The 65,334-nt window shown below is 43.9% G+C and overlaps 2 protein-coding genes and 2 long non-coding RNA genes across 5 annotated transcripts; all 4 read left to right on the forward strand.

Annotated features, from left to right (window-relative positions):
* Window positions 1–4,606: 4,606 nt before the first annotated feature.
* Window positions 4,607–43,686, forward strand: LOC309867820. Its single transcript, XR_014313336.1, has 2 exons — window positions 4,607–4,658; window positions 43,601–43,686. It is a non-coding gene; the product is annotated as an uncharacterized lncRNA (long non-coding RNA).
* Window positions 4,911–11,456, forward strand: LOC309867694 (ribosome assembly protein METTL17, mitochondrial-like). The gene is given in 16 exon segments (XM_082736752.1): window positions 4,911–5,038; window positions 5,162–5,315; window positions 5,398–5,450; window positions 5,454–5,532; window positions 6,448–6,529; window positions 6,989–7,070; window positions 7,386–7,459; window positions 7,908–7,940; window positions 7,942–7,988; window positions 8,521–8,591; window positions 8,786–8,893; window positions 9,392–9,460; window positions 10,352–10,402; window positions 10,647–10,739; window positions 10,973–11,160; window positions 11,235–11,456. Coding segments are annotated over 16 exon segments (1,380 nt in total). The 5' UTR covers window positions 4,911–4,957; the 3' UTR covers window positions 11,350–11,456.
* LOC309867755 (zinc transporter ZIP2-like) lies at window positions 12,912–16,661 on the forward strand. Of its 2 annotated transcripts, none has more exons than XM_082736824.1 (4): window positions 12,912–13,279; window positions 13,443–13,573; window positions 13,796–13,841; window positions 14,385–16,661. In XM_082736824.1, exons 1-3 carry the CDS (start codon window positions 13,165–13,167, stop codon window positions 13,820–13,822), a joined length of 273 nt encoding a protein of 90 aa, XP_082592950.1. In that variant the 5' UTR covers window positions 12,912–13,164; the 3' UTR covers window positions 13,823–13,841; window positions 14,385–16,661. The 2 variants fall into 2 exon arrangements, with proteins under 2 accessions (XP_082592950.1, XP_082592949.1); XM_082736823.1 differs by having other exon boundaries at window positions 12,927–13,279; window positions 13,791–13,841.
* Window positions 43,687–43,892: 206 nt separating the features above from the next.
* Window positions 43,893–50,182, forward strand: LOC309867812. The gene is made up of 3 exons (XR_014313328.1): window positions 43,893–43,999; window positions 48,862–48,967; window positions 49,374–50,182. It is a non-coding gene; the product is annotated as an uncharacterized lncRNA (long non-coding RNA).
* Window positions 50,183–65,334: the final 15,152 nt, after the last annotated feature.

Genomic DNA, 65,334 nt, shown 5'->3' on the forward strand with positions numbered 1-65,334 from the left:
CTTAGCTCACTGACAGGTATAAATGTAAATGTTGTATTAATCAAATGTGTGGGCATGTGTCATAAATATTTTCTCTAATATTGCCTGCATTTTGAAATCCTGAACCTAAGAGTTTTGCATGTAACCTTGAGTTACTACTCAAAATAAAACACATATCCTTCTTGTAGTTCTTGGCCTGCTGAATCCTTGAAAAGCACAAGAGAAATATATAGCAACCTATTCTCAACTTGGCCAATCTAATGAGTCTCTGACACTCTAAGAGAATTCCTAGCCTCATCCTCCTCTCTAGGACAACCATCACCCGGAGACCAGGGTAATTTTTTTAAAGATTTTATTTATTTATTTATTTGAGAGATAGTGAGAGGGAACAGGGGGTGGGGTGGGAGAGGAACAAAGGGAGAAGGAGAAGCAAGCTCCCCACTGAGTAGGGAACCCAATACGGGGTTTGATCCCAGGCATGACTTGAGCTAAAGGCAAATGCTTAACTGACTGAGCCACCCAGGCACCCAACCAGGGTCATGTTGAATTGCATTCCAACAACTAAGAAGTCCAGCCAGTTGAAATGCACAATGTCTACTTGCTGAATATATAACTTGGTTCCCAAAATTATTAACAGGACCTATTAACCTGAATTCCTATTTTGGAATATTGGTATCTTTATTAGTATCTTTATTACCTCCCCATTTCTACACTGCACCAAGTATAGTTTACAAAGCTCAGTCAAATGACAGGAACCTATACATCTAACATTAGAATGAATTTGGTAACTCATTGATAATAACATTCTCCCCTTAATTACGGGAAGGTGGTTGGGAGGATAATGCATCTCAGTTGATTCTCAATCAACCTAAATATACTGAGATTCCAAAAATGAACATAAAACACAAGACACAGCATCAATAATCAAAAATAGAAGAAACATTCTTTGGCAGAAGGTGGGGGCTAATTGTAGAAATAGAGATCATAGAGTCCCATCATAAGCAGGACTAATACAAAAACAGTGCCTTCTGAAAATTTTCTAAAACACAACAGAAGAGAAGGCATTCTGAAAGTTCTTAAATAGAAAAAGAGGGCCACCAGAGAGGAATACAGATAACAGTAGTCTGTGAAATTCCACTGAAAAAATAAAAACTACCTTATGGACACCAAGAAACAAAGGGTATTTGATCCTTTTTACTCATATTTTATTCTTATGTAAAGAGAACAGAGATATACTTTTAGATCATCAATATTTATTTAAGTGACATTTTTTGAGTGCCCTTGATGTGGCAAGCACTATGCTAAGTGCCGTGTATGCAGTGGTGAAGAAAATAGACATATGCCTGCATTTTCCAAATCCTCTCCCCACATACTTTGCTCATGATATTTATGAAATATATGTCAAATACTGAGCTGTAAATCTGTGAAGACAGGCTTGAAAGAGGATGTTCCTATTTATCCAAGTGATAACCAGTAACATCAGGATCCATGTGCCTTAGAAATGAGGAATGGGTATTTCCCAAACTAGCTCAGAGGATATATTTGAACTAAGAAGAGAAAATCTTTCTGTCGCAGCAGTTAATTACCTTCAGTAAGAGCCCATCATAACCAGGGACACTGCACATTTGTCATCAAGACTACAGCTTGGGATTTCTTTTGTATCCTGGATCAGTAGATCAAGTGAGGGCAAATCATTTATCAAATCTGGGAAAGAGAAAAGACAAACATCAAAAATGAAAAGATAGTGCAGGACATCACCAGACGGCTCTGCTAGACTGATAAGTAAAATCATAGTCACAGAGAGGTATAATCAAGAATTAGCTAAACTATGACATTCTATTTAATCACAGCTCAGAGCAACTCCCCTAATTGCTGCTGAAGATACTTCAGTAATATCACTTACCTCTGGAAGACAGTAGAGGACTAGTGAGAAGAGATGATTGGTGTTTACTTCAGAACAAAAGAAAAGACACAGCACACTCCAGCTCCAAGGGAGAGAGGTGGAGGGGGACAGAAGGGAGAGAAAGAAAGAGGGCAAGAGAAAGAGAGTGTGAGACAGAGGAAGAAAAAGGAGGGAGGGCAGAGGAGGGGAAAGACTGGCTTTCTAAATGCACAGCTAAAGCAACAGCTCAGAGGCATGGGTACCATTCTTCAGGATCCAGTGTGCTTACTGAACAAGAGAGCTCTAAATGATACGGTGTCCCAAATAGGAAAAATACACGGTTCCAGCAACCAAAGAGCAGAAACAGAAGTGACTCCACTTACCACACCCACTGACCAACTGGGAAATTTTGTACTTTCTTCTCTGTAACTCCGTGCTCTTCAGGGCCAAAGGCCCAGGTCCCCAGAGCAGATGCACCCTTAATCTTTAAAAAAAAAATCTTAAAAAAAAATGTGAAGGGGCACCTGAGTGGCTCAGTTGGTTAGGTGTCTGCCTTCAGCTCAGATCATGATCTCAGCGTCCTGAGATCCAGCCCTGCATGGGGCTCCCTGCTCAGCAGGGGACATGCTTCTCCCTCCCCCTAATGCTCCCCCTGCTTGTGCCCTCTCTCTGTAAAATAAATAAATAAAGTCTTAAAAAAATGGAGTTAATAGACTGTCAGGGTTAAACAGTCCTTATTAGCAAGAGGAAGGATATAGGGCTGCTTTTACACAATGAGGCCGGACAGGATTTCATGTAGAACCCAAGCGATCTATTTTGGTGCTTCCTAGAATTTCCATGTTCCATTGTAACTGTGAATATGTGCGTTCAGCAATCTCAGCCAGAGAAAGATATGACTGTCAAGGGTTTGGACCCCTCAGGAATGAAGGTTTGGGTCATAATACCAGGCAAGCCACTAAGACCTGAGGACATGTAGTGGAGAGTGAGGGGAAATTAGAATTCATAGTAAAGGAGGGAGTGGATGCGGGCCGGTTGCAGCCCTGAGATCAACTGCAGTGATAGTGGTTATAATTTGCTGCATTAAGCTCCTTCTTCTAAGCTTCTCTTTAGGAACAGAGGCCCATATGAAGGTTGAAGGAATTGTCCCTTGAACCCGTCTGGAAAAGTAGATCTGTGTGGCTCTAGGCAGCTATGAAAATGCACTCCTCAGATCTCCTGCCATGGGGATCATAATTGACGATGGCTCCAATTGCCACACTGAATCTGCTACACTTCCCATGGGCTGTCCTCAAAAAGCCAGTGCAGCAGGGATACTAAGTCAACCCTGTCTCTGCCCAATGTAGGATGCCTCTAACGTTGGGCTCAAAGATTCTCCACTGGCCTGGCTGAAACTCTTAGAACTGTGCAGATCCAAGCTGTTTTACTTCCCGCCCTCTTTCACAGAGCTCAAACTTGATTCCCACTCTAAAAGTTCTTCCTGCCTCCTCTGGTTTTCTCTTCCTTTCCCCCCTCACAAGACTCCTTCCAGAGCACTCAGATTATAAAGCCAAAGTCTCCTTTATTAGAATCAAAGCTTACTAACCTAAACGCAAATCAGACACTTAACTCTCTGATGGATATAGTTCCCCATATTTTACCCCATAATTATTATATTTGGACTCTTGCAGTTGCAGCAAAGACAATACTTTCACCCATCCAGTCAGCAGATAGCAAAACGTTAACATATTCCATAGTTGACCAATATGTTTGCTAACAGAATCAAGAGGGCACAAAGCCCAGTGAGTTCATTTTAATGCTACATGTTAATTTAACACTTCAGGACATGTAGCATATTGTTCCCAGTTAGCTTGCTAAGTTATATTCCAAGGGCCAACAATATCCGGTAGAGTACATGTTTAAAGGTGAAGCTCAGACTTAAAACTGCCCGTTTACTCTTTTTATTTTCAAAAAGATTTATTTATCCATCTATCTATCTATATAGCACGTGAGCAGGGGTGGGGGGAGAGGCAGAGGGAAGGAGAGAATCTCAAGCAGATTCCCCGCTAAGCAGGAAACCCAATCTCACAACGCTCCAATGACGACTTGAGCTGAAATCAGAAGTCCCGGCCTCAACCAACCTAGCCACTCAGGGGCCCCTAAACTGCCCAAGTTTAAATCTAATTGTCATCTAACAAGGTTTGTGATCTTGGGCGTGATATTTAACCATTTGAATACCCACTTTTTTCAACTGCAAAATGGTGTTAACAGAATGTATCTCACAGATAGCAGGGACTAAATGTGCTAATATTACAGTGCGCTTGCCCACTGTATTGGGTATGTTCTCTTAGCTACTTATCTAAGAGACATCTTAGATCTTAAATAAATACATGTCAGGCATCTGCTGACATGTAGCAGTTTTTTTTTTTTTTTAAGATTTTTATTTATTTATTTGACAGAGACAGAGATCACAAGTAGACATAGAGACAAGCGGAGAGAAAGAGAGGAGGAAGCAGGCTTCCTGCTGAGCAGAGTCCGACCCCGGGGCTCGATGCCAGCACCCTGAGATCATGACCTGAGCTGGTCAGAGGCTTAACAGTCTGAGCCACCCAGGCACCCCCAAGAGGACAGTTTAATATGGAGAATAATGTCAAAACAAACAAACAAAAAAATTGTATCTATTAACTATTAATTTGTTATCTTGAGTTGCCTAAATTCGGGTTTTTCTTATCTTTCCATTACTGAATTCTCCCGTTTTCACACGGGGACAAAAAATCCCAAGACTTCAGAGGTTCTCCAGAGAGAGAAGCAAGGAACACAGGTAGTCTTTTTCTGTCTATGGCGCTTCTCTAGAGAGCCCAGAAAAGGGCCCGTCCCCACCCCGCCCCTCGACCTCGGAACATCTAGACCAAACCCCACACAACCCTGAGGCCACTTCGCCGGGGACTGCTTACACAGGAACCCAAAGCCTGACCCCACCCACGTACCGTTACCCTCCGAGGTGATTTACATATCGGTTGTTTATTGGCTACTATAAGCACTCGCTCTTCTCATTGGCTGACACTGCTCCGTGCGCGTCACGGGTCTCATCATTTCCGTTTCCTGCTCGCCTCCGGTGCCATGGCGACCGTGAGGGGACTGAGGCATCTGCTGACATGTAGCAGGTGGCGCCGCGGCAGTGGAGAAGCTCCCCAGTCTCGCGTGAGTGTCTGCTTTCCCTGCTCTCGGAGAAACTCTGGATCTCAGGAATAGCCTCTTCCTTAGCGAAGGTCAGAGCCTTCCCTCTGCCCTACAATCAATCAGCTTCTCTTTCCCGGCCTGCAGACGCTCGCTGCCGTCGTTCCGGGCATATCCCAGGTCGATAACAATTCCGATTTTCTGGGAAAGACGCCCCATCGCCGGCACCCCGGCATCTTGCAGCTGCCATGCATCAAGGTGCCGCCAGCACTGGCTGCCGCTGCGCAGTTCCTGCTGCTCGGTGAGTACCGGTGGGAAGCGGAAACCCGAGAAGCAAAACACTGTGTCTGCATTAAGTGATGCGTTTCATCTTTGGCCCATAGAGAGCTCGATGCCCAATGTGGAGAAGCAGGTGCAAGCACTGACCAATTATCTGTGAAGCCGGCGTTTACCTGTAGAGCCCCAGGAGTTGCAAAGACGGGCTGTCCATCTGGAGAAGAAATTCCTGGAAAACCCAGGTGGGGCCTAAGAATAAAGAGTAGGCCCAACTGAAATACCGGTGGGAAATTAAGAGCAAGGAATAATTTTACAGATCTGTTTGAGTATCTGTGACAAACAGATACTGCGGTTTCCTGTTTGATTTTCTGGCTGCGGCTGCTTGTTACAGTGATGCCTCGCTAAAACAGAATAGTTTCCGAGGTTGCTCTTGGGATTTTTGTGAAGGTCAGCAAGGTACTTCAGTATCCTGTCAAAGTCTAGGTCTTTGGGGTTTTATCCTGCAAATCCATTGGATTAGGACGGTTTAAGTTTTTATTAAAGTGAAATAAAATCCCTGTATGGCTCCCTGTCCAGTACTGAAACGCTCTTCAGGGATAGGAGAATGAGTATAACTCATCAAGTTACTTTCATGAGTGTGAGCTCCTTAATACTACAGACCTGCCTTTTATTCATCTTGTGTTCCCTGCGTTACCTGGTTCATAGGTGCTCAGTAGATAAAATAATACTGAGCTGAACACAATCCTGAGATGAGATTTTTCAAACCCCTTTCTTCCCTCTAGGAACATTGGAGATGTCACGTACTAAAGTTTAGGGGGACCTGAGGAAATCCACAAAATATTGTCCTTATCCTATCCTTTTACATCTTTGAGACACTTCCCTTTAAAAGAGAGCAAAGCCTGTGGGATGGTTTTGATCTTGTTGACTAAACTGCTGGTAGAGACAAAATACTGTCTCATGCATTCTGGTGGTAATGGTGGTGGTTGCTGTTATTCTTACCCAAAATTTTTCTCTAGATTTGGCATTTTCTTAAGCTTTGAGATTTTGCTTAAGGGGAAGGATGGAAATTGCAGAGGAATGGACAAGCAGCATATTCAGATATTGGATCTGAGCCCTGGTCTTCCTAGGTCGTCACTCAGTTCTTGTTCTCACCACAGGCTTAGGTCAAGTGGAGGAGAAACTTCGTGAAGCTGTGCTGCGAGCCCTGCGCAAAACTACATACCATTGGCAAGAACTGAGGTAAGGGGGCTAGAAGGGCTGCAAAAAAAAAAAAAAAAAATCTTGTCTCTAGGAGGAGACTGGGGAAGTGCTATTACACAATTCCTGTTTGAAAAGCCTACCTGGTTTGAAACTCAGGACTTCTCTATTTTTTTTTTTTTAAGATTTTATTTATTTATCTGACAGAGATTCCAAGTAGGCAGAGAGGCAGACGGGGTGGGGGTGGGGAGCAGGCTCCCCACTGAGCCTAGAACCCGATGTGGGGCTAGATCCCAGGACCCTGGGATCATGACCTGAGCCAAGGGCAGAGGCTTTAACCCACTGAGCCACTCAGGTGCCCCAGGACTTCTCTCTTTTAAGGAGTGAAAGTACTGAGCTGGAGGAGCCCTTTCCAAAGATTTCATTCCTAAAAATATAGAAGGTTAACTATGGGATGGAGGTTATTTCCTGGTAGGTGTGACTCTCTGGTTTTTCTGGCAGCTACAATGAGAGCCTGAGCCTGGTATATATGGCAGCAAGACTGGATGGTGGCTTTGCAGCAGTCTCCAGGGCATTCCATGAGGTGAAAGCCCCTCAGCTTCCAACCCGTTACCGTCAGTTCCCTTATCCATAAAGTAGTCTCCTGGGGTATGGTTCTTGGGAAATTGCATGTCTTTTTTTTTTTTTTTTTGAGAGACTCTCTTTATCCTCTGAAAGGGTTTCGTGACCCAAGGAATGTTTAAAATCATTGTTTTAGGAAGTTCCCAGTCTATAAAGTATTTACATTATATCACAAAAAACATTCACATCTCATCTGCTCTGTCATGGTCTCCTAATTCATAGTGGCCCTAAATAAGGGTCTGCTTCCCCTACTGTGGAGTGTTACATATTTCTTCAGATCCAGGCTCGAGTTCCAGAGTTCCAGCCTCAAACCTTAATGGATTTTGGCTCGGGTACTGGTTCTGTCACTTGGTAAGTATCTTACTGTCTCTGTCAATTCTAGCTCTATAGAGCCATGTGTATAACACTCCAAGAGACTAGGGAACCAGAGGGAGAATAGGAAATTTGGGAACTAGAATGTTTCTTCGCTCAGATTGGTAAGGCATAAGAAAGTATATGGATTAGGGCCAGAACTTAAAGAAACTTCAAGTGAAAAAAGACCCATGTTTAGAAAGATAAAAAAAGGAAAGGAATTTAGTTTTGGGCATAGCACCAAGATTTTTTTTTACCTATAAGTAGTTTTTTTGAGCCTGACCTTTTTTAAGGAGTAGTAAATGAAGTAAGAAAATGGCACTGTTAGTTTTTCCAACCATTTTAAGATCATATTCTGTTTCCCAGGGTTGGGGTTGGGGACAGAGGGATCTCTTGTAGGGATGACTCTTTGTCGTTGGAAATGGTGATTTATATTTTGCCATCTTAGGGCTGCTCATAGTGCTTGGGGCCACTTTGTATGTGGACAGCTCAGCTGCTATGTTGGTTTTGGCAGAAAAGTTACTGAAAGGTGAGGACGAAAGATAAGGAAGGGTTTCTTCAAAGTTGAAGGAGTTAAGCAGAGAATGAAAAAGTTGTTTTATTGGGGAGTAGAGGAAGGCTGAAAGTTAAAGAGGAGTCTGATTTCTTTCCAGTGTTGTGGTCAAGCAGAGGGTTGTAGAGGCCTTTGCTGGACTGGCGGGGGGTTGGGTAAGATAAACAGGACAGGCAACCCAGTGTTTCCCTGCCCTTTGTTTTTGTTTTTGTTTTTAAGATTTTATTTATTTGAGAGAGAGAGAGAGAATATGAGCCAGGGTAGGGGCAGAGGGAGAAACTGACTCCCCACCAAGCAGGGAGCCCTACCACGGAGCCTGTTGCAGGGCACAGAGCTCAATCCCAGGACCCTGGGATCATGACCTGAGTCAAAGATGGGCGCTTAAGCACCTGAGCCACCCAGGTGCCTTGTGGTTTTCTTTAGCCTTGGGACCCTATTTCTTACCGAGAGATCACTTCAGTTTATACCTGTACACTCAAAGTTGCTGCGCCTCTGCTTTACTCCACAGGTGGTTTAGAATCTGGGGAGCCTTATGTTCCAGGTGTCTTCTTCAGACAGTTTCTACCTGTATCACCCAAGGCAAGTGCCAATGTTTAGAGTGTTAAATGTGGAATTTGGCAGATGGAAAAGCGTGGCTTCAGCTTTTCAACCCAGCCTTGAGTGTTAGAAGATAAAACAGAAGAAATATAAGGGGATAGAACTTTGTTAGGTTCTTGGAAGGAGGGTCAGGAATGGGGATGTCACATCTCTCACGTTTTTTTCTTGATTCTCAGGTACAATTCGATGTGGTGGTATCAGCCTTCTCCTTAAGTGAGCTTCCCAGCAAGGCTGACCGCACTGAACTAGTCCAAACCCTATGGCGCAAGACAAGTCATTTTCTGGTGAGCTGAAATTCCTTTTTCCCTTCAAGTTTTAAGGCAGTGTCATGGGTTTCATGCATTTCCTTCTCTCCATCGAAACTTGCACCATTCTTTTTTTTTAAGTGTGTTTTTTTGTCTTGTTTTTAAATATTTTATATGTTTATTTGTCAAAGAGAGAGAACACAAGCAGGGTGATAGGCAGGCAGAGGGTTCCCACTGAGCAGAGAGCCAGAAGTGGGGCTCCATCCCAGGACCCTGGGATCATGACCTGAGCTGAAGGCAGACACTTAACCACCGACTGAGCCACCTAGGCGTTCCAAAACTTGTGTTCATTCTTGACCATTTTTATCATGCATAGATCCCTTTGTCCCTCTTTTAGGCTCTCCATTCCCATCTTATGTGGGGATGGCCCTTTCCTTTAGGGCCCTCTGCTGTATCTGTTAATGTCTTACAGAGCTGCTAGCATTTATGTTTTCATGTAATTCAAAGCTTATGCTTATTTTCCTTTTTTGTGAACAGGTATTGGTAGAGAATGGAACAAAAGCTGGGCACTGCCTTCTTATGGATGCCAGGGACCTCGTCCTTAAGGTAAGAGTCTTTCTCCTTCTTTCACTCCTTTCCCACCATCTGTCAGTGGTCACTGCTGCTCCCTTAAGACTGAAGAGACTGTCATACAATGGTAAGGGTGACTCTCAGGGTATTAGGCATATAAAGTTGTTATGAGATTGGATAGTGATTAGCAAACCAGGACCTGTGGATCAAATCTGGCCTGCCACCTATTTTCATATATGCCATGCTTATTGGTGTGTCTCTTGTCTGTGGCTGCCTTTTTTTTTTTTTTTTTTTTTAAGATTTTTGTTTGTCAGAGAGAGAACACAAGCAGGGGGAGCTGCAGGCAGAGGGAGCTGCAGGCAGAGGGAGAAGCAAGCTCCCTGCTGAGCAAGGAGCATGGTGTGGAACTCGATTCCAGAACACTGGGATCATGATCTGAGATGAAAGCAAATGCGCAATCAACTGAGCCACGCAGGTGTCCTGTCTATGGCTGCTTTCATACTATAAACAGCAGAGTTGAATAGTTGGGACAGAAACAGATTTTGCCTACTCTCTAGGCCTTTAAAAAAGAGTAAGTGCTCCAACCCCTGATCCAGGGCATTGCTAAGCAAAGAACCTTATCTTTTGGGGACAGTATGAACCAGTGTATAATCATAAATTTAATTGTCCTGGAGTGGGATTTTTTTGAGAGTAGAGGTTGCCGACAAGGGAAAGCACCATACTATGTGCCAAGTTCCTGCTTTTCTCCTACTACAAAGAGAAGGTTCTTTGTTTGGAGTATTAGAGAACCAGCCAGCTTAACTCAAGGAGCCTAGTTAATAATTATCAGAATTGAATGTTAAAGGAGTCCTCAGTTTACTGAGTAGAGAGATTGAGTTATGAGACTAGACCCCTCAGACCCAGCTTAATTTTTTTTTTTTATTTTAGGGAAAAGAGAAGTCACCTTTGGACCCTCGACCTGGCTTTGTCTTTGCCCCAGTGAGTATTACTTCTGCCTTTCCCAGCCTGCAAAGATGTAAACTCAGCTGTGGCCGGGAAAAGTGAGAGGGTAAAGCTAAGCCAGTGTGTGTGTGTCCCTATTCAGTATCTTTCTTAGTTGATGCCTTGGCTCTCCCTGCTTCCAGCTCCTATGTTCCCATTGCCCTAGCCCTTCTTAACTCTGTCACTCTTTGTTTTTCAGTTGTATGATTCTCTGGGGTTTTTTTGTCTTGTGTGTTCCCAGTGTCCACATGAACTTCCCTGTCCCCAGTTGACAGCCTCTAAGCCCCTGGCCTGTAGCTTTTCTCAAGCTTACCACTGCATCCCCTTCAGCTGGGTATGTTTCCTGGGAATGTTAGGGCAGGGAGAAAGTAGCTTGGGGGAACAGGATGATAAGGAGTCAGAGGTGGGAGGAGTTGGAGAAGTCAGAGAAGAGCCTGGAGGTTTGCAGGCCTGGGTGTACATGGCTTATAGAATCTGAAAATGGCTGCAGGGATGGGGGAAGGGGGATCACAATTTTTTTTCCCATCTCTTTTTTCTCCAAATAGTCTCTCTGTATCCTTATCTTAGAACAAGAAGAAGCAAAAAGAGGAAAAGTTCTCAATGGTAATTCTTGCCCAGGGGTCTCCAGAGGAGGCTAATCGCTGGCCCCGTATCACTCAGCCTGTCCTTAAACGGCCACGCCATGTGCATTGTCACCTGTGCTGTCCAGATGGACATATGCAGCATGCTGTGATCACAGCCCGCCAGCATGGCAGGTATAAAGAGTGTGACCAAAATTAGGGGGAGGTGGCAAGAAGCTAGAGCCCACATTAACCTCTCTTTTCCGTAGGGATTTGTATCGTTGTGCTCGAGTCAGCTCCTGGGGAGATCTTTTACCTGTGATCACACCTTCAGAGTCGGAGCTTCCTCTGTCCCCTGCTGACGACAAGGATTTTCTTACTTAGGCCTGCCAAGGCTGAAGCTCCCTGGTATCCAGGGTGGGAGTGCTGGCAGCCCTATGTATGTTTGCTTGAGGCTTTAATAATAATAAAAAGTTTTCAAAGAGTAGAAATGGATCTTGTGATTCCTAAAAGATACAGAGGTTGGTTGTCATGTTCAGTCCTATAACAGAGAGAATTCTCAAGATATTCAGTGCCTTATCTTCTCACACAGGTTGCAAGCTTTTGAGATACTGCTTCTACCAGGTCTTCCCAAGGAAGTAATCCGGGGCAGTAGGGAAAGCGAAAGCCGCCCCCAGGGTCTGAGCGCTGGCTCAGCACGTGTCACAGTTGTTTGGTGGGCTACCTAAATAGGGAAGCTGGGCTGCCTAGCCTCTGTGTTTTCCTCCGTCCCTTACTTCTGTCTTTCTCAGAGTTCATCAACTCCCCCAGAGTTTGCCTGATACATTTTCCTCAAGAGCCGATCCCATCAAGACTGAATTTTCCATCTCCACGTGGCCCTGTAGCTCTAGGCAGGATCCTTCCATTTGCTTGGTTCATTTCTCGGATTTTCGCTAGGCCTTGCTATTTCAGAGCTAGAGAACCTTTCTTTGTCTTAAAATTCTCAGGCCCTCTCCCTCAGTACACATGGTTCTGACTTAAAGTGGCTTGATTTTCAAATTTTCAACTTCAAGATGATGTGAAAGTGAGGCACATTCAGTAGAAGCCAGACTTTGAATTTTGAGTTTGGCTCTTCTCTCAGGTCAGCAGTATGTGGTATGATAGTCCCTTGTGATGCTGGGCAGCCGCAACTCCCAGGCAACCGCTCCATCACGATGGTAAACGGCTGGCACACTTCTAACCATTCTGGTTTTCACTTCCAGGACGGTATGTGGTAAATTACATGAGATATCAACACTTTATTACAAAATAAGACTTTGATTAAATTATTTTGCCCAACTGTGGGCTAATGTAAGTGTTCTGAGCACATTTAAAGCTAGTTGAAGCTAGGATTGGTAGCTTATGTATATTAAATGCATTTCAACCTAGGAGGTTCCCGATTTAGGCTGGGCTCATTGGAACATCATCCCATCATAAGTTGTGGAAGATATGTATGTATCCAGAAACGGGCACAGTCAAAAGTTGGAACAAAATCAATATTGTAATACTAGAAATCTCAACTCCCCACTAGAAATTGCCATGCCTGGAGCTATTTCTCTGGGGTTACAGGAGAGGAGAGGCCCCTCATCTACTAGTTTTCACAGAGTGGTGGGTGGCGGCACCACCTCTCAACCCCACCTCCTACCCAAATCCCCTCTGAAAAGGTAGGGTTCAGATATCAGCATAACAACCTATGAGACATAGGGTGGGGTGGAGAAGGTTTGGGAGTCTTAGATCAAATGTCATAAATAAGGCAGGACCAGGTGTCCCCAGTACAAAACAGCTAGGAAGGACCTACCATAGACTCTCATTGTGGATTAGACCAGCATGAAAGAAGACTGTCCATAGCATTTGGATAAGTCATGGCCCTGAAGAGGAGAAGACACACAGCACAGGCTGTGCCTGGCAGGGAGTCTGGAGTTTCTGGTTTCCCAGTTCTGGAAGGCGTGAGCCAGGGGAGGGGCCTCCTGGTAAGGGGAGGGCGGGAATCTGGGGCAGGGCCCCAGTCAGCTATGCAAGGCTGCGCAAGCAGAGGCAACACAGAACAGGAGGATCCCATCGCCCTCCTGGAGCTCGGGAGAGGAGATACTCCAGCTTTGATCGCCTACTTCCACACTCCTGCTCAGAGATCATAACTCCCATTTGCTATTCTGAAGCATCTGCTTATCCTGTACCCCAAGGATGGAACCACAACTAGGAGTGAAAATTGGCTGCTTCTTTGCCCTGCTGATTCTCACCCTGGTCTGTGGCCTTATTCCCATCTGCTTCAAGTGGTTCCAGATTGATGCCGCCACAGGTACAGCCCTGCCGCTGCCGGCCCCATAACCTCAGCCTGACTATGGCCCTTTCACCTATCCTGATGCCTTGCTCCGAGGCTCTTACCAACCCCAAGCTGGCTTGCTCTTTTGTCACCTTTTCTATCTCATTGCCAACTGGATTGTAACTCCTCGTTTTCTTAGGTCGTCACCGCCGGGTCCTCAGCCTCCTGGGCTGCACCTCTGCTGGTGTTTTCCTGGGAGCAGGGCTCATGCACATGACTGCTGAAGCCCTGGAGGGAATTGACTCAGAGATCCAGAAGTTTAAGATGCAGGTGAGCAGCAGAAATGGTAAGCAGCAGGGCTGTGAGGCCAGAATGATGAGGGGGGAAGATGACAGAGCTGAGGACAAGGGTGGAAGGAAAAGCAAGAGGACTCTTTCTGGCATGGTGAACACCAGTCACATTGGACTTTAGGGAAAGTGACGGAGCTGAAGGGACAGGACAGGAAGCTGAGCTGCTCCCCACCTGATTTCTGCTTTTCTCTCCCTAGAACAGGACAGAAAGGGAGGGAAATGCTTCTGATGATGCTGATTCAGCTCAGGTAAGTATCTCCCACCAGTCCCTCCCTAGTGGGGGAGGAGAACCTCCCGGACCCTTTTGAGGGGAGTATGTGAGGAAACCAGGGATCCCCTCTGCTCCTCAGCTCAGACAGCACAGAGGAAAGGAGGAGCCCACTCAATCCATTTGGGTTTGTGGAACCCCAGAAAAAGCTCTGCTTTACTATTTCATTCTTTCTCCATCCCTTTGACATGCCTCACATTCTTTTCCCATATTACTAACCCTATTACGCTGGTGTCCCTTAGTCCCTCAGGGATTCTTCTCGTTGCTGTCCATACCTGCTCTTGGCTTCATTCCCCTGCCCTTCTTTATGCCCAATATGCTGCATCAATCTGGAAGCATCTGAAGCAGATGGGAATAAGGCCACAGACCAGAGGGAGAGCCAGCAGGGCAAAGAGTTGGCCAATTCTTACTAACTAGGCATAGTCCCACACTTCCCATTCTCTTTAGTCTCCCACTCCCATGGCCACCCAGTGTCCTTGCTTCTCTTCCCTTCCTACCTCACAGACCCTCTTTCTGTTCCTAGATGGAGTATCCCTACGGAGAGCTCATCATCTCCCTGGGCTTCTTCTTTGTCTTCTTTCTGGAGTCGCTGGCACTGCAATGCTGTCCTGGGGCTGCTGGAGGAACGACAGTGCAGGAGGAGTGGGGTGGGACTCATGTCCTTGAACTCCACAGCCACGGACCCCCACCCTCACCCTCAAAGGGCCCCCTTCGGGCCCTCGTCCTCTTGCTCTCGCTCTCCTTTCACTCAGTGTTTGAAGGGCTAGCCGTGGGGCTGCAGCCAACAGTAGCAACCACCATTCAGCTCTGTCTTGCTGTCCTGGCTCACAAAGTGCTTGTAGTGTTTGGGGTTGGACTGCGGCTGGTGCGGATAGGTACTAGGTCACGATGGGCCATGTTGTCCATACTGTCATTAGCTCTCATGTCCCCCATGGGCCTAGTCCTGGGGCTGGCTGTGACCCAAGGGGACTCTAAAGCAGGGCAGGGCTTAGTCCAGGCTGCATTACAAGGTGTGGCAGCCGGCACCTTTCTGTATGTCACCTTCTTGGAAATTCTGCCCCGGGAGCTAGCTGGCCCTGAGGCCCCTCTGGCCAAATGGGGCTGCGTAGCCGCTGGTTTTGCCTTCATGGCCTTTATTGCCTTGTGGGCCTGAGAGATTCCAGATTTTTCTGATGGGCCTATCTAGGATGGCCTTCCTACCCTTGGGAGATACTTCCCCAATGGGTTTGGCCCTCCACTGAGACTAAGTGGCATTCATTAGGCATCACCCTCATGAACTGGACCACAGCTTTCTCCTACATGAGAATCCATTTCTCCAGGACTGAGAAGAGGACGTTTAGGTTGAGTGCCTCTAAATTGGAGAATTGATATGAAGACCATCACTCTAGATTTAACTCTTGTTCCATTTTTGCTACTGTGTATAATAAAATGTTCCATTTTACCCTTCCCTTTCAGTCATGCTATACTTCATTTCTCCAGGTAGCCTAGGAGCTGCCTGGTACAGGAAGTGATGGAGTGGGGAATGGAAAGGCTGACTGTTGGATATTGTATTTTCTCCTGGAATCCAGGCCCCTAGCCATTCTGCCAGTTGCAGGCCATGCCTCCATACATGGGAGCATTGCTGAAATTCCAGCAACCTACTCCTGCCTTGCCCACAGGTGTTGAGAAACTGAGCTAGAGTTCCCATCATTTAGAGAGAAGAGGTATAAAAACAGAAACCATGGGATCTAGATTTTTTCCTATGCTAACCACACCCACTCCACTCCCAATACCTATTATTGGCCAACTACAGTGTGTCCAGCAGACTCTTGAGATCAGGCTAAATAGAGCCTCCTTCCCTCTGGTTCCTATTTTTCACACTGAGCCCTGCGTAGCCTCAAGGATGCTGTGGCTCTTCTTTAAGCCTCTGTCTCCATCCAGCTGCCTTGTGCTGAGGGATTAAGAAGCAGTGTGTTTGGAGAGGGAGAAAGGCGCCAGATAAATGCCTAGGGTGATTACCAGGCTTTGCCACAACTTACTGGCTTTCCTGCTGCCTGCTCTACCTGCTGCTCTGCCTCCAGCCCCTCCCCACTAGGCCATCTTTCAGTGTGAGGAACCCCTACAATGCGTTGCTTCTCTTAAAAACTATGAAGGACAAACACAAAGCTTATTATCTGCTGTTGCCCAGTGCCCTGACCCATGAAATGGAGGAGTATCTCAGACTTCATGGAGAAGGAGGGGAGAGAAGGTGCACCCCATGAGCTCAGTCACTCTCTCCACTTTGCCCCTTCTGATACTCCAGTATATTCCTCTTAAGTGGTTTATACTAGTAAAAGTTGGGAAACAAACATAATGTCCTGAACATGGAACTGGTTAAAATATGATGCATATCCCTACAACAGAATACTATGCAAAGTACACCAACAGAATACTATGCAAGTACACCTTTGCTACTGACATGAAATAAGTCCAAAATATATTCTTAGTGGGAAAGAGGAAACAGTGTACTACATTGCATATAATTGTTATTATCGGTGAAGGAAAATGAGGGAACACATGCACATGTATACACGTTAATTAACTTTTTTGAATGTTTTCTTTATTTATTTGAAAGAAAGAGAGAGAGCATCTGAGCAAGGGAGAGGGGCAGAGGTCAAGAAAGAAGCAGACATCCCCACTGAGCAGGGAGCCTGACCACTTAAGACCAGAGGCTCCAATCCCAGGATGCAAGAATCATGACCTGAGCTGAAGGCACACGCTTAACCCACTGAGCCACCCATGTGCCCTGTCAATAAACTTTTATTTCTATTTTTTTGTAATAATATATTTGTTCATTATTATTTTGAGATTTTTTATTTAAATTCAACAGTTAACATATAATTATTGTTAGTTTCAGAGGTACAGGTCAGTGACTCATCAGTCTCATATAATCCCCAGTGCTCATTACATCATGTCCCCTCCTTAACGTCCATCACCCAGCTACCCCATCCCTCTACCCCTCTCCCCTCCAGAAACACTCAGTTTGTTTCCTATCATTAAGAGTCTGTATGGTTTGTCTCCCTCTCTGGTTTCCTTTAGTTTTTTTTTCTCTCTTCCTCTATGATCCTCTGCTTTGTGTCTTAAATTCCACAGATCAGTGAGATCATACGATAATTGTCTTTCTCTGAATGACTTCTGTCACTTAGCATAACGCCTCCAGTTCCACCTACTTGTTGCAAATGCCAAGATTTCATGTTTCTGACGGTTGAATCATATTCCATCAAATATATTAATAATATTTAATACTTTAATCTATGTAATAGATAAAGACGGTGAAGGGACATAAAAAACTGAACTGCGTCTGGAAAAGAAACTGGGGCCTAACAAACAACGACCAAAGGAAAACATCCTTTTTACCAGATTTGTTTCTCAGTATTGCATTTACGCTTACCATTTGCATGTGCGATGCATACATAGCTATAAAGGAAAAAGTCAAAAAAACTACCTCATTGCAGCCCCTTCTCGGTCGGTAAGGAATATCCTGGTAAATAAAAGTCCAGACAATGACGTTAGGAAGAAGACTTAAAAGGACCACCGCCATGAAACCTTGAGTTGACCCAGACACCCCCACCTGTCAACCTGCAGCAGCCCCGCAGGTGGAAGCACACACCCTCGCCTTCCGCACATCTAACCACCGACAGGATGGAGAGCTCGTGGTACACAGTAGGCGCTCTTTATCCGAAGCCTATTGGCTTACTTTCGCGCAGTGTTCCTCAGAATTTCAAAGAGCCATTGGCAAGCCACCTCTACGGAACAACCAGGAAGTCACGTTCTGGTCCCCGGGCGCGCGGCAAGGGCGGCGCAGCGCCCCCTGCCGGCTGTGGCAGCGGTGACAGCGGGACCCGCCCGAGAGGGCGAAGGTGCTGGGCAAGAGCTGGGGTTTCCCCTCCTCCGCAACCCGCTCTCCCGGCAACGCCTGGTTCCCGGGCTGTTACCCCCCCCCCCCACCCCGGGTCCGGGGTTTGCGCCTCTGGAGGAGGCGGGAGGCTCTACCTGTAGAACCTCCAGACCTCCCTCCGCGAGCCGTGACCCGACACCGCGGTGGCGGAGCCCCTGGGGGTGAAGGGACCTGGGAATAACGGGGCGGACCCGGTGTCTCGGGGCTCAGGGGCCGCGCCGCCCGAGTGTTACTCGAGGAGCCCGGGAGCACGAAGAGCATCATCCCGGGCGGGAGCCTGGCTCTCCCGAATCGAAGCCCAGCACCGCGTCACCACCCACGGCCCCGTGGGCACAGATTCCCCGGGCGGGGCCTGGCGTCCTTCCTCACTGTGCCCAAGAAGGAGGGGAGCTGGGGAGGAGCGGGGGCTGGGCGGGGAAACTCAGCCGGAGTTCCTGCCCCCTGCTGGCGGCAAGGCGCCGTTACACGCGCGTTTATTGAGGGTTGACGAGGGCGGCCAGCATCAGCTCCTCTTCATGGTCAAGGCCTCAGCCTCTGGAAAGGCTAGGAGAGAGGCGGTGGGCCAGGGGTCGATGACGGCTGCGGATTCCCGAGGGAAGGCATTAAAAAGAAGAACTGAGGTTCCCACAGATAAAGAGCGGTTGGATCACCTGCACTTGCCACTTAGGGGAAAGGGGGTGTCTCCTCCAGACCCCCATTAGGCCTCATGGATGGCCAGAGTGGAGATTCAGTTGAGTGAGGAGGTGGTCAGGGCTGGCCGGGAGCCCACATCAGTCCGTGACCTTGATATCTCAGGAATATTGTGTAGTGGCAGTTGGGCCTTTCGTTGGCAGAGCCTTATTCAGTAATCATTTCTTGAGTACCTGCACACTAGAGGAATGTGGGACTCATCAGAGAACACAGCAGAGCAAACCAAAAGGAGGAAGAGGAGGAGGAGGGGAAGGAGGAAGGGGAGGGGAGAGGGGAGGGCCGGAGGAGAGAAAAGAAAGAAAGAAAAAGAGAGACAAAAAATATAAGAATGTAAATTATATAGACCGTTAAGGTCATAAGGTCTATGGGAAAATGTAACAGGAAGGCGAGTGGGGGAAGCTATGAATAACATTTTTAAGTAGGGTAGTTAAGCATCCTTGATAAGGTGAGGCTTAGCCTTGCAGTGTCCTTAGCCTAGCAGAATATCTAGGGAAGGGGAGGTGATTTCTTAAAGAGAGCCTGCCTGTCTTTTCGGAACAGCAAAGGCATGAGGCATTAGGAAGAGTGAGTGAGAGGGAAGATAAACAGTAGGGGATTTGTTCTGAAACCGGAAGGTGTGGGAGGACAGATTACTTCCAAGCATAAGGACTTTTGTAAGGATTTTAGGTTTTATTCAGAGTGAAATGAGGCATTAGAAGATTCTGAGCAGAGTTGCATGATCTGAGTTATATTTTGAAAGGATTACTTGGGCTGCTGTGTGAAGTTAAGGGTAGAAGCAGAGAGTGCAAGTCTCAGATGTTTATAAGGATCCTGGTGGGAAGAAATGGTCTCTCAGACTAGGTGGTAGCAGTGGAGGTAGTGAGAGATGGCTGGATGTTAGATGCTGGATTAGGTTTGAAGGTGAAAACAGCAGACTTTACTGACAGGATGGAAGAGGGACCAAAAAAAAAAAGGAATCAAGAACACCTGAAAAGTCGTTGGCCTCAAGATTAAAAGGATGCTATTACCTTCGACTAAGGAAGGGAATATTAATGAAAGAGCAGCTTTAGGGGAGGAGAAGAGAGGATCAGTCTTTCCACTTGGGACGTGGTAAGTTTGACGTGTCTATTAAACAAACACTGAAGATGTCAAGTGGACACTTGGATATATGAGTCTGAAGTTCAGGAGGGAGAGCTGGACTAAAGGTATAAATTTGGGAATTTGGGGACTATCAATGGCATTTAAAGCCTCGAGACTGGATAAGATCACAGAGAAAATATGTGGATAGAGAAATGGACACCCTGACCCTGCGGCTCTCCCCATACGAGTACCAGGGAGAAGAAGAGGAACTTGCAGAGGGGCCTAAGAAAAATACTCTGTGAGGTCGCTGAAGAGCGAGGAGATGGTGGCGTCCTAGAGACCAGTTTGGAGCTTGACTGTCTGCCTTGAGGCAGGACTGAGAGCACGATGCTTTTCATCCTTGCTTCTGTCATAAAAAGCTGCATTCTTTCGTCAGCCTTACCAAGGAGGAGGAGTGGTCAACTATGCCAAATGCTGCTGAGCATGGAGCAGCAGCCCTGTGAGAGAGGGAAAGCTCTCGCTTCACACTCACCTCGAGCGGTAGAGCCAAGAAGTCTGAAGAGTTGGTAACCAAGTTCGTGGCCTTGGGATGCCAGGGTGGCTCAAGCAGTCAAGCGCCTGCCTTCAGCTCAGGTCATGATCCCAGGTCCTGAGATTGAGTCCCACATCGGGCTCCCTGCTCAGCGGGGATCCTGCTTCTCCCTCTGCCTGCCACTTACCCTACTTGTGCTCTCTATCTGACATACACATAAATAAATAAATAAGTGTTTTTTAAAAACATATTTATACCAAGCTCTTGGCCAAAAAGAAGACAGTCTTGTCCAGGAGTGAGTAGGAAGAGGATCCACATCTTAGTCACGCTTTCTCTCCCAGAAGAGGGAATGAAGAGGCAGAGTAGGGCACCGGTGTCTCACTTCCCCTGATTTAGGTCCCCAGTCCCACCTTCCCTAGACCCCAGACCCTCAGCATTTCACACTCTCCCCCTTTCTCCTTTCTCCTCATTCTACGTTCTCCACTGATGAGCTCACTTTGTTATATCCCCCTCCTCTTGCACACCCAGTCCCAGCTCCTGCCTCCTTCCTTCCCTCCACCCCAACCTGCAGACCTCTACAGATTGCACGTAGACCCTCCTCATTTGGTTAAATTGCCACATAGTCCTAACGGAGTCCTCATATCAAGGAGCCATGTATTTAATTCCCAGTCCTGTCAGCTAGACCAATTTTCTGTGTCAGCTAGACAAATCATCCCACCATTCTGGTCCTCAGCTGCTAAATGAAAGACTTGGAATGAAAGACCCAACAAATTCCTCCCAACTCAGACTCTCCATAGTTCTCTGAATCCTTGAGAAAATGGAGGTGTAGGAACATGTGTGTAAAGAATTTCAACAGAAAATGCAATTCACATTTCTGAATTTTTCTACTAATGTAAATCTGATTTTCCTAAAAGATTATACCTAAATCCAGAAAAAATAGTCTTACTACCTGAAATAAAACTTATTTTATTATACATATGTGATGGTTAATTATATGTCTTTCTTTTTAGATTATTTATTTATTTGACAGAGAGAGATAACAAGTAGGCAGAGCAGCAGGCAGAGAAAGAGGAGGAAGCAGCCACTCTGCCAAGGAGAGAGTCCAATGAGGGACTCGATCTCAGGACCCTGAGATCATGACCTGAGCCGAAGGCAGAGGCTTAACCCACTAAGCCACCCAGGCACTCCAATTATATGTCTTCTTTAAAAAAGATTTTATTTATTTTTATGACAGAAAGAGAGCACAAGCAGGGGGAGCAGCAGGCAGAGGGAGATGTAGACTCCCCACTGAGTAGGCAACCCGATGCAGGGCTTAATTTCAGGACCTGCGGGACTCAATCTCAGGACCACAGGATTATGACCTGAGCCAAAAGCAGATGACCAACCACTGAGCCATGCGGGCACCCCTTATGTGTCAACTTGACTGGGCCATTGTGTACCTGGATGTTCAATCAAACACTACTCTGGATATTTCTGTGAGGGTGGTTTGGAGTGAGATTAACATATTGTTTAAGTTTATTTATTTATACAATCTCTACACCCAGTGTGGGGCTCAGATTCACAACTTCGAGATCAAGAGCCATATGCTCCCCTGACCGAGTCAGCCAGACACCCTCCTTTTTTTTTTTTTTTAAGTTTAGGTGAGATTAACATTTAAGTTGTTAAACTGAGTGAAGCAGAGTGTTCTTCCTAATGTGGGTGGACCTCATCCAATCACTTGAAGGTCTGAATAGAATAAACGGTAACCCTTTCCCCAAATGAAAGAGAATTCTCTTGCTTGATAGCCTTCAACTGGGACAACGGCTCTTTTCTGCCTTCTGACCTGCACTGAACATCAGCTTTTCCTGGGTCTCGAGCCTGCCTGCCTTCAGACTGGAACCACACCATCAGCTCTCCTGCATCCCCAGCTTGCTGCCTCACCTTAGAAATCCTGGAACTTGCCAGCCTTCATAACTGCATGAGCCAATTCCTTATAATAAATCCTTATATATAGCCTCTCGGCTCTGATTCCCTGGAGAAACCTCACTAATGCAACATGTATATTTATTATTGTTGTGTTGTTTTCATTGCTTTAATATTATCAAGAAAAACATTAAGTATTACATGGAAAATAACATGCAAATCCCTCTCCCTTGGAGCCGTTTTTCAGTTGAGCAAGGGAAAAGTTCAACACAGAACTACAGGGTGATCTTACACCACTGAGACTGATGGTCATTGGCTAATGTCCTGGAGGATACCGCTCAGTCGGTCCACAAACATCAGTGGAGTAGCTCCCATCCTTGGCTAGCACCAGTAGTTCAACCTGGGTCTAATAGGAAAGCAAGAGTTTTAATTCATTAAAACTAAGAGGAAGCTTTGATGGATGGGTGCTATACAGCCTAAAATATCTCAGTATGACTTGTGATTTGAATGGCTTGTGGGAGTGTTGAAAATAAACCAGGAAACCACCACATTCTTGTTGCACCTGTTTCAGACTGGGCAATTGGGATTAAGCCTCACAATACTGTCTGGTAGGTAGCACTCTACACTTCCTAGTGTTTTTACCAGTGCTCAGGTTCTAGAGTAACCCACCATCAGACTTAGTATTTCTGTGTATCTGGAAAGAATTTTACTGTTTCCCTGGCAGAAAGGGGAAGACAATCACCTTGTCTGAGGTCGCAGTGCGGTAGGTGAATAGCAAGGCTGTGAATCAAACTCCAAGCTGTCTTTTTAAAAAGCCTGCACACTTTAGCAGGCACCAAGCTAGTCCCTCTTAAGGGAAGGATATGAGGCAAGTAGGAGAGAGTAGGGCATGATGCTCCATGAAGGAAAACCCTGGCTTTGAACGAAGAACAGATCTTAACAGTTAAGGGGCCTACAATTCCCCAGAAAAGCCATCAAAGGGAAAGACCCAACTGCTAAATATATCAGCAGTAATGACTATTCTTGGAAAACATTGCTGGGAAACAAGTTCAAACTGAGAAGCCAGACAATTAGGGCGTCCACCCAGGTAAGCCTGTTCATCTCAGAATTTCCCAGACGTCAGGCAACCTACACCATGACTCCATTCCTTCTGTATTGTTAATTAACATTTCCGTTCTCATCAACTCATGTTTTCACACAGCTTGATTCTAAACAATAATACATATGAAGCCAGTGATTTACCATATTGATTATTCATTCACACTGAAATAAACACATGACAATTCATGCTTTAAATGTTTGTGTCCTGCCTTACATCAGTCATCTCAATTCCTACCAGTCATTCAAACCATTTCATCCTTCTACAAACAGTTTTATCTCAAGTTTCAACTCAAAAAACTTTACCTGGAAAACATTTTCACGAAGAATGAAAGACCCAAGGACAATATGGAAAGACATGGAACCCGGGGAAGCCTGGATGGCTCAGTCAGTTAAGCATCTGCTTTCTGCTCAGGTCATGACCCCAGGGTTCTGGGATGGAGCACTACATTGGGTTCCTTGATTGGTGGGGAGCCTGCTTCTCCCTCTGCCTGCCACTCCCCCTGCTTGTGTGCTCGCTCGCTCACTCTCTCTCTCTGACAAATACATAAATAAAATCTTAAAAAAAAAAAAGAAAGAAAAAAAAGAAGCCCAAGGTCTAACAGTTGGTTATGTTTATCCAGTTCTGTTCAAAACCAAGCAGGCTTTATAATCTCATGATTGTGGAAATGTTTCTAGTTGCCTCAGTAGAGCTGTTCTTCATATTTTTCATGGAGTCAATAAAAGAACTAAGTTTTGTGACCATTTATTTCTGTTTGCTCTGATTTCAAGAGTAAAGTAGCACTTTAAAAGCTGAATCTGTCTCAGTTTTAGAAAGAGTCTCTAGCAGATAGTTACATTGAGGTGATGGTGGCCCTACATTTGCCTACTTTAAGGCAAGCCAAAATCTAAATTTTCTATGTGAAAATTACCATCTGGATAAGTTATGACTAACTTCAAAACCCCTATTTTAAAAATAACAAGCAAAAACAAAAAACCCACTGGATAAGCCAATCAGAGTGGCTCTTGAGCCAGCTATACCCACTGTTTCTGCAGTGTGTGAGTTCTGCCTCACAAACACTCAGGTGTTGTGGAGTATAGAATCATGACTATAAGCATTAAGGAGATTATATGCATGACAGCATTGTACTTTACCTAATTCATTTTTATATCCTCATCACCTATAGAAATGCTTCACATACCATGTATATGAATAAACTTGCTTAACAATCAGAGGAATCAAGGAATTTGACAAAGCAAGAGGACAAAGCAGAGTGCTCCTAGCTCTGCATTCAGTCCTGTCCAGGTCAAAATTTGTGTCCATATTTATAGAAGAACATCAACAGTAACATGATTGCATTTTCAGATAAGAATAGAGAAGATAGTAAAACACTATATGGGTTAATTTTGTTGGAAGATGATATCACACCAGTTTAAGACTTTAATTCCAATTTTTCTCACCTAGGAGAAATTTATCATCTATCTCTTAGCAGTTAGACCTTCCCCACCTTTGTGCCTTTTCCCACACCAATCCATGTGTCAAGAATGCCCATCTTTTCCCTATTACCCAGCAAACCCCTTGCTCATCCTCATGGCTCTGCTCAGATGGAGCTCCCTCTTGCAAGCCTTCCTGAATCCAACAGGGAAAAAATAAGGTCCTCCTTCTCCTAAGCTCCCATACCACGTTCATACAAGTGTTATTACTTCTATCACATATTCGGTTTCTCTAATTTCCCATAAGCTACTTGGGGATTATGTATCCTAATATACCCTGTGATTAACAGTTTCAGAAATAGAGTGCACAGTCCACTCTGTGGTTTATAGCTGGTTTATAAATGTAGATTAAAATTCCCATTCTACATAATGAAATACAATACTGGGAATATAAATGACAGGTGTGTAGAAAACAGCACACATATGAACAAATGCAAGATTCTAGAAACTTAGAGTCCTTTATATAACGCTCATTCTTTTTGAGATTTCCCAGGACAAGCTCAGATATCTCTAAAGGAGGAAGAGTTTCTCTTCTTGCTCTCAACTACTGCTAGCCCAATAGAAAGCAAGAGGGAAAAATATCTTTAACTGTAGGAGGATGTCCCAGATGGTGAGTGGTGTGATATGTAGCTTGGACCCCCTCAACATCCTTCTCCAGTTACCTACCCTATGGCTATCTAAGAAGGCAAAGAAACAAAGAAAGAAACCACTAGCAATTCTAAATACGTACGTTGTGTCAGGCTTACATACACAAACAAACAAATGTCCTATATACATATAGACAAAGATTTACTATGACTTAAAACAGCAATTACTTGTTTATTTTCATTATTAGGTAAATTGGCTGAACCCAGCTAGGTTAGCTCAACTCTGGACAACTTGGTGTCGGCTGGGCTGGCTCTTATGGTTATCATTTAAGATTATTTCACTCAAGGGGTGCCTGGGTGGCTCAGTGGGTTAAGCCTCTGCCTTTGGATCAGATCATGATCTCAGAGTCCTGGGATCGAGTCCCACATTGGGCTCTTTGCTCAGCAGGGAGCCTGCTTCCACCTCTCTCTTCCTGCCTCTCTGCCTACTCATGATCTCTGTCAAATAAATAAAATTTTTAAAAAAAGATTATTTCACTCACATATTGAGTCCCCTAGATGAGATGACTGTACATCAGGTCTTTCTCTCTTGGTGTTCACTGACCCTCCAGGACCCATCTCCCCACATGAATCTCTAGATAAGGACAGCTGAATTTCTTTATATTATGCTCAGAGCTCCAAAAGAGTGAACACAGAAGCTGTATGTGGTCACCTTCCATTAGTCAAAGCAGCCCAGGGTCAGTGGGGGAGAGAATTATACAAGGTCATATATGTAATGAGATAGACTGGGGAGGCTATCCTGTAATAATCTCCAACACAGGAAAAGCATATCCTACCACAACCCCAACCATTCAGAGCTCTCCAAGACCTACCAATTCAGGTGGTATGAGGGGTTCTATTATCACTGCGGTCTCCATCTCCAAATGAAGCAGTTTGCTAGCTCTTTTTGGCAGCCATTCTGGACTATCTGATATTCCAGTCAAAACAGGGCTTTTGCACCAAGCAGAAGAAATGCTGAAGGCTAGACTAGTCCCCTCACTGGAGTGGCTGGACAACAGAGGTCTTCTCCTCAGGATCTCTCAATCTCCAGAGCCTCTCTCCCCCTATGGGGTCTCCAGTAATGAAGGGTTCTATAAAGACAGTTGTTTTTCTTCTTTCTTGAGGGCAGGGCAACAAAAATACTTCCAATGCCTTCAAATTCTTCAATTTCCCAAATGCAAAAGAAAAGGAAAGAATCACTTAATATGGGATCCTTTATGAATCAGAGGAACACAAGGATTATATACTAGTGATAACCACATAGGTTTAAAGTCTTCACGGGGTGCTTGGGTAACTCAGCCAGTTAAGTGTGAGACTCTTGGTTTCAGCTCAGATCATGATCTCATGGTTTGTGGGAACAAGCCCCATAACAGTCTCCCTGCTCATTGGGGAGTCTACTGGAAGATTCTCTCCCTGCTTCCTGCTCCCACTCGCTCACACGTGCATATGCATGCACACGTTCTCTCTCGAAAATAAAGAAATCTTTTAAAAAATAAAATAAAGTCTTCTTAGGCACCTTAGTACACACTCAAAAAAATTCTCCTGGAATCCTACCTTATTTCACTCCTTAATGCAATAGCTGCCCTTCTGCATCTCTAGGAAAAGTCATTGATTGAGTGACCAAACCTTTATGTTTGGGTTGAAAGCTCAGCTCCAATTAACATCCTCCTCCCATTGCCTTGGACAATAACCTAATACTGGAAAACCATGTTTGTATCTTTAGCCTCAGGTAGTGGTGGGGCAGAGAAGGAGCTGTAGGGAAGGTATGAATTCAGGAACCAGTGTAAAACTACTCCTTCCTATTTGCCTTTGTATGCTACACCTGATAAAACCAGTATATTACCTAATATACCCAAAACCCTAACGAAAACACATTTACTCACATTACAAATGAATAGGATGCGCTAACAAAGTCTTTGAATGTAAAGCATTTTTGTAGAGATAGTACCATTTATATCAGGTAATGAGAAGTACCACTTGACAACTATATATGCATGTGATCAACATTAATGGCCCAAAATAAAAATACCAGTTTACTTAGTATGTTCTAAAAACATGTGTTTTGGGTGTTGGATAGTTCAGTCAGTTAAGTGTCTGCCTTAGGCTCATATCATGATCCTAGGTCCTGGGGTCAAGTCCTATACTGGGCTCCATGCTCAGCAGGGAGTTTGCTTCTCCCTCTCCCCTTCCCCCAGCTTGTGCTCTCTCTCGCTGTCTCTCTCTCTCTCTCTCTCTCTGTCGCTCGCTCACTCTCTTTTTCTAAATAAATAAATAAAATCTTTTAAAAATGAAAATTTTAAAAAGCATGTGTTTCACAGGCAGGATTAATGATAGGGATCCTTGGGGTTGTAAAGGGTGAGAACCACCAGAATGAAGATTCTCTCCATCTCTCACATTTAGAATGCATATTTCATTATGGAAACAACATTATTACCTAGAAAATAAACCTGATAATACAGATAAGTGATCCCGGATGACTGTCCCTATTTTAGAGATGAAGAAACAGAGACAAGAAGAAAGAAAGGATTTACCCTAAAGATACATTGCACCCCAGATCCCTTTAAGCAGCAGCCCAGAATAAATGGGAACACACTGTCATTTGGGGAGACACTCTTAGTTCTGTCACTACTATCTATTAACTATATGGGTCTCTGCTTGTTCATCCTTAAAATGAGGATAATAGGGGCACCTGGATGGTGCAGTTAGGCGACCGAGTCTTGGTTTCAGCTCAGGTCATGATCTCAGGGTCCTGAAATCAAGCCCTGCCTGGGGCTCCAAACTCAGCTGGGAATCTCCTTCAGATTCTCTGCCCCTCCCCCTGCTTGTGGGCTACTCGCACTCTCTCTCTCTCTCTCTCGACTAAATGAAGAAATCTTAAAATGAGGATAGTAGTATCTATCTTGTGGAATGGTTTGAGGGTGAAATGAGTCAATTTAAGTAAAGTGCTTACCACATAGAAATTGTTTAAAAATGAGTGCTTGTAGTTTGGCCTAAAATTTTCTATAGGTGATCAGAAACTAAATTAGTCGACTTTACTCGTGTCTAAATTTATCTAACACATATAAACAGGTATTGCTTTCACTCTCTCCTTATTAAAAGACCAGAATGTTAAAACAATAATGTTGACTTCTATGTGCAGAGATGTTACTGGGCTCTGAATTTCAAGGAAAACATTTCTCTGGTCATGTTGTTATATTCTGAAAACTAATACTTTCCTAGGATTCTTTGGGGCCAGTGACACCCACAAGCATCTGGAAGATTTGATGTGGTCAACCCACATCTCCCTCTGCCCCACACTGTGCAGAAACCTAGGCCAGACCCTAGGAACACTGACAGGGCATAAGAGTGAGCCTGTCAATAGCTGAATACACAGGGCTTGTTGTTATTTTGTCCCAGGACATGTGTTCCAGCTTGTTTACAGTTGCAAAAGATTAGAACAAAGTGTACACCGTGAATAACAGATTGATTAAGGAAATGATTACGTAGCTATAGAACACTATAGAACAGAATAGGCTATCATGCAGTCACCAACAAGAGTAAGGTACATCCCTTCCTAACTATGTTTGTGACCCAAAGATAAGGTGCAGAACACTGTGTATAGGGTGCTACTATCCCTGGAGCAGAATGGAGGAGACACATACAAACACACACAAACCTGAATACATACTGGTAAGTTTATATATATGAACAGGCTTGTATATTATGTAGACTGTAAAAAGGAAACTGAGTGTTTGCTGCTTTCAGAAGAAGAAACTTGGGCCTGGAACAGACAGGAACTCTGCTGATACTCTCTCCCCAACCCTGGTCCTCCTCCATGCTCACTCTACTGTTACAGGCTCATGGCACACAATGGATGCTTGTTGGATGTGTCCGTTGCTGCCGTTCTCTCTTTGGAAAAGTGAGACTGAGACAGACCTTGGGCTGGTTCGCAGCAGAAGGGTTAAAACCTGTGCTTTGGAAGCCGATTTGCTTTGAGATATTTAAATCCTATGTGTCTATTTCTCCCTGGTTCTCTGCAGGGCTCAAAAAGTCTTTTATTTTTTTTTCCAATTTATTTATTTTCAGAAAAACAGTATTCATTATTTTTGTACCACACCCAGTGCTCCATGCAATCCGTGCCCTCTATAATACCCACCATCTGGTACCCCAACCTCCCGCCCCCCTGCCACTTCAAACCCCTCAGATTGTTTTTCAGAGTCCATAGTCTCTTGTGATTCACCTCCCCTTCCAATTTACCCCAACTCCCTTCTCCTCTCTATCACACCTTGTCCTCCATGATATTTGTTATGCACCACAAATAAGTGAAACCATAGGATAATTGACTCTCTCTGCTTGACTTATTTCACTCAGCATAATCTCTTCCAGTCCCATCCACGTTGCTACAAAACTTGGGTATTCATCCTTTCTGATGTAGGCATAATACTCCATAGTGTATATGGACCACATCTTCCTTATCCATTTGTCCATTGAAGGGCATCTTGGTTCTTTCCATAGTTTTGTGACCGTGGCCATTGCTGCTATAAACATTGGGGTACAGATGGCCCTTCTTTTCACAACATCTGTATCCTTGGGGTAAATACCCAGGAGTGCAATTGCAGGGTCATAAGGAAGCTCTATTTTTAATTTCTTGAGGAATATCCACACTGTTCTCCAAAGAGGATGCACCAACTTGCATTCCCACCAACAGTGTAAGAGGGTTCCCCTTTCTCCACATCTTCTCCAACACATGTTGTTTCCTGTTTTGTTACTTTTGGCCATTCTAACTGGTGTAAGGTGATATCTCAATGTGGTTTTAATTTGAACCTCCCTGAGGGCTAATGATGATGAACATTTTTTCAAAAAGTCTTTTAAGAGATAAAGCTGGCCACAGTTTTAGCAAAGCAGGGCCAAAAGTTGCCCTCTTGGCTCACGGGAAGTGGTCTACAGAGCGCCCCCTGGCAGGACAATCCAGACAGGAGCGGGAGAGAGTGCAGAGGTCACAGAACAGAGAAGCTCCCAGCCAGGATCAGAGTCCTAGTCTGTGGGCGTTTTATTAGAGCAGCTCGGGAACAAAGTAGACTCGAGACACAGAGAACATCACGTTAGGGTGGGATCAAGGCTTCCCGCAGCAGATGCTTCCCCCACTCCCAACCCTCACACTATGCACCCAGTGAAGATTCCCCCGGGGGGCAGGGGGACTAAGGAAACTTGAAAGAAAAGCAAGTGTCAGCCTAGGAGGGCCTGTCTGGCCAGAAGGGCAATCACCCACAGATGAGACAGAGTGGCCCTTCTCCCGTTGTCCACCCATGTTTCCTCACCCCACCTCCTGCACATGAGGAGCCTGAGAGAGCATAGCTGTCTGGCTGGGGTCAGTGAAGGGTGTAGCTTCTGGGGAAGGAAGGAGTGGAAGGACCACAGAAGGCATACCACCAGGGCTCAGATCTTAGAACCGGAAGGTCAGGGCACCAGGATCCCTAGGAGACCACGCACTTGGTGATCTTGAGTTTTCAGAAGCTGAGGTAACAGTTGGTTGTCCATTGCAGCGTTGTGTCACCTTCTAGGTATGGCACTAAATATGTCACTTATCCTTCAGAAGTTCTAATGAATGAAGGTATCTATGGACTTGCATTACAGATTCTTTTCTTAGGAGGAGCTATAGGTAAGAAATATAGTCTGATAGATTTCAGCAGGCCCCTAAATTTTCTGGAAAAGTGCACAGCGTGAAAATGGCCCTTCCTTTCATTCTTTAAAACTTGCCATGTCTGTTCTCTAGAATATCTCCCCTTAAACCTCTAGATGGAAAGGGAAAACAGAAGTAAGTGGTAAGAAGTACGGATAGAGTGTAGCTCAAGGACATGTCCACACTAAGAATGTCTTAGCCAGGTTTGTGGTCACCTGACTAATTGTTGTGATACAAATTTGAGTGACAAAATCCTTTTCTGCAGAAAGTGTAGTCTGAGGCTCTGTCCTAGCCTTACACCTCCCTGGTAGGGAACTCCCTGTTTCCTCTGACAGGGAGTTATATAGTTATATAAAGATCAGATACTATTTTTCCACAGTAACAATGACTTTTCTCAGTCAGTGCTTCCCTAGATAGCATTAGTGAAGATTTAAAGATACTATCTCATGCCACACAACTTGGTTTGGCACAATCTACCCACTAGAGAGGCCTATTCCAGTTTATTTAAAAGTTCTATACTGCCAGGCCCATTTTAGCCCAGAGCCATTTTGTCCCTTCATCTCTGAAGCAGTAGCATTCTTTCAGCCTGAACTCCAGGCCCAGCCTTTGTGGCTGAAACAGAAACAACTCTCCTAATGTCCATGCAAAGCCAACTCAAGAATATATCTGGTTTAGTACTCTGCTTGGAGAACACGTCTTCTTCTTCTTCTTTTTTTTTTTTTTTTAAAGATCGTATTTATTTGTCAGAGAAAGAGAGCACAAGTAGGGGGAGAGGGAGAAGCAAACTCCCTGCTCAGCAAGGAGTCTGATGTGGGACTTAATCCCAGAGTCCTGGGATCCTGATCTAAGCCAAACACAGACACTTAACAGACGGGGCCACCCAGGTGTCCCCGTAGAACATTTCTAAACTAATCTCTTTTTGGCCAACAATTCTAAACTTCTGCTCTGAAGGCTTTCTCCCTCTTATCTGTACCTAAAGACACTCTTCTTAAAACGACAACAACAATAAAACTCTTCTTTGCTTAAAATTCACTAACTATGGGACATTCAGAAAGCCAGGAACACATCTCTTTCAGGAGCTCGTTGTCCTGACTCAAAAAATATTTGATCAGATATTATTAGGAATCACCTATTGCTATGTACTTGACTTGGCCAAAGTGCTGAAGATACAGCCAGAACTACCCTAGACCAAGGGTAGTTGGGCCTCACACATAAAAAAGGCCAAAGGGGAACTAACACAAACATACAACATAATAAATACATTAAGCGGCTCCTGGGTAGCTCAGTGGGTTAAGCCTCTGCCTTCAGCTCAGGTCCTGGGATCGATTCCCGCATTGGGCTCTCTGCTCAGAGGGGAGCCTGCTTCCTCCTCTCTCTCTCTCTGCCTGCCTTTCTGCCTACTTGTGATCTCTCTCTGTCAAATAAATAAATAAATAAATCTTTAAAAAGTCAATAAATAAATAAATAAATAAAAATAAATATATTAAGGAACACAGAGATGCCTCTGTGACTTGAAATCCAGGGCAACCAAGAATCCTAAACCTCTGCTTTCATGCCTGACACAGCTCTAATCCAAGGGAAATAGTTCTCCACAGCTCTTGCTTTTACAAGAGGTAAAAGCAAGTTCCTTTTAAGGGAACTATGCCTGAGTGACGAGACCGCTTACAGATTGTGTCTCTGCCAGGATAGGAGACAGGCCTGCTTCCAAGTACTGGAAGGATCTGAGCCGCAGAAGCCCGTCAGTAAAACAAAAGGCTGACTTGTCAAATTCTTCCTTTCAGATGGCATGACTGCAGTGCATTTTTATTGTGATGTATCACAATGCCAAGCATCTCTTTCCTTCTCTCCCTTCGTGTTCCAATGCACAGTTTTGAAAGTACTCACAAATTAGCACAATCCCGCCTGACAGTTGTACATGACAGCTGAAGCATGTTTGGCAATATTCGATTTCTTTACCCTTAAATTTGTACATATGTATTTTGACACTTCATACTAATTCTTTACAAAACTCTATATATCTACATATTGTTTTAAGAAGTGGCAAAAATAGCAATAGAAGTTACAGAACTTTATATAATAAAATGAAAATAATCCATAACATTTACTGTGATAATCTTAATTTAACATATGCAACCCCATTTCAGTGTTAGAACATATGTAAAACTCACAACTCATTTCTAAATCTAAATATTGTTTTATGTTCTTTCCTTTTTTTAAGATTTTATTTATTTATTTGACAGAGAAAAGATCACAAGTAGGCAAAGAGGCAGGCAGAGAGAGGGGGAAGCAGGCTCCCCTCTGAGCAGAGAGCCTGATGCGGGGCTCGATCCCAGGACCCTGAGATCATGACCTGAGCCAAAGGCAGAGGCTTAACCCACTGAGTCACCCAGGTGCCCCTGTTTTATTTTATTATGAAGGCTTATTTATTTGAGAAAGAGAGAGACAGAGAGAAAGCATGGAGTGGGAGGGGTACAGGGGAGAGGGAGAGTGAAGCAGGGAGAGAGAATCTTAAGCAGGCTCCATGCTGACCACAGAGCCCAATGTAGGGCTCAGTCTCATGACCCTGAGATCATGACCTGAGCCCAAATCAAGAGTTTGATGCTTAAACAACTGAGCCACATAAGCGCCCCGAATATTGCTCTAAGAACAGTACTGATAATACATTCCCATAACCTTTTAACAGAAAAAAAAATCTTCAAATGGAAATTAATTTTTAAAAATTAATAACTTACAATGATCCAAAAAAATTAGCTACTTTGACATATCCATTGCTGTCATAAGAAGCATATAAACTGTGTAAAAACCTAGATTGTGGCAACAGTGATTTTGCTGAAACAAAGGCAAAAAATGAATTTTCAGCTGTGCCTTTAGAAGGCCAATCTGTCTGCCTTCCTTCCTTCAAACAGAAGACATCCTGCATGCCATCCACTCTCTGCTGCCGTCCACAGCAGTGGTCACCCCAGGACTTTGGCGGGGGGGGGGTGAAGTGGAAGGGATACAATTATACGAACATTAGCTATGTCAGGGACAGAGGATTTGTAGGACTACAGAAAGGTGACTTGAGGAGAAGGACATCAGACTCTGGGGCTCTTCAGATGTTTCTGGGTCACCTATGCTATCAGCGTCAGAGGGAAATGAGCAGAGGGTGGGAGATTTCAAGCACGGGGGAGTCATGCACTTTTTGCCTCCTCCCATCCCGGGAGCCCTTACATTCACCTTCAGCCACCTCTGCCTTCAGCCATCAGTGCTTTCTCTCCTTCACGAGCACTTGCTTTCCTCTCCCAACAACTTACCAACCCCAGCAGGAACCATCTTCAGTTTGAACCATATCGTTGCAAGAGCGGGAATAAAGCTAGAGAATGGCTCCTTAGAACCTCAGGGTCAGGGCGCCTGGGTGGCTCAGTTGGTAAAGCGTCTGTCTTTGGCTTGGGTCATGATCTCAGGGTCCTGGGGTGGGGCTCCCTGCTCGGTGGGGAGTCTTCTTCTCCCTCTCCCCTTCTCCCTCTCCCTCTACCCCTTCCCCCTGCTCATGCTTTCCCTCTGTCTCTCTCTTTCAAATACATAAATAAATTTTTTTTAAAAATCAGGATCAAATTTTAAAAGGACCAATCAGAACATTTTCCAAAGCTCTGAATCCCCAGCCAGGAGTCTGAGAGGGCTATAAGGGAGCAGATGAATGTGACTTCAAGTGAGTCTGCTATGAGAAGGATGGAATGCAAATGGGCATGAGAACCATGGACAGGAGCAAGAGCTAAGGTGGCTGGGCCATGGCAACTGGAAGCCAGAGTCAGGAGTAACTTAGGAAGGGAAGAAGGACCTGGAGAAAGTTAGGAAGAACCATGAGAACCACAGGAGGGCGCTGCACCCCCATGGGCTAGCCAGGACTGCCTGGGACTAGCACAGTAAAGAGGTCAATCAGGGACAGCAAACCCCCTCTGCCTTGCACCCCACAGAGAGCATCTCTCCCTCTTCCAAACTCTTGGAGTTTTTGTGCTGACACAACTATAGGAGAGAGACACACAGTCACCACCCACTTCACACACCAGCTCCCAGCAGATACACACACACATTCATGTGGGGAACATGTAAATATCAACTCCTCCCAGTTCTGAAGATTACCTTGCTAATAGTGTTTTCTGTGTAGGCAATGTGCTGAGAAGACCTGCCTTCCCTTCCATAATGCATAACAACTCTGTTTTTGTTTTCTTAACTAGGCTTCACACACAATATGGGGCTTGAATTTGTAACCCTGAGAACAAAAGTCTCAACATCTATGGACTGAACCAGCCAAGTGCCCCTCACAACAGCACCTCTTGCTGGTCAGGACTGATGCTCTTTGGAGTTCTTTACCTTTTCCTCATGTTTTGCCTCAGCTTAAAAATATCAGGGCGTTAGGATATAAAGGTAGCCTAAATGTCCATATTCGGGCGAATGTGTTAAAAAAAATACATCCACACAGTGGATTATTCAGCCATGAGGAAGAAAGATATCCTGACATTTGCAACAACAGGGATGGACCTTGAGCACATTATGCTAAGCGAGATAAGTCAGACAGAAAAAGACAAATATTAGATGATATCACTTACAAGTGGAATCTAAAAGAGTCAAATTAGAAAGAAAAAAAAAAGAGTGAAATGGTGGTTACCAGTGATGAAGGAGAGTTGGAAAGCAGGCAGACAGGGGTAAAGGCCCATACCTCTGGGGGAACCACTCTTAAAAGGATTTTACACCGCCCCTGGAAGGAGGCCACCACCCTTTCCCATGAGACAAAAACCTGATGGGAGGACAGGCTCAGGGAGGGTCAATCAGATTAAAACAGCTGCCAACCAGTTCACAAAAGTCTCGAGACTTAGAAACTCTGGTGGCATCTCTCTCAGGTCCCCTCCCTCCTCAGGAGCTTAGTACTATCACTTAGCTATCCTTCAACAAACCTGGCTCTGCTGCCCACCACTCTGTCTGGCCTACCTCTTTATTCTTCGAAGCCGCATGACCGAGAACCTCCAGCGCTGAGAAAAAAATCCTGTAACACCAGGGGACAGAGGGTGAGGGGATAAGACTGATGTAGTTTAAGAGTATAAACTTACAATGAGTAGTAAATAAGTCATAGAGATCTAACTCAAAGTATAATGAATATAGATAACAAAATACTATACTACATTATCCAACTTACTAAGAAACTAAAATGTAATTATCCCAAAGACTAAAAGGAATGGATAACTATGTAATCTGATAAAGGTGCTAATATAGCTACAAAGGCAATCATATTACAACATATAAATACATCAAGGTAGCACATTGTACATCTTAAACTTACACAATGTTTTATGTCAAATATATTCAATTTTTTAAAAATCAGAGCTTTTGATGATATCCTATCTGTCCTCATCCTAAGTTCATATGTTCTTCCTGATGCCACACTTTGCCTTCATAAGAAAGAATGACAGGAGATAAAGACAGAAGTCAATTATGGTTCATCTTGGAGAAAAACGTTCTGTACCGTTCCCTGGATGGTATGTATTATCAGTCAGCCTTCCGAAAAACAACAGAGAGAAAACTGCAATTATCCAGAAGGTGAAGCATTTTTCTTGAAGTGTTCTCAGGGAGAAAGAAACTCATAAAAATCAGTCAAGAATTCTCTGAGCAACCCTGGGATTCCAAACATTCCTCTATCAGTATCACCCACCTGGAGGAGGAATCCAAAAGTCTAGGTGAGTGTGTGCTCCCCACTGCAGCAAGAAGAGGATTTGATGAGCCTGTTAAGGACCTCAGAATGTCTGATTTAAGAAGCCAACATTATAAATAACATCTCCATTTTTTTCTTATTAGAGAAGGAACACATATTCAATATGAAAATGTTGGGAAATTTAGAAAAATCACAAATTGTAAAGAAAAACAAAAAACAAAAACAGATCAGCGGTAATCTTGCCAGCCAAAGATAAACATATTCACAAATTTCCAACCAACATTTTTTCTGGTTGTATTTAAAACTAAAATGTGTGATAGGAAACAATATTTTATGTTCTGCTTCTTTTTTTCCCTCCCTTTCCAATAACAAGAGAATGTTTTCCCCTCCTCATAAGCTTTCTCAGGGGGTGTATTTTATAGTGGCAACATTGTTTTCCATCCTAGATTTCCATCACTTACTTATCCTTTCTCTTATTGCTGAGTTATTCGGTTATTCTGTCCACAAAGGAGAGCAGCCTGACAGCTGATAACCCTGTCTGAAGTTTTGCCTCAGTGCTGGTGGCCTTTCCCCTCGAGCTGTTTCAAGTGTGTGTGATCACCAGGGTGGGGACCTGTTCTCCTGGAAGTTCTTGTTCTTTGTTTCAGTTTAGAATGCTATTATAAGACAGAAAACTCCATGGAGTAAATCTGAATATCTAAGTAACTTTATTAATCAGTGCATGAATCAGAAAGCAACCCATCTAGTAAATAGAGGGGAGCTCCTAGGAATTGTCAAAATGAAGGGTTTCTGTAAGATAGAGGGTAGGACAAGAAGTTAAGGAAGAGAGGATTGTATCAAACCAGGAGGACATGTTGGGGTAGGGGGAACAACAGGGTTTTTATCATGTATATTAATGCACTAGTGCTGATCAGGAAATTTCATATTGACTGTTAAAAGATGGCATTCATTGAATAGATTGAAACTATTAAATTACTTATTCCCTGGAGCCAGGGAGTCTTGGCATCCAGATTTCCAGCACCAGTGGTCTGGAATACACACATGTGGCCTTGCCCAGTTACTCTAGCCCCATTGCTCCCTAGATGTTTTCTATTGTGCTGGAAGGCTCCAAAGAAATTAACTCCTTGTCCCTTATAAGGAGGACATACACTAAAGCATTTGTAAGATAGGAAAAGGAGGGGGGAAAACAGTTTTTATGGGGTCCCTTCAGTGTCCCTGTCTTAATTAGATCTTCTATTTTACCAGTTGAATTTTTTTTTCTTCAACAATGGAAAGTGAGTAAGAAGAAAAGACTGTGTATAGCTCTAAGATACACAGAAATGAATCAGAAGGATATCAGTCAACTAATATTGGACACATATGGTAAATCATGTGAATTCTTTAAGTATTTTTAAAAGATGCCCCATTCCCCACTGAAATGAGCTTGTTTTGACAGATGGCTTTTACCTCACCTTGTAAATTATAAAATTCCATTGTTCTTAAGAAATCTCATAAAAAGGGTGATGTGGGAAAGACATTAGGGTTCAAAGCCAATGGCTAAGAAAGAAGTTTTGGGTGCAAAAAAGGTGGTTTTATTAAAGAATGGGGACAGGACCTGTGGGCAAAAAGAGCTGCCCTGGGGTCATGAGCAGTGGCCCATTATATACTTTCAAGCTGGGAGGGGGTCAGGAAAAGTGAAAGTCTCTAAGGAATTTTGGAAGCAAGGTTTCCAGGACGTTAAGGGGGCTAGCTATTGTTGGGGAAAGGTCGTTTATTACTGTCCAATAAAGCCTTAGTCATGAGACCCTTCAGATGTGTATCAGTGGATATGTGCTTGGGGGATGATTGACAACATGTATCTTGGGAGGTAGAGATAAAGGAAGTTCCCGAAGGAATTGTTATAGGCTAAATTAGACTTAAATGATTCTGGGGTTTGGGTTAAGACTGCCGTTTGCCCTTAGCAAAGTATCAACAGCAAGGCGGTTGAGTCCCTAGAGGAATGTCACTCTGCCTGTTTCAAGGACTTGTCAGTGGGCTGTAAGGAGTAAGGAAATTTAATATTTTTTCTTCTGCCTTTGCTTCCTACATCACAGGGGTGCCTGGCTGGCTCATTCAGTGGAGCATGTGACTCTTGATCTTGGGGTCATGAGTTCGACCTCCACGTTTATGTAAACTTGTTTTAAAACTTGTCTTTTTTAAGAGAAATTATTTTATTTTACTTTTTTAGTAATCTCTACACCCAACAGGGGACTCAAACCCACAACCCCAAGATTAAAAGTTCCATGTTATCCTGCTGAGCCAGCCAGGTTACCCTTGAGAAATTTCTTAAAGAAAACATGTTTATATCTGAAATGAGTAATGTGTACATGTTGTTTTTGAGAGGAAGGCTATGGAAGAATGGATGAGAGTCTAGGGCCAGACCCCTTGGTGCAGTAACCCCCAGTCCCTGCTAAGTGTTCTAGTGTAAACACCTGTGCAGCCACACTATCACTGAACACAGAACATCAAGCACTAGTCTCTTGCCCTTCTCTCTCTCTCTCTCTTTTTTTTTGTTTTCTTTTTTACACTTTTTCACACTTCTAATGGGAGAACTTACATCAGGTTTTTTGCAGACCATGACCCCCAGTCTTTGAGGCAACTCCAGCCTCCTTTGGCAAAAATGAGGAAGAAAACCTTGCAGGTGGCTGGCAACAACAGCAGCCTGGCACTGAAACACTGATTGTGCCTGTTAAGTTGGTATGTCTCCCTATTGTCCTACCGCATTACTTGCTCCCTGCTTAGCCACCTGACAGGTATAAATGTAAATGTTGTATTAATCAAATGTGTGGGCATGTGTCATAAATATTTTCTCTAATATTGCCTGCATTTTGAAATCCTGAACCTAAGAGTTTTGCATGTAACCTTGAGTTACTACTCAAAATAAAACACATATCCTTCTTGTAGTTCTTGGCCTGCTGAATCCTTGAAAAGCAGAAGAGAAATATATAGCAACCTATTCTCAACTTGGCCAATCTAATGAGTCTCTGACACTCTAAGAGAATTCCTAGCCTCATCCTTCTCTCTAGGACAACCATCACCCAGAGATGAGGGTAATTTTTTAAAATATTTTATTTATTTATTTATTTGAGAGATAGTGAGAGGGAACAGGGGGTGGGGTGGGAGAGGAACAAAGGGAGAGGGAGAAGCAAGCTCCCCACTGAGTAAGGAACCCAATACGGGGCTTGATCCCAGGCATGACTTGAGCTAAAGGCAAATGCTTAACTGACTGAGCCACCCAGGCACCCAACCAGGGTCATGTTGAATTGCATTCCAACAACTAAGAAGTCCAGCCAGTTGAAATGCACAATGCCTACTTGCTGAATATATAACTTGGTTCCCAAAATTATTAACAGGACCTATTAACCTGAATTCCTATTTTGGAATATTGGTATCTTTATTAGTATCTTTATTACCTCCCCATTTCTACACAGCACCAAGTATAGTTTACAAAGCTCAGTCAAATGACAGGAACCTATACATCTAACATTAGAATGAATTTGGTAACTCATTGATAATAACATTCTCCCCTTAATTTCGGGGGGGTGGTTGGGAGGATAATGCATCTCAGTTGATTCTCAATCAACCTAAATATACTGAGATTTCAAAAATGAACATAAAACACAAGACACAGCATCAATAATCAAGAATAGAAGAAACATTCTTTGGCAGAAGTTGGGGAGCTAATTGTAGAAATAGAGATCATAGAGTCCCATCATAAGCAGGACTAATACAAAAACAGTGCCTTCTGAAAATTTTCTAAAACACAACAGAAGAGAAGGCATCCTGAAAGTTCTTAAATAGAAAAAGAGGATCACCAGAGAGGAATACAGATAAGAGTAGTCTGTGAAATTCCACTGAAAAATGGACACCAAGAAACAAAGGGTATTTGATCCTTTTTACTCATATTTTATTCTTATGTAAAGAGAACAGAGATATACTTTTAGATCATCAATATTTATTTAAGTGACATTTTTGAGTGCCCTTGATGTGGCAAGCACTATGCTAAGTGCCGTGTATGCAGTGGTGAAGAAAATAGACATATGCCTGCATTTTCCAAATCCTCTCCCCACATACTTTGCTCATGATACTTATGAAGTATATGTCAAATACTGAGCTGTAAATCTGTGAAGACAGGTTTGAAAGAGGATGTTCCTATTTATCCAAGTGATAACCAGTAACATCAGGATCCATGTGCCTTAGAAATGAGGAATGGGTATTTCCCAAACTAGCTCAGAGGATATATTTGAACTAAGAAGAGAAAATCTTTCTGTCGCAGCAGTTAATTACCTCACTAAGAGCCCATCATAACCAGGGACACTGCACATTTGTCATCAAGACTACGGCTTGGGACCTCTTTTGTATCCTGGATCAGTAGATCAAGTGAGGGCAAATCATTTATCAAATCTGGGAAAGAGAAAAGACAAACATCAAAAATGAAAAGATAGTGCAGGACATCACCAGACGGCTCTGCTAGACTGATAAGTAAAATCATAGTCACAGAGAGGTATAATCAAGAATTAGCTAAACTATGACATTCTATTTAATCACAGCTCAGAGCAACTCCCCTAATTGCTGCTGAAGATACTTCAGTAATATCACTTACCTCTGGAAGACAGTAGAGGACTAGTGAGAAGAGATGATTGGTGTTTACTTCAGAACAAAAGAAAAGACACAGCACACCCCAGAAGGGAGAGAAAGAAAGAGGGCAAGAGAAAGAGAGTGTGAGACAGAGGAAGAAAAAGGAGGGAGGGCAGAGGAGGGGAAAGACTGGCTTTCTAAATGCACAGCTAAAGCAACAGCTCAGAGGCATGCGTACCATTCTTCAGGATCCAGTGTGCTTACTGAACAAGAGAGCTCTAAATGATACGGTGTCCCAAATAGGAAAAATACACGGTTCCAGCAACCAAAGAGCAGAAACAGAAGTGACTCCATTTACCACACCCACTGGCCAACTGGGAAATTTTGTACTTTCTTCTCTGTAACTCCGTGCTCTTCAGGGCCAAAGGCCCAGGTCCCCAGAGCAGATGCACCCTTAATCTTTAAAAAAAAATCTTAAAAAAAAAATGTTAAGGGGCACCTGAGTGGTTCAGTTGGTTAGGTGTCTGCCTTCAGCTCAGATCATGATCTCAGCGTCCTGAGATCCAGCCCTGCATGGGGCTCCCTGCTCAGCAGGGGACATGCTTCTCCCTCCCCCTAATGCTCCCCCTGCTTGTGCCCTCTCTCTGTAAAATAAATAAATAAAGTCTTAAAAAAATGGAGTTAATAGACTGTCAGGGTTAAACAGTCCTTATTAGCAAGAGGAAGGATATAGGGCTGCTTTTACACAATGAGGCCGGACAGGATTTCATGTAGAACCCAAGCGATCTATTTTGGTGCTTCCTAGAATTTCCATGTTCCATTGTAACTGTGAATATGTGCGTTCAGCAATCTCAGCCAGAGAAAGATATGACTGTCAAGGGTTTGGACCCCTCAGGAATGAAGGTTTGGGTCATAATACCAGGCAAGCCACTAAGACCTGAGGACATGTAGTGGAGAGTGAGGGGAAATTAGAATTCATAGTAAAGGAGGGAGTGGATGCGGGCCGGTTGCAGCCCTGAGATCAACTGCAGTGATAGTGGTTATAATTTGCTGCATTAAGCTCCTTCTTCTAAGCTTCTCTTTAGGAACAGAGGCCCATATGAAGGTTGAAGGAATTGTCCCTTGAACCCGTCTGGAAAAGTAGATCGGTGTGGCTCTAGGCAGCTATGAAAATGCACTCCTCAGATCTCCTGCCATGGGGATCATAATTGACGATGGCTCCAATTGCCACACTGAATCTGCTACACTTCCCATGGGCTGTCCTCAAAAAGCCAGTGCAGCAGGGATACTAAGTCAACCCTGTCTCTGCCCAATGTAGGATGCCTCTAACGTTGGGCTCAAAGATTCTCCACTGGCCTGGCTGAAACTCTTAGAACTGTGCAGATCCAAGCTGTTTTACTTCCCGCCCTCTTTCACAGAGCTCAAACTTGATTCCCACTCTAAAAGTTCTTCCTGCCTCCTCTGGTTTCCTCTTCCTTTCCCCCCTCACAAGACTCCTTCCAGAGCACTCAGATTATAAAGCCAAAGTGTCCTTTATTAGAATCAAAGCTTACTAACCTAAATGCAAATCAGATACTTAACTCTCTGATGGATATAGTTCCCCATATTTTACCCCATAATTATTATATTTGGACTCTTGCAGTTGCAGCAAAGACAATACTTTCACCCATCCAGTCAGCAGATAGCAAAACGTTAACATATTCCATAGTTGACCAATATGTTTGCTAACAGAATCAAGAGGGCACAAAGCCCAGTGAGTTCATTTTAATGCTACATGTTAATTTAACACTTCAGGACATGTAGCATATTGTTCCCAGTTAGCTTGCTATGTTATATTCCAAGGGCCAACAATATTCGGTAGAGTATATGTTTAAAGGTGAAGCTCAGACTTAAAACTGCCCGTTTACTCTTTTTATTTTTAAAAAGATTTATTTATCAATCTATCTATCTATCTATATAGCACGTGAGCAGGGGTGGGGGGGAGAGGAGAGAGGGAAGGAGAGAATCTCAAGCAGATTCCCCGCTAAGCAGGAAACCCAATCTCACAACGCTCCAATGACGACTTGAGCTGAAATCAAAGTCCCGGCCTCAACCAACCTAGCCACTCAGGGGCCCCTGAACTGTCCAAGTTTAAATCTAATTGTCATCTAACAAGGTTTGTGATCTTGGGCGTGATATTTAACCATTTGAATACCCACTTTTTTCAACTGCAAAATGGTGTTAACAGAATGTATCTCACAGATAGCAGGGACTAAATGTGCTAATATTACAGTGCGCTTGCCCACTGTATTGGGTATGTTCTCTTAGCTACTTATCTAAGAGACATCTTAGATAAATACATGTCAGGCATCTGCTGACATGTAGCAGTTTATTTTTTTTTTTAAGATTTTTATTTATTTATTTGACAGAGACAGAGATCACAAGTAGGCAGAGAGACAAGCTGAGAGAAAGAGAGGAGGAAGCAGGCTTCCTGCTGAGCAGAGAGTCCGACCTGGGGTCGGACAGGTAGGTAATACATCCGGAAATAGTCTTTTCCTTTCTATGGCGCTTCTCTAGAGAGCCCAGAGAAGGGCCCGTCCCCACCCCGCCCCTCGACCTCAGAACAGCTAGACCAAACCCCCGCACAACCCTGACGCCCCTTCGCCAGGGACTGCTTACACGGGAACCCAAAGCCTTACCCCACCCACGTACTGTTACCCTCGGAGGTGATTTACATATCGGTTGTTTATTGGCTACTATAAGCACTCGCTCTTCTCATTGGCTGACACTGCTCCGTGCGCGTCACAGGTCTCATCATTTCTGTTTCATGCTCCGCTCCGGTGCCATGGCGACCGTGAGGGGACTGAGGCATCGCTGTCATGTAGCAGGTGGCGCCGCGGCAGTGGAGAAGCTCCCCAGTCTCGCGTGAGTTTCTGCTTTCCCTGCTCTCGGAGAAACTCTGGATCTCAGGAATAGCCTCTTCCTTAGAGAAATACAGGATGGAGAGTTCGTGGTACACAGTAGGCGCTCTTTATCCGAAGCCTATTGGCTTACTTTCGCGCACTGTTCCTCAGAATTTCAAAGAGCCTTTGGCAAGCCACCTCTATGGAAGAACCAGGAGGTCACGTTCTGGTCCCCGGGTGCGCGGCAAGGGCGCCCAGCGCCCCCTGCCGGCTCTGGCGGCGGCGACAGCGGGACCCGCCCGAGAGGGCTAAGGTGTGAGGCAAGAGCTCCGGTTTCCCCTCCTCCGCAACCCCCTCTCGCGGCAGCGCCTGGTTCGCGGGCTGTGCCCCCCGGGTCCGGGGTTTGCGCCTCTGGAGGAGGCGGGAGGCCCTCCCTGTAAAACCTCCAGACCTCCCTCCGCGAGCCGTAACCCGACCCAGCGGTGGCGGAGCCTCTGGGGGTGAAGGGACCTGGGAATAACGGGGCGGGCCCGGTGTCTCGGGAATCAGGGGCCGCGCCGCCCGAGTGTTACTCGAGGAGCCCAGGAGCATGAAGAGCATCATCCCGGGCGGGAGCCTGGCTCTCCCGAATCGAGGCCTAGCGCCGCGTCACCACCCAAGCCCCGTGCGCAAAGATTCCCCGGCGGGCCCTTGCGTCCTTCCTCACTGTGCCCAAGGAGAAGGGGAACTGGGGAGGACCGGGGGCGGGACGGGGAAACAGCCAGAGCAGGGCGCACGCCCAGAACTGGATTGCTGGGGAGCTCCTGCCCCCTGCTGGCGCAAAAAAGCGCCTTTACACGCGCATTTATTGAGGGTTGACGAGGGCGGCCAGCAATGGCTCCTCTTCATGGTCAAGGCCTCAGCCTCTGGAAAGGCTAGGAGAGAGGCGGTGGGCCAGGGGTCGATGACGGCTGCGGATTTCCAAGAGAAGGCATTAAAAAGAAGAACTGAGGTGCCCACAGATAAAGAGCGGTTGGATCATCTACACTTGCCACATAGAGGAAAGGGGGTGTCTCCTCCAGGCCCCCCATTAGGCCTCATGGATGGCCAGAGTGGAGATTCAGTTGAGTGAGGAACTGGTCATGGCTAGCCGGAAGCCCACATCAGTCCGAGACCTTGACATCTCAGGAATATTGTGTAGTGGCAGTAGGGCCCTTCGTTGGCAGAGCCTTATTCAGTAATCATTTGAGTACCTACACGCTAGAGGAATAGCAGAACAAACAATCAAACAAACAAAAGACAAAAAAATATAATAAGTATGTAAATTGTATAGACAGTTAAAGGGATAAGGTCTAGGGGGAAATATGGAAAACTCAGGACCCACACAGCAAAACAAATAGAAAGAGTTCCTTATGACTTATTTGGAAAGAAGAAGGAAGTCATAAGATAGTCTGACCTAGCAACTGGACAAAAACAAAAAGACATCAAGTGCCTGAAGTGAGCAACGGCCTAAGCCTGGGGAGCCATTCTGACAATCAGGCCCATAGCTCTGCAGAAACAATAAAACTAAACCTTAAAAGGAACGTGGGGCTCATCATGTAGTATCAGTCTCTGACTCACTGTTCTCACTCACCTGGCAGGTGCGTGACACACAAAGACCTCAGCAACCAGGGGAGAGGGAGTGTTCTAAGAGGTTGAATGTGACTGAATATCGTGTATGATTCAAGATACTAATGTTCTGTTATTTCAGTAACAAGAATTTGGCACCACTACTTTTGCAGTCAGCAAGCATATAAAAGTCTAGAGAAAGAAACAGCCCAAATAGCAGGCCTTCGAACTAATCCCCTTCCAGCCAGGCAGCAGTGTGGAGAAGACACAGGCATGTTGCAACAGAGACCACACAATGGACATATCAAATGCCCTGAACTTGCTTTAGGATTGTAGGGCTGAAGCAAGGGCCAAGACAACCACCAGGGTCTACTCACATCACACACAGCTTCTGACAGAGTTCAGGACAGGCTATTACAGAATATGGCAACTTGGCAAATTCAATCTTTTAAGTTGAAGAAATTTGAGAAAGGACAGGTACAGGAAAGACTTACTGACCTTCTCTGGAAGCAGGTCATAAAACCCTCCTGGGAGAGGGTTTCCGGCACCCAGAGGAACGGAGTGTCATTATCTGCAAAAATGGAGTGACAACTGAACAAACATCTTGCTAAGTTCCCCCCCATTTACTACACTTAGCTTGTACCCTTTGTTCTAGCACATCCTTCCACCACTTTCCACCTTTCATCAAACCTGGCATACACACACTCAGGTTTAACCACTTCTTTAGGGCCTTATTTCCTTGGGAAGGCTCTCCTCTTAAACCTATAGGAAATAAAAGGGTATTCTTTTCTCTTGTTAATTTGTTTGTTTTTTTATTATAGGGTCCCAGCAGAGAACTTAGAAGGGTAGAAGGAATGGATATTATTCCTCTACTACACTTGTTAGATTTGGGATAATTTAAGAGAGATAGGGAGGAGAGGTAGACTCTTCCAGTTGTGTTCTCCCCAATCTGTCTTGCACTTTACTTCTGGTAGCAGACAGTCATTCAACTCCCTTGTTTCAAGAGAAGGTAGAAATTTTGTTTCAGGAATTAGGCAGAAGGGCAGTCTTGAGAGCTTGGGCACTTGGTGAAAATCAGCATGAGCCAGAGAAAATGGTTCTCCACTAGGAATGGGTTTGAGATTCACCATGGAGCTCATCAAACATAGACATGCCAAAGACCTCCTTCACAAAAAGTCTCAAATTTCAATTGTTCGTTACTGGTACCTAAGAAAGCAGTTGATTTTTGTATATTAACCTTATATCTTGTGATTTTGCTCTGAAAAGACATCATTTTTATCCTGTATATAACTGAAGACATTAAAAAGCAAGAGTGTTCCCCTATTCTATTGATGCTCAAGGAGTACTAATCTGGAAGGGATGTGTAGAACAGATTGGAAGGAAAACAGGCTAGAGGCAGGGAGTCCCTGTAGGAGACTTTCCTGTGAGCCCTCCAAAAAACAAGAAGATTCCAAGTAAGTGTATTACAGCACCAGTGGAAAAGCAAGAACAGACTGAAGAGGCAAATACCCTAAACTGGCCTTTCTCCTTCGTGTCCATGGGTCTCTGTTGCCAGACTCCAACATGTCCATGTACCCAATGTGCAGCAAGCCAAATTCTGAGATACTGGATTTAAAGCAAGGAAAGCTTTGTAGTCTAGAGAGCAGCCCAAGGAGAAAGAAAGGTATCAGTCCTAAAGCTGCCTTGCCCTCTTGCCCTGTTGATCTATAAGGGACAACTTAACACACATGAAAGGAAGCTAAGGGGTTTCTTGACACTTGCTGGGAAGTCCTTGGAAAATCTGGAGATAAGCATTCTTCTGGACAGTGAGGCACAACTTGGGATCTGGGATCAGATACATCAAGATACATGTTTCTGTCTGGTCTCTGTTATGTTTCTACAATCCAGGTAGGTAGGTAACCCAGAGTAGAAGTAAAAAGACAAAATTAATGATTGATTGTGCTGAAGGTTAAGAAGTAAGGAAAACAGGGGGCGCCTGGGGGGCTCAGTGGGTTAGAGCCTCTGCCTTCAGCTCAGGTCATGATCTCAGCTTCCTGGGATCGAGCCCCACACTGGGTTCTCTGCTCAGCGGGGAGCCTGTTTCCCCCCAACCCCTGCCTGCCTCTCTGCCTACTTGTGATCTTTCTCTCTGTCAAGTAAATAAATAAATAAAACTTAGAAAAAAAAAAAAGTAAGGAAAACAGAGGCACCTGTGTATCTCCGTCATTTGACTTTCTAATTGGTTTGCACTCAGGTCCTTATCTCATGCGTGGTGGGACTGTGAGCCCCAATAGGACGAAGTGCTGGAAGGGGAGTCTCCCTCCTCTCCCTTTGCCCCTCCACACACTCGTGCCCTCTCTCTTTTTCTCTCTCTCAAATGAAAAAATAAGTTTTTCAAACAGAGTACATAACACATAATTAAGTAGGAAACAGCACAACTTAGACCTAAGTGTATCACACAAACAATAAAATTACAGTGGTCCTTATGGTTTCAGAATGGGTCCAGGAACCAGCTTCTGGCTTCCACTTACATGCAGTTCCCTCATGGGATGCCCTTACCATCCTCTTCACCTAACTTCTTATTAATCTGAAAATAAGTTCAGGTGTCAGAGCCTTCTATCTACCAGCTCCTCAGAGCTGTCTGGCACCTCCTCCACCGCAGCCAAAAGACCTATTGACAGTTGTTAATATACCATTTATGTCTCTATTAATCTGACCATTCCCTTCATTAGATTATAAATTCTTGAATCTATACGGGACAACTTATACACATGAAAGGAAGCTAAGGAGGTTCCAGAAAGTTGTTGGGAGGTCCTAGAAAAATCTGGAGATAAGATAAGTTGTGCCTCTGAAGAGTGAGGCACAACGTGGGATCTGGGATCAGATCCATCAAGATACATGAGAAGCCCAGAGTCTGGCCCAACAACATACCCATAAATCAATAATTCAATGGAGTCTGCTGTTGCAATTCACAACATTACCAGGTACCTGGCAGCTATTGTATCAAATTTACCTTGGTTGTTTTCTCCTAAAGAACTGAAAGCATAGAGGTTCAAAACACTGAAGCTTCCTATGGAGAAGGAAGCACCAAACCCATATCAGGAAATCACCATTTCCTCACAATTTCTTTGAGGAAGTTATCACTTCTCCTTTGTTCCTTTAAGGAGGCTTGGTCTTCCTGCATCTGCAGGGATACTGGCTGTAAACAGTGAGTTGGAGGATGTGGGGTCTCATCCACACTGTGCACAAGAAGGGCATCTTCCAAACCCAGGTTTCCCTTTCCTCTTTCCTTGGGCTCAGAATCCTTCTCTACTGCAGGCAGGCCACGCTGGCATACCTGGAAGAGGAAAAGCAGACAAATGCCTCTGAGCCTGGGACTAACCACTGCCTCTGTCCTCAGCAGGACCACCAGCAAGGAGACCTGGTAAGAGGAGAAGCCTGGGGCTTGGGGAGATAGAGCCGAGTTGATGGCCCGATAGCCCAGGTTAAATAGATGGAGGAGAAATTATCCAGGAGGGAGGAGGGAAGAGGCATGATTCTGGGCCCATAAGCACAGGACAAAGAGAATAATAGGATCTGTCAGTCAAAGAAAAGATCATCTTAATTCACATTCCTCGTCATTGGGCTTCAGGAACTTCAAAGAATTGTGAGACCCATGTTGGAAAGATTTTTTTTAAATAGACTTTAAAAACAAACAAACAAACAAACAAACAAAATGGACAAGAAACCTTGAAAGACGCAATGAAGATCTAAATGGTTGTGAATGATAATTTTGCTCTTACTGCTTCTACTACTATCATTCTCTTATTTTCTTCCCTCTTCCCACACAGAAGGGATGATGCTGGATCTTCTGGGACCATTTCCTTTCCTTCTGGTGCTGCTGGGATCATTGGGGCCAGTGCCACTTGCTGCTAGTCCTCCAAACCTGAAAGGGCTCAAGGGTTTGAAATTCAGCATGTAAGAGCAGGTCCTGTCCAATGGAAGACAGAAATGAGTGGGGCCAATAATTATACTCAGACTTGTAAACCTTCAAACACCTTTCTGCACAACACCTTCCAGAACACGGCTGCTACCTGTCTTTTGCCCAAGACAGATTGTGAGACTGGCCACAAAACTGTCACTGGAGTGTGAATTGTATTAACATGACTTACTTCTGTCACTCTGGAGGGACAGTGTGACTACTGCTACAAGGCTAAGCTCCAGAACCCGTTCTAACTTGTTAAATGTAACAAGTTTCAACCAGGTTACCCTCCCAATAGTATGCTTCCTGTACACTTAAACAGTACCAGATCACAGCCCCCTGGATGGTTTGATTAGACTACATTTCCCATTACTTTGCCTCACACTTGGTGCAGGTTCTCTTGTGCTCCCTTCTGCCTTTTTTTTTTTTTCATTGTTGATTTCCATGGTTCCCATAGAAGAAAGAAGGAGGGGAATGAGAGAATTATGGGGCCATGATTCCAGACTAGAGTTGGGGACAAAAACAAATAGAATTCCTTTCTGCATTGGAGCTTTGTGTGTTTTGGAGAAGGGCAATAGGGAAAGGGGCAAGGAAAGACCCAAGCCCCCATATTTTTAATCTTGGGACATCATCCAAGTTTGTGGCATTCTGTTCACAGTAATAAAATCACGTTCTGCTACATTTTAATGACCTTGAGTATGTGTGTTTGGGATGACTTTCACATCAAGCCAGCCTGGAGCCATCTAGATTGCATTTGCTGACATTCTTAGGAGAACTAGCTGGGCCTTAGGCATCCTTTTATGTTATTCTGCAACCCGGGGCCTCTGCCCACTTCTCTCACCCTGTGTCTTTTTGGAACTTTGGAGCAAGAATATTCTCCATCTCATCAAACTCTACTCATGGCTTTTACATATTTCCCTTGAAACCATGACCTATGTTTATTTGGAGGTGGCACAGATATTTCATAAAATGTCCACAGTACTTTCACACACAGGTTCTAACACTGACAACCAATGCAACCTACATCTTTACTCTTGGTTTCCATATCTCATCAGATAATTTTAAATGTCAGTAGAAGTAAGGAGAATAATCCCCTGTAGCCTTAGAATCAATTCTCCCATGATCTATTGCAATGCATGGAAAGAAAGCATAGATCAAGGGGAAAAAAATACAGGGGAGCTAAAAACATGCATGTCTTACTTAAACACTGAAATCTCACAAAAGTAATGGTGTTTTTGAAGAGGTAGAAGACATAGAAATTAAGGGACTGGGATTCAGAAAATGCCTGAGATTAAGAACCTAGGTACAGATGTAGGGGAGGAAAAATAATTTTCCTTCTACCATTCTAGGTTCTTAGCTGTGAGCCCGCACCCCCAGTATAAACAGGCAGAGTAACAGGACAAAAACTATTTTAATTATATATATACATAGTGGATCCCCACAAAAATATGAGACTAAAAAGCAGCTATCCACCTGGGACTTATGGACCATCCTGGGCTAAGGAAAGGATAGGGATCTAGGGCTTTAAAAGAGGGAAATGCAATTCAGAGGAAGGTGAGAGGAGGAAATGTTTGTGAAAGGAAATTGGCCCTGGAATGAAGATGACTCTCCCAGATGAAAGTGACCCCTGACATGGCTCACTTCCTGTACTGGACCCTTTTCTAATGTAAATTTGCCTTCCAAAAGTGTAACCTCTCCTCTGCTTTCAGAACTTCTCCTGGTCTACACTTTCTCACAATAAACAGCTTAAGATAATTCTTGTGCCAGAAAGGATTATTTGGAGGTGGCCTATTCTGGTACTCCTCATACCTTTCCATTTCCTTTCCAACTACTAACTCATTGGGTTAACAATCCAGGGTAGATCAAAGTGCTTTGTAGCCTGATCTGTCTTTGAGTAGCAGCCAAACATAATGCCTATCCCAAAGGCCACCTACTGAAGTAGTTACAAGTGTATCAGTTATCTGTGCTGCACAATGGTTCTTTCCAAACCAAGCGATTCCTTTAATAGCTGTGCTAGTCAGACTCACTCTTCTTCATGCCACATCTTTATGTCAGGACGAGAAACAAAGACAGAAAATATGAAGCTTCGGGTTTCAAAAGTCTGGATTCCAAGGGTGCTAAATACTCAAGGCCCCTCTCAGTGGGAAGACATAAGAAGGCCAGGACAACCTGGCACTTGAGAAAGTGGGTACCCAGTAGGGGAACTTTTCCCATGGGACTTCAGTCTGCCACTTTAGAGCAGCTTTCAATAGTATTAATCTTAAGCAGCGTGACATTTACATTGCCTAGGTTCAAAGTATTCAAGCCAAGTGCAGGGGGAGTAGAAACAAGGATCTGTGTTCACATTCCATAGGAACCAGTGTAGGAACATAGCATCATCCTCAGGGAAAGAGGTGAATTGACCTGATCAGTAATCACAATGAACTTAGGTATTGTATAAATATTCCTGGACACTTCAGCAGATTATTGGAGAAAGTAACCTAGTAAAAGGCTGAATTTCCTGTCACCCAACCATTCAGTTACTCTACCTTACTCAACTATTTCTCCAACAATCATTATTTATGTATTTCAGAACACACTAATTGAAGAAATTGTGGGAGAGAATAAGAATGAAGATAACTTGAAAAAAATCTTTTATGCCCAGAGGCATTTGTTCTGTATTAAAAGACCAGACCAGGGTAGACTGTCTCTCAGATTTGTATTATTTTCTGCATGTAATCAAGTATTGTGGGAGAGTCAAGATAATTGACTAAATCAGATATTCATTTAGGTATATTACTAAGTCAGCTTCAATGACCTGACAGTCATTATAGGAATGACACAAAAGTTGCAAACCTTAATATTTCAGCAAATATCCCAGCCGCTCTCAACTCTGGTTTCATATGAAGTTCATCTGGGAGCTTTATCAAAAACAAAGTCAGTGACTGGATCCCATTGAGAAAGTAAAAAATATATGTTGATTTCTGCCTCTGATTCCTGGCACAGGGCTCTTGAAAGATATGTAAATTCCTAAGTGATAGGAGCACTGGGAACATCTTTTCTTATAAGAAAGAGACCCTTGGCAGCCACCTGGGAGGTTTCTGGATGGGGCTGATCACCAGCAAGATGAAGTCATGATGGCCTCACCCCCATCCTCAAGAGAGGGGAGAGGGGCTGGAAATAGAGGTAATAATTGCCCTGCCTGTGTGAGGTAGCCTTTATAAAAAGCCCAAAAGTTCAGGGTTAGAGGAACTCCTGGGTTAGAAACACATCTATGATGTGGGAAACAAAAGGAAAGAAAAACTAAATTTCCTTACTCTTTACAGCCCATGACAAGTCCTTGACACAAGCAGAGTGACACTCCTCTAAGAACTCAGCTGCATCAATGTTACTACTTTTCCAAGGGCAACTGGCAATCATAGCCTGATCTTCAGGATCCTGTAAGTCTATTATAACATATAAAAGTCCTTTGGGGATTTCCATTATCTCTACTCCTCCCCAAGATATATGATGACATGATCCCCAAGCATATGGCCCACTTATATAAATCTGAAAGACCTCATGATGAAGTTTTACAAGACAGTAATAAATGATCTCTTCCTGGCAATAGCTAGCCCCTTCAAAATCCTGGAACCTTCCTGCCCAGTTCATTAGAGACTTACCCTATCCCTAAAGCTCTCCAAACTTGAAAGTATATAATGGGCCACTCCTCATGATCTGAGTGCAGCTCTATCTGCCCTCAGGTCCTGTCCCCCTGCTTTAATAAAGCCCCTTTTTTGTGCCAAAGACATCTCAAGAATTCATTCTTGGTCACTGGCTTTAAGCCCTAACATCCTTCCTACATCATCTACAGTGGGAGGGTGATGCACACCAACTCCATGAGGACAGAAGCTTAATCTTTAGGAATACTCCCAGACCTTACCCAACATAACTCTTTATCTGGCTGTGCATCTCTCTCCTTATCATATGCCTTCAAAAACGGTAAAGCATATGTGTTTCCTTGAGTTCTGTATGTGGTTCTAGGAAATCAATCCAACAAAAAGGGGGTCGGGGGAAGCTGAGACTTACAGCCAGGCAATCAGGAGACTTGTGATTGACATCTGGATTGGGTGAGCCTCGGGGAATGAGTCCCTAATCTGGGGGAGCTGACACTATCTCCAGGGAAGTAGTGTCAGAATTGAGTTAAATTGTAGAATATCCAGCCAATGCCCCAGAGTTGCCTGTTGTAGGAAACCACCTCCACTGCACACACATACACCCCCACTGCATATCTGGGGTCAGAGGTGTTGTGAGTGTGGAAGCAGTGTGACAGTAATGGAGAGACAGAGAAGCTGTTTGTCCCATTAAATGAATTTGATGAACGCTTAATAAACAACCAAATGAATTTCTGAGGATGGGTCCGGCTTGATGGAATATTTTTTAAAGGTCCCTGCCTGACTGTAACTGGCAGTCTGATACAGGAACTACTGTACATCTAGAGGTGGGACTACTGGACAAGGGGGAGGGGAGGAGAAGGAAGAATTAGGAAGAGAGACACCACATGTATCCCACAAAGATGAAATAGTTATTGTCTGGCCTGTATAGAAAAGGTCTGCTACTTTTGGTCAACAAAACTATTCCATGGATGTTGTCTTCTGGCTGTGGCTGACCTAGGTGGCTAGAATTCAGTAGGATGGAAGATACCCAGCAGGCTGAGAATTTGTAAGTAGTGCCTCAGGATAACATGGACTCAGGACTGGAAAGATATTTGGCCTCTTGGATCTCTCATCAGTGTCTTTTCTATGCATTCCCTCAGTCTGGGTGTAGCAGATTCATTTCCTTGACCTTTCTGTTTCACATGGTGAGCCCATGTTCATCTCACTTTCTACTTCTCCCTTAAATATAATTTCCTGCTGAAGGATGTCTGGTTGACCCACCTACATCAGTCAATCATATCGCTCAGACAGAGTTCAATGGCACTAATGTACCTTCTGGAGCCTTCTTCTGTGGCCACACAGGAGATAGGATTAGAGCTGTAACTGCCCTTACACAGAAAAGTGGGGTCTCTGGAATCTTGGCCCCCATGTCAGGGATGCCCACCCACATACTTTGCAACACTTTTGAAGTTCTCACCTTTTAACTTTTCATTTAACTTTTTTTTAAAACAAATTCTAGTGAACTTGGGTCTCCAAACCATGACCCTGAGATGAACTATCTCATGCTGTACAGACTGAGCCAACCAGGCAACCCCTTTCAAGGCACTTCTTAAAAGTCTACCTAGGTGGTTGGAGAACAGCAGAGCCAGCATGGCCTGGACTGAGACCCACACTTGTACCCATCTTGTGTCTCCCCTTCCAGGCTTTCCTGACCATTTGCCTTTCCTCCCAGCGTAGGAAACTCTGAGGAGCTTCAGGATCTGTGGCTCTGGTGGCATCCTAAGACCAGACCTCATTCCAAGACAGTGAGCCCTTGCTTAGAAATGTCATAGTTCTGAGAAAATGAGCTAAGGACACAATTCAAAATATATCACCTACAGAATTTGAGAATTGAATCCAATGACATGGTACTTTAAAGGAATAAAGGAGAATTTATGTTGATTAGAAGATGCAGGTCCAGTGAAAACAAGGAACTGCTCTGACAGCCTGACCTCCTGTCTTACACGGACGCCTTAGCTACTTCCATAGGGAAGGATGGAGAGTAGATAATCTAAACCTGTTTGGATTCATTAATTTCCTAGTATGAATGCTTTTTTATGTAAGTCATCTTTTCAATTTGTAAGGTTATTTTTGAAAATGCCAAACTATCTACCCAGTGCTAACAGAAACAGAAAGTGCTGTTTGTCCACAATTAAGGCAAGCCTACAAAGGACAGCCCAGTGTGAGGGTGAAAGGAGAGGGGCCAGAAAGCCTAACAAGAGAGGAGAAGCTAAACTCAGGGGAATGGGGATTCTTCTGGAGTTCCTTATGCTTCTTGGTTGGTTTTATTTTTTTTTTTATTGGTAGGTATTATTATGTCTTTCCCCTGCCCTTTCATGGGCTCATTTCATGTTTAAGGTGATTAATTACTTTTCAAAATTTGAGCAATGTAGATCAATACAAGCCAATATATAGTACGCAACACTAATAAACATTGTTTTTCATTTGCTTAGCATTTTGTCAATAAATAAAATTTAAAAACCTTAGCATCCACTTTTTTCTTCTCTCCATTCTCACTCCTCCTAACACTTCACAAATGAATGCATAAAATTGGAGTGTATCCAGCCCTATTTTTACATTTGTACTTCATGTCTAATATATTTATAAGCAAAATCTAGTGCTCCGGGAGCAATTTTAAAATCAAGTACACAAGACAAACTGTAAGAGACTCAATCTCACAAAACAAACTGCGAGTTGCTTGAGGGGAGGGAGGTAGGGGAAAGGGTGGCTGGGTTATGGACTTTGGGTGGTATGTGCAATGCTGAGTGCTGTGAAATGTGTTAAGCCCGATGTTTCACAGCCCTGTATCCCTGGGCAAATAATACATTATATGCTAATATAAAACAGAAAAAAGGAAAAAAGAAAATAAATGTACACAAATTCTGTCATATGGGTCAAATCTTTCTGCAATTTGCTCTGTTGTTCAATCATTAGTGCTTTTAAGTCTCAATATTAAAATGTATGTTTCTCATTCCTTTCTTTGCTGTGATATATTGTTGTCCCTTTGTATCAATAAAACACCATTCCTTTAGTAATCTTCAGTTGGCGAATATTTGGAATATTTCAAAAGTTTCCAAGCGATGTAACAATGAATATCTTTCTATATGTCTCTGTGTGCGCGTGTAGAAAAATTTTAACAAGGTACATCTAGATGTGGAATTGCCATGTCCTATACATTTTCAATTTTTCCATAATTTCTTCAAACTGATCAGAGCAGATTATATTTTCCCAAAGGTAGCCAGACCAACATATACCATTCTACATGCTCTTCTTACAGTGTGATATTAATTCTTCTCTGTTAAAAGATATGGTCTGTGTTACCGTTACTTGAGTATGGGTGAGTTTTAGGAAGTCACTTCCAAGGAATAGAATCAAAGTGACTTCTCGCATGATTTCCAAGGCCAAGTCATAAGAAGTGATACAGCTTCGGCTTAGTTCTCCATTTCTGTCTTGGGATACAATCACCATGTTATAAAGAAACCCATGCCACCCAGAGAGGCCTTGCATTGATGCTCCAGCCACCTAAGACCTAGGCCACCTAAGGTCTCAGCCAACATCAATCACTCATCCTGTGGGTGAATGAGGCTATAGATGATTCCAGCTCTTAACCTTTCAGTCTTCCAGCTGTGGCTTCAGTTGTTGGAACAGAGACAAGGGGCCCTCACTATAGGCTATCTGAATTCCTGACCCATTCCAATTTTTCGCTTGTTTTTAACAACGACAACAACAAACCCAAAGCAGGGAGATTTGTCCCACAAAGCTTTTAAGGGAAATACTAACCAATATAGCAGCCCAGGGCCCCAGCTTTTACCCAAACGTGGGGATGTTCTTTCTTCCCTTCCTGCGGTCATGTTGTGTAGCACCCTCCGAATAACAGTTTACCAACAACAGTTGTTAAACTCACAGTAAGTGAGAGTGCAGGGCAGGCTGCCAATTCATGTCCCGAACTCCACTAATGCTGTGTTCCAGCTGCAGTTTTTTTTTTTTAAATTAATTAATTTATTTTCAGAAAAACAGTATTCATTATTTGTGCACCACACCCAGTGCTCCATGCAATCCGTGCCCTCTCTAATACCCACCACCTGGTACCCCAACCTCCCAGCCCCCCGCCACTTCAAACCCCTCAGACTGTTTTTCAGAGTCCATAGTCTCTCATGATTCACCTCCCCTTCCAATTTACCCCAATTCCCTTCTCCTCTCTAACACCCCTTGTCCTCCATGATATTTGTTATGCTCCACAAATAAATGAAACCATATGATAATTGACTCTCTTTGCTTGACTTATTTCACTCAGCATAATCTCTTCAAGTCCCGTCCACATTGATACCAAAGTTGGGTATTCGTCCTTTCTGATGGAGGCATAATACTCCATAGTGTATATGGACCACATCTTCCTTATCCATTCGTCCGTTAAAGGGCATCTTGGTTCTTTCCATAGTTTGGCGACCGTGGCCATTGCTGCTATAAACATTGGGGTACAGATGGCACTTCTTTTCACGGCATCTATCTTTGGGATAAATACCCAGGAGTGCAATTGCAGGGTCATAGAGAAGTTCTATTTTTAATTTCTTGAGGAATGTCCACACTGTTCTCCAAAGAGGTTGCACCAACTTGCATTCTCACCAACAGTGGAAGAGGGTTCCCCTTTCTCCACATCCTCTCCAACACATGTTGTTTCCTGTTTTGTTAATTTTGTCCATTCTAACTGGTGTAAGGTGATATCTCAATGTGGTTTTAATTTGAATCTCCCTGAGGGCTAGTGACGATGAACATTTTTTCATGTGTCTGATAGCCATTTGTATGTCTTGATTGGAAAAGTGTCTGTTCATATCTTCATCCCATTTTTTGATATGCTTGCCTGTTTCGTGTGTGTTGAGTTTGAGGGGTTCATTATAGATCCTGGATATCAACCTTTTGTCTGTACTGTCATTTGCAAATATCTTCTCCCATTCCATGAGTTGTCTCTTTGCTTTAATCAAACCAGCTCACCAGGAGGGAGTCCCAGAGTGTTCCCTCCCAAAGACAAAGGAAAGCAGGGAAGTATTTTAGTTGTTTTATTCTTAGTATGATTGAACTGAAACACATACTTGATTCAGAGTTCCTTAGTTTTTACCAACATCCTTTTTCTGTGCCAGGGTTCCATCCAGGACACACTTGACATTTCATTACCTGTCTCCTTAGGCTCCTCCTGACTATGACAGTCTCTCAAACTATCCTTGTTTTCAATGACCACGACAGTTTTGTAGAGAACTGCTCAGGTATTTTTGGCCGAATGTAATGGTGTAGCTTGAAACCAATTTTTCTTAGAAGTAGTCATTAATTGGTAGGCCCAGGCTTTCAGAATTCTTCCATGCTGGCAAGGGAGAGGAGTTGACTCTTGCCCTGTGAACACCTGTGGTAGGAATAAAAAGGGAAACTCCTCAGAAGTGGAGTTTGAAGGTCAGTTAGTACATACTTCATTAAGGGAAGTGATAGCGCCTCTAGGGTGGAAAAATTCGCTTTTGAGAGCAAAAACATGTCATTTTATTGTGCTTACTTACTTATTTTAACACTGACCCATTTTTAACATGCAGCTTTCCAAGCAGAGAGGACGGGGCCTGGCAGGGGTAGTGGGACCAGGGTCTCTGCACAGACCCGGCTCCCAGAGCAGGAGGTTCATCACACCACATCTTCCTGCTATCTCGGCAAGCACAGGGCAGGGTGGCTGTCTGGGTCCATCTGGGCCAGCCCACGGTGACCTGGGCCTGGTACTTGACAGCTTCTCCCACGTGGGCGCTACTGGCCACCTGGGTGGGAAAGCAAGCTCCAGAACCTGCTCTAGGTCCCAGCTCAGGTATGCCTTCCCCCAGGGGGGCTCCCGCTGTAGTCCCCCAGGAGGCGGTTTATTCCTCCAGCAGTGGAGTTGCAGTTGTTCCACATCTTTGACGGTTTGGGCTATGGTCAGTCGTTGTCATTTTGACTATTAGAGTTAAGTGTGTAATGGTTCTAATTTGCATCTCCCTAATGACCAATGATATTGAACACTTGGATATTTAGATTTCCAATTACTAAATTTTGAGTTTTGAACCCAAAATGGATGAAAGACCCACACATGAGACAAGAATTTATCAAAATCCTAGAGAAGAACACAGGCAGCAACCTGTTCAGCCTTAGCTATAGCAACTGCTTACTGGACACATCTTCAAAGGCTAGGGAAACAAAAGCAAAAATGAACTCTTGGGACTTCATCAAGATAAAAAGCTTTTCAACAACAAAGGAAACTGTCAACAAAACTAAGACAACTGATAGAATGCGAGAAGATATTTGCAAATGACCTACCAGATAAAGGGCTAGTAACCAAACTCTACAAGGAATTTATCAAATTCAAAATACAAAGAATAAATAATCCAGTCAAGAAACAGAAGACATGAACAGACATTTCTGCAAAGAACACATCCAATGGCCAACAGACACATGACAAACTGCTCAACATCACTTGGCATCAGGGAAATACAAGTCAAAATCAAAATGAGATATTGTTTCACACCAGTCAGAATGGCTAAAATTAACAAGTCAGGAAACAACAAGTGTTGGCAAGGATGCAGAGAAACACTAACGCTGCTGGCAGAAATGCAAGTTGCTATAGCCACTCTGGAAAACAGTATGGAGGTTCCTCAAAACATTAGAAATAGAGCCATCCTATGACCTAGGAATTACACTACAATCATTTACCCCAAAGATACAAATATAGTGTTTTGAAGGAGCATCTGTACCCCAATGTTTAGAGCAGCAATGTCCACATATCTAAACTATGGAAAGAGCCCAGATGTCCATGGGCAGGTGGATAGATAAAGAAGATGTGGTATGGATACACAATGGTCTATTACTCAGCCATCCAAAAATAAATAAATGAAATCTTGCCCTTTGCAATGACATGGATGGAACTAGAGGGTATTATGCTAAATGAAAGAAGTCATTCAGAGGAAGACAATTATCATATGATTTCACTGATATGTGGAATTTTGAAACAAAACAGGGGAGCATAGAGGAAAGGAGAGAAAAAGAAAACAGGATGAACTCAGAGAGGTAAACAAGCCCTAAGAGACTCTTAATCATAAGAAACAAACTGAGGTGGGGGGTGCACCTGAGTGGCTCAGTGGGTTAAGCCTCTGCCTTCGGCTCAGGTCATGATCCCAGTTCCTGAGATAGAGCCCTGCATCAGGCTCTCTACTCAGTGGGGAGCGTACTTTCCCCTCTCTCTGGCTGCCTCTCTGCCTATTTGTGATCTCTGTCTGTCAATAGAAAAGGAAAGGAAAGAAAAGAAAAGAAAAGAAAAGAAAAGAAAAGAAAAGAAAAGAAAAGAAAAAAGAGAAGAGAAGAGAAGAGAAGAGAAGAGAAGAGAAGAGAAAAGAAAAGAAAAGAAAAGAAAAGAAAAGAAAAGAAAAGGAAAGGAAAGGAAAGGAAAGGAAAGGAAAGGAAAGGAAAGGAAAGAAAAGAAACAAACTGAGGATTGCTGGAGGGGAGGATGGATGGGTTTTTGGGTGATGGACATTAAGGTAGGCATGTGATATAATGAGCACTGGGTGTTATATACAGCCAATGAGTCACTGAACTCCACCTCTGAAACTAATAAGACACTATATGATAATTAATTGAATTTAAAATAAGATAAATTTAAGTTAAAAAATAAAATACTGAGTTTTGAGATTTCTTTATGTATTCTAGATACATATTTAAAATCAGATACAAAATTAAAATCAGACATCTGATTTGCAAATATTCTCCCAGCTAGTAGCTTTTCTACTCATTCTCCTGACACTTCTTTTAAAAAGAACACAAGTTCTTGGGGTGCCTGGGTGGCTCAGTGGGTTAAAACCTCTGCCTTCAGCTCAGGTCATGGTCTCAGGGTGCTGGGATCGAGCCCCGCATCAGCAGGGCTGAATGCTTCAGCAGGAAGCCTACTTCCTCCTCTCTTTCTCTCTGCCTGCCTCTCTGCCTACTTGTGATCTCTGTCTGTTGAATAAATAAAGTCTTTAAAAAAATAAAATAAAGAACATAAGTTCTTTAAATGGTGTTTACAGCTTTATTGACAGAGAGCTGAAACACAGTACACTACGTATATGTAAAGAGTACAATCTGGCAAGGTTGGACATATGCATATACTCATGAAACCACCACCATCATCAAGATTGTAAAGGTATCCATCTTTTCCCTAAATTTTCTTCATACTACTTTAGAATCCCTCCATCCTGATTTATTGCCCCCAATCCACCCCAACTTCATAGTAAGTTTTGAAACCTAATGGCATTAGCCTTTCAACTTTGCTCTTTTTAAAGTTGTTTTGGATATCCTAGGGGCCCTTGGCTGGCTCAGTGGATAGAGCATTGGACTCTTGATCTTGGGGTTGTGAGTTTGAGCCCCACCTTGGGGGTACAGATTACTGAAAAATAAAATCTTAAAAAAAAAAGAGAGTCTTTTTTGACAATGCTAGTTTCTTTGTATTTCCATATGAATTTAAAAACAACTTATCCTCCAGGGATTTTTATTAGGATTGAGTGGAATCTATAGATCAATTTGGGGAGAATCCACATCTTAATAATATTGAGTCTTTAGACACATGAACATAGGATGACTCTCTTCTTTAAGTTCTCTTGGCACGTTTGTTGATTTTTAGTATGGGGGGGGGGAGGTTCTGGAGTGCTATCCCAAACTATAGCACGTTGGCAAAATAAAAGTGAGTCTCATCAATCTGTTCCCATTCCTGAGATGAAGAAGGAAAGCCTGGAGCCTTCCCTTCTGCCTTCACTAACACCAAGCTCCAGGGCTCTCTTCCAGGATGTAAGATGGGATGAGCTATGTCAGAGACCAGAAGATGTCACAGGAGTCTGCTTGGGAATCTGCCTAGGATCCCTCTCCCTCTGCCTCTCCCTCCTTCAGGACCTGCAAGCTGTGTTTATGATCACAATTAACAAAATCATGTTTGCTCTTTTAATTGACCGTGCATGCACATATAAATTATAAATTATATAAAATTGTTGTGTGATGCTTTTCAGTCTCTGAGTTAAATGATTTCACCACAGCAGAGACACTTGGTGTATAGCTCTTTTGTTAGCCCCCTTGCATTGATTGTTAATATAGATAAATGTGTGTTTCCTGTTCGGCGTTTGCAATATTATGTAGTAAGCTGCTGCTGGTACTCTAGTAAAGCAGTTGTCAAAGTGTGATCCAAGGACCTTGATAGTCCCCCAAACTCTGTCGCGGTGTCTGTGAGGTCCTAACCCAAAAACTATCCATCTGTGAGAGGCTGGCTTTTCTTAGTATAATCTGACACAACAACACTGTGCCATATAGATTTCATGGAAAAGCATATATGACAATCCAGCTTTCTATTTTTAAGCTAGGCATTAAAAGAATGTTCAGAAATGTGAAACAATACCATTGTTCATATCAATTTTTTGGTTTTGGAAAGCGGAATTACTTGCCATAGAAACATATCAATGTCATAGAATGGATTCACTGTTGTTATTTTTAAATGAGTTAATGAGTAAATCTTAGGAAGTTTTTTCCATGTTAAATTTACAATATGGTGTATATGAACAGAAAAACGCAAAAACCCTCTTTGGAGTCCTCACTTATTTCTAAGACTCTAAAGGTGAATCAGGAGCAAAAACTCTTGAGTCCTGCCACTGTAGAATATCCAGCAGGAGCTTGGAACACAGGAATGCGGTGGTGCAGGCCAACCTGGAAGCATGCATACATATGGACGCTGTAGCTGGTGGTGTTTTCTAATATTGTGTGAGCCTGAATATCCGACCATGGTTTACCCACTGTCAGATTGTTATCCTAGGCAGCGGAGGAGGTGGGTTGGCACTCCTCTGTCATAGCAAAACAACTGTATTTGCTCACTCATCAGTGACTTCCCCAATAGGGGAAACGGGGATGGGGGTGTGTACTGAGCATTAGAAGAAGGTTTTAAAAAAGTGAAGCACCTTGGTGGCTCAGTGGGTTAAGCCTCTGACTCGCGATTTCAGCTTAGGGCATGATCTCAGGGTCGGGAGATCAACCTCCATGTCGGGTTCTATGCTCAGTGCAGAGTCAGCTCAAGATTCTCTCCCTTTCCCTGTGTGTTGCCGCCCACTCTCCGCCCCCTCCACGCTGCCTTCCCCCCCACCACGCATGCGCTTTCTCTCCCTGCTGAGCCTCAGACTAGGAGCCATTCTTTCTTTACCACCAGGTAAGCAACAAAATTCTCTATGATAGGGATATAATCAGTTGGATGGCAGGTCACCATAGATTCTGAGAACAGGTAAGAGTATCATCTCTAGGGAAGTGGAGGAAGGGGTTACTGAGAGAGGACAGCACTGTTGTGAGGCTTCATAAAAATGTCTAGAATGAAATCAGTACACCCTCGCAGTGTCAGGCCCCTTCATTTCCAATGCTCAGTGGAAAGTTATGATGTAAATACATGATGAGTGAAGCCAAGGTATGTTAGGATACACCGCACCTGTCATACAAATTTCCTCCGGATGTCATGTTCCAGGCCTCTTGACTGCTTATTAGACCAAAGGTAGATGAAGGGAAGAAACTTTATCAGAGACAGCTGAGGATGGAAACTCTGACACTCATGTCTGCTGAGAGGCATCTCTGTGTATTCTCCAGTCATCTAAGCTAGAGGGTCTTAGAGGTTTGAAATCATCCTCTAGTCTTTTGAGCTGATCTTTTCTCTTGTTCAGTTGAACAACAGTTCTGAGCCACAGGCCTTGGCATCTCCCCTAGAATAAAATCAGCTTAAAAATGGTTTGCATAGCCTTAAATAGTGATGCAATCTGTATGTAAAAACAATTTCATTTCAGATAATCATACCTTTTTGCATGAATTTCTAATGATTTAGGAAAATCAGATTTACATAGATAAGTAATGCATCTCAGTCAAACTTCCCATACACTTTCCTCTACAGACGCACACACACACACACACACCCTTGTTCCCTAATCAGAGTATTCAAATCCTAGATAAAGTCTGAGCTGAAAAGAACTCCTAAAGACATTCATGCTAAACACCTCATTTTCCAGCTAAGGAGCAGTAAAGGTAGAGAGGTCAAGCTCACTAAAGAAAATTAACAATAGAAATGGGTATTAAAAAACACATTTTCTTGTTCTGAGGACACATTAGTACACTATGGCAATCCCCAATGAGATTTGCAATCTGTAGAGAACTCCAAGGGAACCTGCTAGACCAGGGCACTGAGACGGGAGAGAAGGAAAGAAGGGAAAGGTAGAGAAAGATGTGTGACAAGGCAAGAGGATGTGATGATGGAGTGAGTTGCTCACAGGAGTGCTTGGAGGGGCAAGGAGAGATGGAGACAGGCCCAGGGAATGGGAGGTGCTGGGGGCCTGGGGTCTGGTTCAGGAGAGAAGAGCATCTGTCCAAGGAAATGCAGGTGCCCTATTCATTGGGTTTTCATTCCCTCCTTTAGGACAGACACTTGATGCAGGTAAGGAAACATATTTACTGTATGCTAAATATCCTCATATAAATTTTTGTTGGCTAAGCTATATATTGTCCAGTAATTGCCACTAACCCGAACCACTAATTTTAGAGAATGTGCTTTTTACCTCTTGGTTGTCTTCAGAGGACTCCATTAGTCTCATGCTACAAAGATGGCTTCTCCTCAATATAAAGATGAGTGTTTTCATAGAGAATAAATTTCTACATATTTCCTGGTACTGCTGCCTGTCATATATCCCCTTCGAAAGTTAAGGTCAACTGAAGGACAATGGGTTGAATCAGAGATCTACTCCTCATGGATAATAGACCCTGTACATAACTACTTAGCCAAGCAGGGATTGAATATTTTAAGGCCAATGTGGGGCCATGAACACACCAAATTGTAAAATCTGTAAATAATTAATTAAATAAGACTCACTGAGCCTAGTAAATTTCAAAACACGTAGTTCTCTGTTCTTGACCAATGATAAAGCAGACAGAAGTTCAAGGCTCGAACCCCTGTAGGGTTCCCTGTTCCCCCAGGAATCTACTTCTTGCTCTTATGCTCCCTTTCCCCAAATTCATGTTCTCTGTCTCTCTCTGTCAAATAAATGAATAAAATCTTTAACAGAGAGAAAGCATAAGCAGGGGGAGTGGCTGTCAAAGGGGGAAGCAGGATCCCCCTGAACAAGGAGCCTGATGCGGGACTGG

This window comes from Mustela nivalis, assembly GCF_964662115.1.
Source record: "Mustela nivalis genome assembly, chromosome: 6".
NCBI classification, from domain to species: Eukaryota; Metazoa; Chordata; class Mammalia; order Carnivora; family Mustelidae; genus Mustela; species Mustela nivalis.

What these genes read in the sequence shown, in the direction of transcription:
- LOC309867755 (XM_082736823.1), top strand. Translation starts at nt 13,165, where the DNA reads ATGGAACCACAACTAGGAGTGAAAATTGGCTGCTTCTTTGCCCTGCTG. An exon ending in CCAGATTGATGCCGCCACAG is followed by an intron (nt 13,280 to 13,442) that starts GTACAGCCCTGC and finishes TCGTTTTCTTAG; the next exon opens with GTCGTCACCGCCGGGTCCTC. An exon ending in TCCAGAAGTTTAAGATGCAG is followed by an intron (nt 13,574 to 13,790) that starts GTGAGCAGCAGA and finishes TTCTCTCCCTAG; the next exon opens with AACAGGACAGAAAGGGAGGG.